Consider the following 72,089-nt stretch of genomic DNA (forward strand, 5'->3'; position numbering starts at 1 on the left):
TTACAGATGCGGCAGTTGGATACCCACGGTCGGACAAAGACACTTTTATCTTGGAAACACTTTACAGAACACTTTTTCGGTGTGCAGTTTTAAAAACGAATTCTTTATTCCGGGTGGGACCTGCATCCTCTTAACCCTCTTCAAAATATTACTGCCTCGGGCCCAGTACAGGGGCTCCAGAAACAGTATCTCATAAGTCTTTCCTCAATGCTTGTCGCCTGACATTGCTTAGGTAATTCTTAGAAAACCTTCCAGTAAAAAATCAGACACCGCAAAATGGTTCTTTAAAGAATCCGGAAATTCCTTTTATCCATTCCTATAGCAAAATCGGGTATGGCAAGTCCAAGCTTCCCTTGGCGCAAGGTACGCAAAAACGGATCTTTAACGCTGCGGAGGAACATGAACCTATTTACCTTTATGAAGCATTTTTTACCCTCTCGGTTCAGTACCTGGCTTCACTGGCGAAGTTATCCCCAGACGGAATATTAGAGTTCGGAGCCCAGCAGAAGAAGATTTTAAATGCTGCAGGCGAAGCTCGCGGACTTAGAGTAAAGAAGAAGACAGTGCATAGCTTTGGCAGGACGCGCTTTCGACTCGCTCGGGAACCATGTCTGTCTTCTCGCGGCGGCTTGGTCCCGGCGGTGACACGACTTGTGACGTCTTGCTACGAACGGCCGACGGCTCCGCGTTCAACACCCACCGATCATTCTTATGCAGGGGAAAGCCTTTCCTTCGGGTGGCGCTTGGCCCGGAATACGGTTCCACCAAATGGCCACTGCTGAAGGGTGTCTCGGCAGCTGACCTCGGCCTACTCCTTGTTTATTACGACATGGGCGAGGTAAGCCTACGCGCCGGGAACAAGAGTGTAGAATGTGGGCAGGAAGAAAAAAACGAGGTTGAGCCATCAGGTTTCACCAGCGGCTACCATAGAAACCTAGAGAGCGTAGAATTATAGGAAATTTCACCAAACTCTGTGAAATGTAACAATAACAGTACTACAATGCTGCATCCTCACAATTCATGGCAATGCATGTGACTAAACGCAAGATTCAGACTCGCACATTTCCCAGTCCTGCCTTCTTTCACCTCAATTAGCCAGTAATCTATGCCTCCTTGGCTTGTCATTTACTGCCGGCCAGAGCCAGCCTTGACCAAATCGGGGGTGCTGTGCTCGCAACCCCTCACCCGAACCACTCAATATTCATTCAAAGGAGCAGCCCTGCCCTGCGCAGTCCAGAATCTGGTCTTCAAGACCGTATCCTACTCAGCGTAAGACATGCCTCCCGCACTGCCCCTTTCTCCTATGGGATAAAGTTGTCACTCACTCATAGGGCTTGCTCAAGTAGAAAGGGTGTTCTGCCTCTATAAGAAATAAGGTTTCCCCGAGGCATGCCTAGGGCAATGGTATTGACGGAGGAACCCGTCTTTAGAGCAGAAGCTGTACCTGGTCCATGGCAAACCTCTGCCATCTGGCATAGAACGTTTTATCTTCACGCGGTTCAGCGGAACCATGTCCGTGACGTCATGCCACGTGACTCACCGCACCTCCCAGTGCAGGTGCAATGTGCGGAGCAGGCGGTGTACGCGTTGTGGTCAAGGCCTAATTGAGAGTAGGTGCCCACCAAAAGGCGAAATACTACAGCTTCCTTTTCCCAGAGATCAACGTAAAGAAACGAAATTTAAAATTCTTGAGGCACTTAATACTACTTAAGAGCTATAAGGAAAACGCTGTTGAAGTTGCGCCTATTGTAGTGCTATTTTCACAAAACTCCGCAGATCATACAGTGCAGGAGAGCAGCTTCTTCCGTGCCGGATTCGGAGTAGCTCCACTAGGCGGCGAGGTGCGCGTTCGTTCCCACTTGGTATTCATAGTTGGCGGCAGCTGACGTGCGATACGCTACCTCCTGAAGTCTGAGGTGACACTATCTTCGTCGTGTCCCTGTGTTGCCATGGAGACAGCGAAAACGCTAGACAAGGAGAAATAAATAATAGCTCTCACGTGCCAGGCGTGGCCTAGGATGTTAACGTGCTCGGCTGGTGATCGGAGGGGTAGGAGTTTTATTCGTAGTGGAGGAGGATTTTGAAACATGAAGCAGTAGCTTTACTGTTCGAGGTCTGCAGCTCTCTTCGGCGAGCGCTGCCCATGACCTGCAAGTTTCAGGCAAGGTCAAACTTAGACTGCATGAAAAAAACACGGACTGAGACAGAAAACACTAACACACGTAGAGCGCAGCACCAACTTGCCCGCCAGAAAACCCTTCGTCAAACTTATTATTAACAGTTTGAAGAACCACTGGATAGCCTGTGGTCGAGCCAAAGCATAGAAAATTCAAGGCCAAGTCAACAGTGAAAATCTTTTCAAGATCAATCCGAGGACATCAAGCTCATTTTAAGGTCGCTTCAAGTTCAACCAAAATATTGTCACGTGATTGAGTTTTGGCACGTCTAGGAATAAGTCGACATACGGTGTTCGCGTATTTGGCCGTGAGGTCGGGCGTTCAGGCGAGCACAGAATGATTGATAGGAAAAAATGTATTTGCCCCTAGAAAAAGCCGACCGCACCGACCCGCGGCGCGCAGGCCTTAGAGACGGGGCTGCCGCGTTAAATACTGTCGGCCAAGCCTTGACGTATATAGCAGCCTTCGCCGCCAGATGGACGATGTTCCGCTGGAGCTCAGAATCCGGGATAAGATATAGGGTCTCCCAATTCTCTCTACTGGCTATATTTTGTCCCACCTCAGGAGAGTGGAGGCATTGTTGTCCCGAAGGAGTATGGCCCGCAGCTCACCTTAACCGTTCTTGATCAAGGGCTGCCTGCTCCCTCCGGCGGTCGTGATCGAGCCCGGATACTCCGGCAAAGTAGTCGGGCTTCGTACCACTGCACCATTGTGTTGCTATCCTATGACAGAGAATATTTTAGCTTGGTTTCAGAAGGTTTAACGTCCCAAAGCGACTCATGCTATGAGAGAAGCTGTAGTGGAAGGCTCCAGATAAATCGATCAAATGGGGTTTTCAATGTGCACTGATATTTCACAGCACAGCAGAAAAATCTCGCGAATATACGAGATGCAGAACAAGAAACATTGCCTTTTACATCGAAGCTCTTTGGGACCCATCCTTCCGCTTCGCAGCCTTGCCATTCTCCCTCGTAACTAGTTCCACAAATAAATAGATAAATTACATCTAGACACTGGGCCTCCATTCCCTGTGAATTTTTGTGGACAGACCCACCAGACTTTGTGTATTCGTTTATAGGAAAGGAAAGGCAGAGACTGTCACGATTTAACGCAACGGCCTTTTTTAGCTCATGGTCGAAATCTCGCGTGCGCAAGATCTGTTCGCAAGATTGTGCGAGATGTGTCATTGTCTGGCGTTGTTGCCATCTGCAATCCACACTTAAATATGCGCCAAGGAACGCCGCACGATAGGTGCGACATTGTACCTTCCACACAAACTTGCCGAAGAAAGTGTTACAGGTACACCGCCTTCCCTTTCCGCAAACCAATTATCAGAAACAATTGTGAAAGATTATGTGCGTTTCCCTTCCTGTGAACTTATTATTATTTTTAATAGCACTGCAATGAGTTGAGTTCAACTGCAACGAACATGCTCCAAGGAAAGGAAATCATTGCGCGGGGCACGAGTTTCGGCCTTGCTGGATCGGTGGCGGCGGATCTCGATATGTACACCGCCCGAGCCTAAATGCAGAGCCACCGCTGTTCGTCCACTGCGAACCCCCCTTCTTGCGACACGCATTAACATCCCATCAATCCACACCAATTTTAGCAGTCGACTGTGTCCAATGAAGCGGAGTCAAATTCCGGCCTCGGCGGCTGCGTTTCGATGGAGGCGAAACGGAGTGGCGTCCGTGTGCTGTGCGATGTCAGTGCACGTTAAAGAACTCCAGGTAGTCGAACTTTCCGGAAACCTCCACTACGGCGTCTCTCATAACCTGACTCGCTTTGGGATGTTAAACCCCAGAAACCAAAATAAATAAAACATATATATATATATAGACAAACAGGAATTTCTTACTAGTTATGCGGGAGAACATCCGGTTCTTCTCGCTTGATATGCCTCCCACGGCTGTGACAACCTCGCGAAATACTTGCATAGACGCATTTAAGAAAAAGGCATTGGTGCAGCGAGTCGAACTTGTATCCGTCTATTTTTCCTACTTCAAACTTTCTTTATGACAATAAAGAACTGTTAGTGGAGTGTGTCTTGAAGGAGTAACATGTCTGAAAAATAAAACGTCTGAAATTGCACATACATACCTTCCCCGAAGTCTTTGCCTCAGTTTATCATGCTTAAACGGGTGATGAGCAGCGCTCGAATTTCGCATTAGGAATTGACGTTATCGTCGGCAATTTTGTACGGCAGTAAAACGAACTATTTTTATTATCGGTGAAGCTGCGCATTGACAACAACAATGTGGCTGAAGTGCTGGCGGCGGCCGACATGCTGCTCATGGATGAGGCGCGCGACCTGGGCCTGGACTACGTGCTGAAGAACATTGACATCGACGACTGCCTCGGCATGGCGCAACCAGCGCAGGATCAGCACTGGCCGAGGTTCCACGACAACGTGTTCTCCTTCGTACGCGAGCAATTTGATGCGGTGAGCGAAGACTTAGTTGGTCTGTGATGGGTTGAGGTGTAGTAGTAGTAGTGGTATATTAGTAGTAGTAGTAGAAGACTTTATTAAAACGCAACACTTAGGCGCCTAATACATAGGTATATTACGTCAAAAGTAGAAAGCTTATCTCATGCGTAGGAATTATGACCAATAGTGAGCCTTCACCGTCCATGTTACATAATATTGATAACGTCACTACGCCGGTATACGATCCCACACAGCATGTAAGAAAATATGTAGTCAAGAATAACGAAAGGCAAACTCGTGTGACCTTTAATGGTCTTGTGAGCAGAGTCATATAATGACTCATATACTGCGACGTATCATCCTTCAGCGCTTAGAAAGCACATTATTATAAGGTAAGCAGTCCGTAAAAATAATACCTCTAGTGATAATTTTTATTCTTGTAATCATGACTCATATTACACCAAGCATGGGGCCATCGTACTTTAAGGTGTAGTGTTTAGAAAACCATTGCGCATAGTGATGTGTAATTAGTAATAATCATTATGCGACGTCCCCTAATAAAGCCCTTCACGAACTATTTTAACGATTTCGAAATCTCGCATATAAGCTGTGGTAAAAGACTGCCTGCAGAATTGTTTCCTCCTGATTAAAGCGTAACCTCTACTTTCGAAATGAAATCATTTCTTTTCTCCTTACAGTCTTATATGGTTCCTAACTCAAGGAATTATATTAATGCTATTTACAATTTACTTAGAGTGTGACACTTTGTACGAAGTATTAGAGGTCTGAGCGGAACATTATCATTAATATTTTGGGCAGGAAGCTGTAGAAGAGGGTTTATTAAAGCCAGCGTGAACAGTTCTTTCGCCAGAAAAAAAAAGCGTTTCAGATACTAGCTTAAAAGTCGCAAAAGATACTAACTATAACCCTCTGTATCCATCACTGGTTAACGATATTAGCAGGGATTAGAGGCTGTTTTTTAGCATTCCTTTTTATTGCTAAACATTTTTTTTTGTTTGACTGATGATATATTCAAAGAATGTTTTACCGCCTTCTCCAATGCTACATGCTCTAAGCTGCCGTCCGTTTATATGAAAGCGATATACATGAATGATCTTCCACGCGAAGCGGCGACCGTCGTCAATCCGGCTCACTTTAATTTTGCTGCCGAAAACTATCCATATCTGAAATAATATCGTTCTATAATCCCACCCCTCCTGTAAAATTTTCCTTGCAGACCTTTCCACAAAATTGAATGAACTTTGCTCTTGCTTTTACGCATTTATTGCTGACCCAGATAGCCAGGTTATCGGCAATTAATATAATCTGGCGCCTTCGGAATTATGCAGCGCACCCCGCCTTTTGTGTGGTTTGTGCAGGCGTGGCGTAGGAGCAGCGAGTTTCAAGAGGTTCCGGCTCCGCTGGTCGTCGAGCTATTTTCCTCGAGCGAACTCAACGTGCGCGACGAGGTCGACTTGTTGTACGCCATCCGCCGCTGGTTCACGCGAAGCCGGATGTCCGCAGCAGAGCTGGAAGACAGCCTGCCTTTCCTGCTGCAGTGCCCGCGCATCGGCCTCTGCTCAGAAACGTGAGTGACACGTTCCGTGGGCGCATCACTACTAAAGCGCGCTGCACGCCATCGGAAGTAAATGTGACTTTGCGCTTTTCTGATAGCATCTACTCAACTGCTGTTTGCATTGCAGCACAAAAGCGAGCAAACAAGCTCAGCTGAACCTTAAAACAGCACTGTCAGTCTGCGATGTATCAGCGGTTAAGGACCTCTCCTGTACTGACGGGAGCACCTGGGTTCCATACTGACCGCGGCGCCTCCTTTTTGATGGCAGCAAAATGCCATGTGCATGTACTTCACTAGGGCGCCTCAAATAGCTGAACTGCAATGGAGAATTCAACCTCATAAGCAAAACAAACTTCTCTTCCGTGAAATTTAGAATATTTGAACGGATACAGAAAGAGAAAGCTTATTAACACTTACAAACGACAAATCGATGAACGTACATTCCAAAGGAGCCTTCAGTCCGTGATTTATAGCAAAGTAATATACTTCAAAGCACTTGTAAGCACTTCAGAACCAAAATTAGTTGAAGCCGTACCTTTGGTAGGAGCTCTGTTCAGAGTCCTCTCATAAAACAAGCACTTCGTCACCTTATCCCTCTTACTGGAGGCCAGCAGAGACATAGCTGAACAAATTGCCTCATTTCTCTAAACAGTGCACAAAATCTAGAGGGCCAGCTAATTCTTCAAGACTAGCCTCACCAGCCTGCCGTCCCTTTCAACAAAATAACGCCCGTGCCACCGCCGAAGAAATGGCGCTTCCCCATCTGCAGGTACTTGATCACAAAGATACTTCCACGTGAGGAGGCGCAGGCTCCGTTGCGCTGGGCACATGGCCCGAGCCGGAGTGCGGCGAGCCTCGTCAAAGAAGCATCGCTTCCAAAAAACAGACATTCTTGCTATAATTTGATCCTGTATGCACAAGGAAGACTGCTACTGACATTGACGTCAGTGGCTGAAAATGTTTGCCTTAGTCCAAAATCGACGCAGTTAGAATTGATGGAATAGTAAGCAGAAATCGCCAGCTTGCAAAAGAGTGGCGGTATGTAGAAAAAGATCAAGAGGAGGCAAGACGCCCACAAACGCACACTTACAAGTTGATTTCGTCGAGCAATTCGAGGCATATATAACTGATGTCAGCTACAAATTATTTGTTGAAGGAAACCGGCACATGTACAAAATATTTCTACAGACCAGGAAGAAGCGGGCATTGGCGCGATCAGGAGCGCTTGCTCTAGGCCCGCAGCGATTCAGTAAACGTCATCTCACGGTCATAGAACATCTTCTCTCTGTCCTCTGTTATCCTGTTTTCATCGGCTTGCCCACCAGTAAACTTGGTTGGAGGTTCCAGTTATGCCATTGTTACCCCTCATCCTGGCCCCGAGCTTCGGCGCCCTGAAAACTTCTTGTGTCGTCGGCAGAAGGTTAGGAAGCATATCATGGCTGATTCCCCAGCCTGTAGGGCCCAGCAAGAAAGACCTTGCCGTTTCTCCGCCCCAACCTCCGCTCCGACCACACAACACAACACACGACACAAGACTCCCGAGACGCCACACATGACCACAAGACACAACGCGAGAACCGGACGACCATGCGTGACTCGACTGACCAGACGTGCCGATCAAAGGCACCACGACCCAAGATGCCGCTTAACTTGAAAACATATTCACCTGCCTATGCCATCCGGTACGTGCCTTGGCCTCCGTAATCGGGTCTTGACAACCTGTCGCCCGACAGCGGCCTGGGTAAGCTTCATCGGGAATCTTCATCTTCTCCTTCTCTTCATCTTGTTCTTCAGCCATACAGACACGCCCGTCGTTATGCTATGGTCTCATCAACATAGGCAAACTTCCAATCGCTCGCTGGCCCCTGGCAATGTTACAGAGGAGAAAGAAGCGGGCAATGGCGCAGACAGGAGCTCTCGCGCTATGCCCGCAAGGATTCGGTAAACGTCATCTCACGGCCATCGAACATCTTCTATCTTTCCTCTGTTATCCTGTTTTCATTGACATGCCACCTCGTAACAACATCAAAAGGAAATAAAAACATTTCATGGAAGGAAGACCTTAAACTGGCTGGACCTGTTAAGTACAGACAAATTTATAAAATCAATCAATCTCACAAATTACCAGAGACAATCTTTAAAAAGGAGAATGCTATCAGGCACGATTGCCGATCAGTATGGCAGGTCACAACCGGAAAAAACTACAAAGGTAAAACAAAACAACGTCTCCTTCTGGGTGAAAGAAAAATATTTCAAAAGGCACCACGTTATACCAGAGAAAACCGTATAGCTGAGAAAAGCCTCTCCAGAATTAAAATATAGACAGAAAGAGGAACGAAGTCAGAATAAAACTAAAAAGAGTCATAAAAACACCAAAAAAGTTGGCAGTGGTTTAGTTCTGGTGAAAGCTAGTTGAGTTGCGAAAGCAACAGCTACATGGCTCACTCTCCGCTCTTCTGCGCCGCTGAGCGGCGGCCGCGCTCTCCTTCTCCGGACGGAAAGAGCGATGCGCAGCTTAAAGACGCGATCGGTCCCCGGCCCCGATGGGATAATAAAGAAAATGCTAAGAAACCTAGACGACTCCTCTATAACGGAACTCACCAACTACATTCAAGAAGCATGGATAGCGGTCTTCTCCCCCAGCAGTGGAAAACTGCAAACGTTGTGCTCATTTCAAATCCAGGCAAACCACCGAAAATTCAGAAATTGGAAAACCTCAGACCGGTTTCTCTAACCTCATGCACTGGAAAACTCATGGAACGCGTAATCCAAACAAGGCTAACAAACATCATGGAGCAAAGCGACCTGTGGCCGCACGAGATGGTCGGGTTCCGACAGGACCTGTGCACGCAGGACCTGATGCTTCGTTTATAACACGATATCACTGACTCAAAATCCAGAGGCGCGAAGGTAATTTTAGCACTAGATCTAACAAAAGCATTTGAGAAAGTAGAACACCAGGCAGTTCTCGCGGGACTGTGGGACTTAAGAATCAGCGAGAGGACATATTATTACATAAGGGATATCTCCTGACAAAGAGGAGATTGAAACTAAAATTTCAGGATCTAGGATCCCCCACTGTCCACCTGGGCAGTAACGGAATGCCACAAGGCTCGGTGCCCTCCCTTTCCTCTTAAACGTGGTGATGAGAGGCCTTCTCGCCACCCTTAAGGTCATAAAAGATCTCAAGTTCAATATGTACGCCGATGACATTAATCTCTGGATTAACAATGGCAGTGACGGCATCATAAGAACGCCTACAGGCGACGGCGGACACCGTTGTGTCCTACGCGGCCGAAAGGGGTCTCGCGTGCTCCCTGCAAAATTCCGATCTTTTCATATATAGCCAAAAATCAATGAGATACAAGTGCGACTATAACTTCGAAATTAAGGTCGACGGCAAAACCGTACGAAAAGTCCAGCAAAACAGATTCCTCGGATTTCTTATTCAAGAGGACGGGTCTAACGACGGAACTGTAAAAAAAACTCACACATACGCGACGCAGGTAACAGGGATATTTAGTAGGACTGCACTCAAAGGCAGATGCCTGATAAGGCGGATAAAAAGCGTACAGAATCAGCCAAATATGCTATGCTTCACCGTTCTCAACATCAGGACCAATGGAAAAGACAAGATAGACGCGCTCATCATGCGTTGCGTCAAGAGGGCTCTGGGTCCACATCTACGGAACGCCTGCTCGAAATGGGCGTGCATAACAGCTGGACGGAACTTGTTGAAGCGGTGACAATCGCCCAACATGAGAGATTAAGTAGGCTAAGCACGGGTCGAACCATTTTAGAATGGGTGGGTCGAAAAGCAGATAGGGGCGCAGCCGACAAGGTTGCCCTGCCGCTTCAATGTCGCGAGAACATGATTGTCGCTCCTCTCCCTAGCAACATGCACCCAGAATACCACAAGGAGAGAAGAGAAAAGGAACCAGGAGCACTGGTTAAAAGAGAGAAAGGATTCAGAGTAAAAGAAGTAGCCTACGTATATACTGGAAGCGGCCGATTGGGGACGCCAGTCGCCGCGGTAGTCGATGGTAGCTGCTCACCAGTCGTCTCTGCCACCGTCCGGAAAAGAAACATGGACATGGTTGAAGACGTTGCTATAACGCTCGCTGGCGTCGGAACGAAGGCAAGATTGATCTTTTATCATCATCATCATCATCATCATCATCATCATCATCATCATCAGCCGGACTATACACACTGCAGGGCGAAGGCCTTTTCCATATTTCTCCAATTCACCCGGTTCTGTGCCAGCTGCATCCACTTGACCCCTGCAAACTTCTTAACTTCTTCCGCCCACATAACTTTCTGCCGCTCCCTGCCACGCTTTCCTTCCGTTGGAATCCAGTTTGGTACCCTGAGCGGCCATCAGTTATCTTTTCTTCGCACTATATGTCCTGTCCATGTCCATTTCTTCTTAATTTCCGCACCGGTCGTCTCTGCCACCTTCCGGAGCAGAAACATAGACACGGTTGAAGACGTTGCAATAATGCTCGCTTGCGTCGGAACAAAGGCAAGATTGATCTTTCGCGGCAGTAAAACTGCTATCTGAAATATCGGAAAAGGCAGGGTCTCGAAAGAAGCCGCCCGCCTTCTATCCGCTGGAGTTAAAATCGATCGCAAAATCACTCTAATTTGGGCCACAGCACACACATCCGTCCCAGGCAACGAAGCGGCCCATGATTTAGCGCGATATCTCTACTTCCGGGCAAACGCGAAGCCGCCCGACTGTCAGGATATGGAGGAGCGCTTGCAAACCTATAACGAAGTCATCGAAAATTATAGCTTAGGCAGTCATCTCATGGCGCCACCGAATCGTAGCTTAATAATAAAGAAGATATAGCCTGCAGTGATTAAAAGCCGAAAACTTTCCAAAACCTGTCTGGTAGTTTCACACCCAGATAGATGAGAAACAAAATTATAAATGCAAACCCTGCGAAGCGATGGGGGACCCTCGAGTATATTCTTTGGAAATGCCCTTAGTCTGAGAAACCTGGGAAACCCTGCTGCGAAGCGACGTCCCCGCTGACCAGCAAACAGCCGTCCGCTTGGCGGCTGAGGCCGCGATTAACCGATGTTTATTCGCTAGCCCTTTGCCCCGGAGGTTCCAGCCCTTGCACCTCAGGCCTACGTGCCAGGAGCGGGGAGTAGAGGGCCTCCTAAACCGGTGGAAAATAATGTTTTAATCAATCAATCACCGGGGAGGGGGGACGCGGCCGCGACGGCACATTTGACACACCAGCTGCTGCCTGTGATGTCACGCGGCTCCTCGCATATTCGTAGCATGGCCCGCGCTGTGCCACGCGTAATTGTGCAACGACTAGCGTAGTGTTGCTTGCGCAACAAAAATTATAGAAACCTAAAAAAATAGGTCAAGAAAGGAAAAAGAATGCGAAGCAAGCGCATTCAAGCATTTTGAACCGATGAAAAGCCAGACCTTCACGAGAGCTGACAGAAAAACGATCTTTTTCAAAAACAGAACAAGCGCATTAAAATAAAGACAAACACGAACGGAAGACACATCACCAAAGCAGGCCAAAGCAGAAGCTACACATGACCTTCCATAGACGAAAAGTCTTTATCCAACAAGGAATAGAACGCTTGCAAATGCAAAATGCAATTATTGTTTGAATAATGCTTTTTAAAGGATTTTCTGTAGTTATCTGATCCTCTCCAGCTGATTTCCCCCTTTTCATAGTTTCTAGTGCTTTCTTGACCTCGTCCTTCGTCACTGGTGGAACGTCTGACTGTTTTTCCCTACCGCCAATCTCATTACGGGCCTGACTACTTTGGCTACTGTACAGATCTGTATAGAACTCCTCAGCTACTTTGACTATCTTTTCCATATTAGTGATGACGTTGCCCGCCTTGTCCCTTATCACATACATCTGGTTTTTGCCTGTGCCCAATTTCTTCTTTACCGCTTTAAGGCTTCCACCGTTCTTTACAGCATGCTCAATTTTCTCCATTTTATACTTCCTTATATCGGCCACCTTGCGCTTATTGATTAGCTTTGATATCGCGGCCAATTCGATCTGGTATGTTGGATTGGAAGCTTTCATACTCTGGCGTTTCTTAATCAAATCTTTCGTCTCCTTAGACAGCTTACCGGTATCCTCTCTAACTATCCTACCGCCTACTTCTACCGCGCACTCAGTAATGATATCTCTGAAATTATTGTTCCTTGTCTCCAGGGTAATGTCGTCATCCTCAGATTTGCTGAAGGACGGGGGGGATATCGTGCTAGAAAAACTGGCCACCCTGTATACGCAGTGCCTGGTGCCATCGACGGTACCGGAACCATGGAAGAATGCAAACATCATCCTCATTCACAAGAAAGGGGACTCTAAGGACCTTAAAATTACAGACCAATAAGCTTACTGTCTGTTACGTATAAGGTATTTACTAAGGTAGTCGCTAATAGAATCAGGACAACCTTAGACTGCAATCAAGCAAAGGATCAAGCAGGGTTTCGGAAACGGTACTCTACTATCGATCATATCCATACCATCAATCAGGTGATAGAAAAATGCTCGGAATATAACCAGCCCTTATACATAGCATTCATTGATTATGAGAAAGCATTTGTCTCAGTTGAAACCTCGGCGGTGATGCAGGCATTGCGAAATCAGGGGGTAGATGAGCCGTACGTGAAAGTGCTGGAAGATATATATAGTGGCTGCACAGCAACCATAGTTCTGCATAAAGAAAGTAACAAAATTCCCATAAAGAAAGGTGTTAGGCAAGGAGATACAATCTCCCCAGTACTATTCACAGCTTGTTTAGAGGGAGTATTCAGAGACTTCGAACGGGAGCAGTTAGGGATAAGGGTAGATGGAGAATACCTCAGTAATCTGCGATTTGCTGATGACATTGCCTTGCTAAGCAACTCAGGGGATGAACTGCAAATAATGATTGATGACCTAGACAGGAAAAGTAGAAAGGTAGGCTTGAAAATCAATATGCCGAAGACTAAGGTAATGTTCAACAGCCTCGGGAAGGAACAGCAGTTTACATTAGGTAGCGAAATACTGGAAGTAGTAGGCGAATATGTCTACTTAGGACAGGTAGTAACCGCAGATCCGGACCATGAAAAGGAAATATCAAGAAGAATAAGATTGGGATGGAGCGCATTTGGCAAGCACTCGCAGATTATGACTAGTAGCTTACCGGTATCGCTCAAGAGGAAAGTATACAACAGTTGCATCTTGCCTATACTCACCTATGGGGCTGAAACGTGGAGGCTAACCAGGAGAGTTCTACTTAAGTTGAGGACAACCCAGAGGGCTATGGAACGAAAAATGGTAGGGGTAACATTAAGAGATAGAAAGCGTGCAGAGTGGGTCAGAGAAATAACTCAAGTTACTGACATTCTAGTAGAAATTAAGAAGAAGAAATGGGCATGGGCAGGACATGTAGTGCGAAGAGAGGATAACCGATGGTCGCTGAGGGTGACAAACTGGATTCCAAGGGAAGGAAAGCGTAGCAGGGGGCGGCAGAAAGTTAGGTGGGCGGATGAGATTAAGAGGTTCACAGGGGTCAAGTGGATGCAGCTAGCACAGAACCGGGTTAAGTGGAGAAATATGGGAGAGGCCTTCGCCCTGCAGTGGGTATAATCAGGCTGATGATGATGATGATGATGATGATGAAAGGATTTTCTGCTCCGCACGTGAAACGAAAGCTTCAATACTGCAGCTACTACGAGCCTTCGGCATAGTGCTCTCTATTTATTGCTTCTGCTGAGGCTTTTCTGAGCCGCACGGTTTGTGCTGGTGTGACCTGGTGCCTTTTGAATCGAAAGCTTCACTACGGCAGCTGGTACGAGCCTTCAGCGTAGCGCCCGCTTTCGCATTGACAGATACTGCGTTTTCCCTTTTTTGATAAGCCAATTTACAATGAAATCGAAACCTCCAGTGCGTATAGTATTGCAGGTCTTCGCGTGACACTAAATTTGCCCTTCGTATGACCTTGAGCTAAATAACTGTGGGTGTAAACGATTTCTTGGTGTTCCTCCCAAATGTATATAGTGCCTCCTTTTAACTAAAACCTAACTTAAATGGAAAGGCAGTAATTGCACCGTTGTTGAAATGCTTGTAAGGCCTGGTTAGGTATAGGTGCTCACAACTACATGGCATCCACTCAAATGTTAGAATGCCCTACTACTGTGCTGGGCTACTGCGTTTTGATGAAGGAGAAACAGAGAGGCGTCCGTGTGTAGTGCACTCCTTTCTGATAAAAATTCGACGACACTTTGGCGACTAAAGTGATGAAAGTTGAAAGCCTGAGTGGTGCATTCTGCTACGCGATTTTACCGGGTGCGCAGCGTTATTTAGTATTTATTTAAGTAATTACTCAACTGTCACTGATTAGTAATTATAGTTTATTTGCCATCAATCATTATGTACATAATTAGTAAAAAATAAATTATTGTTCCATATGTCATCAATGAATAATGAAATAAATTTAAATAATAAATAATTTCTTATAATTATTTATAAAATAGGAATTAGCAAATAATTAGTAACTTGGCATTGATGGGCTTATGACCTTAAAAGGCACGCATTCGCGCATACTGTAGTCCGGGTTGCATGGCTACAATTAGTAATAATTACTCGTTACGAAACTGTCACTCTTTAGTAATAAGCAAATAATTAGCAATTAGTGTTCAGTAAATAGGAAAGTATATGGTTTATTGCGCAACTGCTATCTATCAGTAATAATTATATAACTAGTCAATTATTACTAATTATAAATTGATTAGTAGATGGCCATATAAGGCACACGTTCGCGCATACTGTGGTGCTGAGTGATATGGCGAGACCTCCATGACGTCATCTCGTCTCGACCAAACAGAGCCGCCGCAAAAGTGTGACACTTTTGCTGACAACGATGAGGCTATAAAGGCCTTCGCCCTAATACCAACAATATTGATAAAATCGCTTCACGAAAGGAAAAGGGGCTAGTATTTGTCATACTTGTTTCGCCATCGAAACACAGCCGCCGGCGTTCGGGAGTGAACCTGGGTACTCCGACAGAGTAGACAGTCGTCTTACCACAGCACCGACGCGGCCGGGCAACAATTCCCTTCTTCCCGCTTTCACTTCTACCTGGCTCTCTTCCCTTACGGCGCGGATGAAGTGCCCACAGAAGAAGTTTGACAGATACTGGCCTTTCCCTTGTGAACCAAACATTAACAGATACGCAGCTCTGGGTTTTGCGATGTCACCTTGAACAGCCTTGAAGGTCAAAGACAGATAACTTCCCCCTTCCTTTCTTATCAACTAATGTACAATATACAATAGAAAATATGAAAACTGATCTAGACCTGATTAGGTGTAGGTGTCCGCAATTACGTGGCATCGACTCAAAGGTATAAGGCTCCTTATTCACAAAACATAATTCACGATTCGTCAGCGATCCCGACCACTGCGGCGGCGTTTAAATTGAGACGAACGTAAGAGGCGTCCGTGTGCTATGCGATGTCAGCTCTTGCTAATGACTCCCAGGTTGTTTAAATTACTCCGTAGCCCTCCACTACAGCTAGTCTTTCGCTTTTCACTTTCGCTCCCACCTTCCTCCTTTCCTTTACGGCGCGATTTAGATGTCGACAGAAGCAAGTGTGACCGATACTGCGTCTTTCCCTTCATGTGAACCAAAGAAAAAAGTCGTAAGCGTCACGGAGGTTCTCACGCTTAACAATGTTGCAAGACTAAACCAGATGTTGGCGCTTTCCATTCTTCTAAACGTATATACAATATACTAGAAAAAATGTGCAAAATTGATGTTCACTTAGGTAAATGTAGGTTTTCCCAAAAACCTAAATAAATAAAAATTAAAAAAAAGCTAGAGATTGAAGCTAGAGGCTATCGCAGCAAGATACAGCTCTCCTTCTATGACTTGATTCAAACCATGCTTAAACCCCCCCCCCCCAGTTTTTCAATGTTTTGTAACGAGAGCTACACTACACTACCTAACCGAGCATTTCACTCTGTGTGAGAGAGGCCACTTGTGGGCATGCGGAAAGCCGGAGAGGAGCAACACGTGTGCTCCGCACGACGTCAGAGTTCGCCGCGGCCACGTACCGACTCCACTGCCGACGCAGCAAAGACGCCCGAACAAAGAGACGAGCGTCTTGCCAAGTGGAGACACCAATACTCAGAGCAGCAGAGACAACCGAACAAAGGGAATGATGTCTTGCAAGCGGAGATGTCAGAATGCAGAGCCTCATGATAATAAATATGTTCTCAGGAATAGGAAGGTGCAGAATGTTAAACTTGCTCTGTGGACACATGAGTCATGCTGTAAGGTAAGGAGGAAGGTTGGACAGAAAGCGAAAAAAGAGAAATAGGAGCCGTAGTAGAGGGCTACGGAATAATTTCGACCACCTGGTGAGCTTGCGCTGACATCGCACAGCGCACAGACGCTTCTCCGTTTCGTCTCCATAGAAACGCAACCGCCGTCAGAGCTTCAAAAGCAGCGCATAGCAGCATAGAGAGAATGTGCGTAAGAAGGCGAAGAGCGCAGCGGAGACGTGCGAACAGAGAGGAACGGCTTGCCAAAGGGGGATGTCAGACTGCCGAAAGCAATGAACCGCATAGCAGTCGAGATGGGGCGTATGGAAGAGTTCAGTCAATGGGAACCAACAGAAGTGGATGTGAAGGCACGTCGGGTGGCTGATCATTTGAAGTTCCGAAAATGCATCTACGCGCAGAACATTTGACACAAACATTGCGAGCAGTCCGTTTGGACACAGGAGGAGGAGGTGGAAAGCATTTTACCGCATAACTAAGAGTCAAGGATGTCCTGGGCCACGGTCACCAAGGCCAACTCATCTTTTAGCTGGTCAGAGGCTAACCAAGCCCACCACGCAGAGGGAGGAGTGTTTGGAAAGTGAGGAGATTAAATTGCGACATGGCATGGAAACATGCAATGCTCCAAGTTTTATTAGCGTTCAGAACAATTTAGGCATGTGGAGGAATGTCTGATTCGGAATAGAAACGATCGGGCAGGTTTAAACAGTAGATTTAGTTGTATGCGTCTTAGAATGCGTATTTGGGTGGTAGTGGGAGATTTATCAGGAATAGGAAGTGTACGAAGAGTCTCCAATGTTGTCATAGTCGATGATGATTCCTTTTTTGTAGTGAAGAGTAGTGTCCCACGCGGGTGGATAAGGCCAGGGAATCCCGGGCGCCTGGTGTTGGAATTCGCGGGCGAGGCGATGCGCTACCTCATTGCCTGCGATTCCAGCGTGACCAGGAATCCACCTCAGTGTTACAGTATTGGGACATAGTTTCGTGAGAGCTCTGTGCAGATAATCCTGCCGTTCTTCCGGAATTCAACGTGCATGATTGGCGCGTATAGCCTGTATTGAATCAGTGTATATGGTATAACCTGTAGGGTTAGGGGGTGCTTCTGCGAGGTCTTGAATATATTGGCAGAGTCTCGAGAGTCGCTGTAGGAGGAGGATCTATGTAATGCCCGATGGTATGCGTCACAGCCTCGTTGCAGTTCTCATTTGAGTTAGCAGCCGCTCCGACGTTAGTTCGTGATGCACCTGTGTGGGCGATAGTGGAATCAGGAGGTTGTACATGATTGCAAATGTGAGCGGAACGTCTGCCTGGGGTAGTATATAGGGTGCAACGTTTTTTGAAGGGGGGTTACATTGAGGTTATCTGGGAGCGAGGAAGGAGGGGTAATTAGAGAGAGGTCGATAGGTTTAAGTGCAACTTGCTATAGTATCCAACGTCCGTGTTTGGTGCTAGAAATACGTGCCATTTGCCGGTCTCAATGATTTTGTATGAGGTGTCCTATTGGCAAGAACAGCCCCGTAGAGTATAGGCGCTCTGTGGACGTATGTACTACAGGGACGTTAAAGGAAGCCTTGTCTAATGTCTTTCTATATGTAATGTCTTCGGCTACATGTTACAGTAAGGTATGGAACTATATATAAAATTTTGCTGAGGACTTATGCATGAACAAGCTTCCTGGGTTGACCCACTCGAAGCCCGGCATGCTTATTGACAATGCGGCGAACTGGATGCGTAAGCTGATTACAAACTTTAACGGTTGTAGATACATTGGCCTGATTAGTTGACTCATGGATATGAAGTCCAAAGATCCGACAGGAAGATACGCGAGAGATGGGGTGACCTATCATTGTGAGTTTGAATGGCTATTTATGTTGGCGTTCATAGCGAGATTTTTCAATCAGCAGCAATTCGCATTCTTCAGGTGCGGGAATTAGCTCTATTTGTCAAGATAACTAACGACTGTATCGAAACCTTGCCGTGGGGTCTCCTCTACTGCCCCAGGAGACTAAGATGTGCACCAAAGAGTAAGGTCGCCTGCATAAAATGCATATGTTAGGTTTGGGATAGACGCTTGAATACCAGATAGGGGAGCCATTCGAAGGTTAAGGATGGGTGAGAGAATAGCGCCCTGAGGAGTACCACTTGTGAGGGCTAAAGGATCAGGTAGAGAATCATTGAGACGGAACTTGGCCATGCGCTCGCGGAGTAATGCAGTGAGGTAGCCATGAATCTTTGGACCACAACAAGTAAAGCCAAGGAGGATAAAGACTAGGTAGGAGAGGAGGAATGCAGAGATCGCGGAGTGGGTTTAAGCCATCCGCCAAAAATTGCAAAGAGCGTGCCCGCTAGTGAGAACAGGAGCCAGTTGAGGCCCGAGGAGTTGTCTGAGTAAGTGCCAGGTTCTTTTTTATTTAGAGTGCCATTGATGGCGTTAGAAGTATTGTTCCATTAATTCGTGTCAACTGCAACGCAGTGTTCTTTAGCCTATCGCGTCAATTCCGTGACACGCTCAGACAGGCGAGAATTGTTGGGTTGAGTGCGAAGGGTGCGCGAGAGTCGTTTCCGCCTCTTTCCAATGCGTACATGGTAAGGGTCCGGATTATCTGAGGGGGCGGAATTGGAACTCTCCTGCTTAGCCTATTTGTGGGCCTGCTTGAGTGCTTTTGTACAGCTCTGCAGACTGCCAGTAGTATGATAGGTGTTGTGAATAGTGTGAAAGGTATTCCCCTTTGTGTGGGAAATTTTACGTTTACGCGAACGGCTACGGCTAGGGACAGTGATTTGAATGGTGCAATGGTCGCTGAGCAGTTTTTCATCTGTAACCTTCCGGGTGACATCTCGCCGTTCGCGGCCCATTGTGAGGTCGGGCATGGTGGATTGTTGGTGCCTGTCCCCTTCCCGAGCAATGAAGTTTGGGGTATTATAAAAGTTAACTGAACTTCGTTTAATGCGTAATGAGGTATGCAGCAAGGTTGGAAGGTATGTTGGTAACCTCAAATAACGTGCGGAGAATTAATGTCCCCACCTATCAAAAAGTTGCAGTCTCGAAATAACCTTAGAGTAAAGTGCTTGAGCGGTTTAAAAACCTATACTCTATAGGGGGTTGTAAAAATTGAGAACAAAGGGCGAGATTATTGATGGCCTCATAGAGTAGGTCCCGACGAATATAAGTGCTAACTAATGGGGCACAATCGCTGACAGGTGCTGCATACAGGGCCCGGCAGCCCGGAATACCTTTAACAGCGCGCGATTCTAGAATGATAATGACGTTGCGCTGCGAGGGTAAAGTCAAGCCATTGGATAAAGAGTGTTCGATTGGTACTGAGGTGATGTGTAGTGTTTAGGAGAGACTGTTGCTTCAGATGTACTTGACACCGATGAGTAATCCATTGTACGAGACTGCGTTTAGAGATTGCCAAATCGAAATACTGTATAAAAAAAAAACCAAGATCGCTGCATGCTACTTCTCAGGTGATCGGGCAGTCTTCGCCTCTGTAAAGCAAAATAAATAAAGGATGTGTGTACCTGTATTCTATAGGGGGTTATAAAAATTGAGAACATACAAAGGGCGAGATTAGTGATGGCCTCTTAGAGTAGGACTCTCATTTCTAATCATACATGACAACAAGCTCAGCCAGAGAAACGTACCTCTCGTTCCGTACATACTGGCATAGCCGAGCTAAGCCATTGACATTTTTTCCTGGACGCAGCTAGAAGATGGTGTCATATTTTGCCTTTGTTGTTTGCTGTTTGTTTTCGCCTGCTTTACTCGTCTTTAATTGCACCTAATAGCAATCCTTTCTTTGATGGTTGTGTCTGGTCATTCATGAGATTGAATGACTTTATTGATTTGAGCTTACTTAATGGGCTGGCTAAGCTTCAAGCTATCTTCCTTGCCGTGAGTGTTTTTCTTCCGTGTTGATAACTTGGCGCTTTTTGTTCCCGAGCGTTAGATTTCTTGAGGAAATAAAATTGTTATTCTGAGTTGCTGTCGGTCTTGCCTCTTTTTCCTTGTCTCTGTAGCGCAACTATTTTCTTGTATCGAATTGTGAACCAATTAGCCTGACAAACTTTACTTGAGCTTGAAGTAATCTTTTCGTATCGGCGAAAGACGATTGGTACTGATTGCTTGCCTCTTGAAACGGGTCTTGTGGAATTCTGATTATGAAACGCCGTTCATCATAATCAGCCGGACTGTGCCTAATTCCTGGTGAAGCCTTTCTCATACTCCTAGAAAGATATCATGATACCGGTCTCGTGCTAGTTGCGTCCACTTAGCCCGGCAAATGTCTTAACCTCACCCGCCCACCTTATATTCTTCATACACCTGCTATGCCTTCCTTTCCTTGGAATCCAATTTGTTATCTTAGCCATCATTGATTATCCTTTTTGTTTCGCAACAGATGTCCTGGCCCTGCACATTTCTTCTTGATTTCGTTTAGAATGGCATTAACTCTAATTCTTTCTCTGTCCTACTCTGCACTATTAACGCTACAGTTACCCTTTCCCGTTTCATAGCTCCCTGCGCCGTCCTCAAATTAAGCTGAACCTTTTCCTTTACGCTCCACGTTTGAGCCCCATTAAGACCGCACAGATAAGATGCAACTGTTACATACTTTTCTCTTGAGAGATATTGAGCAGAATATGTGAACAGAAGCCAAATGGGCTTCACTGCAATCTTATTATTCTAGTTACTTCTCGTTCAGTGTCCGGATCTGCTGTTACTCTTTATCCTAGGAAGAAATATTCACCTGTCACTTCCAGTGTTTCGAGCACCATTTCACGTAGTAAGGGTCCTTATTTCCAGGAAGGCGAATTCGACTAAATTTTAGGCGGTACATTTTCTCCCGATTTGCCAACTGTCTGTCCAGATACTTTACGTGAGGCGGATATAGAGCCTCCATTTTATTCATGAGCACATAGAGGTGCAGACATAAGTAATCGGAGCACGATTTTTCGTTCAAATTAAAATCACGTCTTCTGCACTGGAGATAAAAAAATAACTGTCCAAGTGAAAATGTTCTACAACCGGTTCGCACATACCAGGACTGCCAGTTTCAATTATACAACGCGTAAAAAGGTTCAGAAGGAAATTGCGTCCTCTGTTTAGTTTTGTCCACACCGGCACGAGCTGCCCAGAATGCCTATTACTGAAATTATGGCTCATGACTAGATAAACAAAATGGCTTAAGGGACAAAAATAAAAGCCGAGAATATCACCGAAGGTCATCTGTCAGCCACGACCGTCAACATGTCTTTTCCCAATGGCTGTTTATTTGCCTTTGCTGATTTTTTGGCTGGATTCAGGTAATTAAGTCCAAGGTGTGACTGTACGAAGGTGGTGTTTCGCAGGACAATTATCATGTTCCGAGAGCTGTGTCCGACCTTTGCGAAGACCAGAGCATACCGCGCGACAGTGCGCGGAGACCTGCGCAGAGGACCCTGCAAGTGTTCGGCCAGCCTACTTCTGCTGCTGCGCTGCGATGACATCGAACTGCAGGTGTGCATAGCGCTTGGCTCACTGGTCTCCGCGAGTGACGACGTTGGAGCTGTGCCCAGCAGAAATACTGAACGCTGGGTACGAATCAGAGGTGCGTTGCACATCCAGCCACTGAATCTCAGCAGCTTGATCGCATAATTTGAATTTTCTGCAAATCTTCAACAACACGGTCTGTGTTGAATTTGAAGGAAATTTATCATCCTGTCTTATTAGTGCCTCTCACAAAGCCCTCACGGGTATTCCTTCTTTGAGGAACTTGTCTCTCCTCTCGGTTACCTAATAGTGAATGGCCCTGTTCAAACAAGTAATAGGTGAAATCGGCCACTCAATACATGCCGTGCCATACTCATACTACCTACTTATACTACCTAACGAAAAGCATGAGGAGTACACGGTCTAAAACGTCAGTCTTGAAAGGTTTCAAAAGGTCGCCAGCGTAAATGTAGATGCAGTAAGAGAAAAGCTCAAGAAAATAGCTGTTTTCTATATTAGTACAATCACGCTATTGACATCGATTGAAAATTAGCGTTTATGTGCATGCTTCGAGCGCTTTTGTAGCCTCAGATGTTTTAGCCTTCTTGTAGCCGCCAACGTTTCACTTGAGGTACGCTCATTCAAGACATGAATTGCATCTGGTACACCTGCGACGAACTGAACATCTAGGCCCACTACGAGAAATTCTCCTGAGATCTGAAGTCAAATACGTGTGAATCATAGCAGTCAGCTTTAATCGGAGCCTTTTAGAATGACGGGATTCATACCGCTGTGTGGAAGACCTTGAGAGAGATAATACCTAACACAAATCAACTTCCTGGTTATATGGCACCTGTACCAAATACTGTGCATCTACAACTAAAAGAGCGCAACAGGTCGGACGCTGAGCGCACAGTCTGGCTTCTGACAGGTAGAGTGTGAGCGCCCAACACCTTGCTTCATCTATTGTAAAAATATAATCAGCATCGAATACATTTCAATCGTGTCATCTATATCATTAAAAGGCAGCAGTGAAGACTCACTTTTAGTGAGACCACTGTTGTCGACTTTCTCAATCTTTCCGGTCACAGTTAGAACTGAAGTTACACCTGTTGCTCCTGCACTTGCAATATTATCTGAGCTCTTTAATTTTTGATACTTGAGCATTTATATATCATCCTCCTTCCCCTCATCATCATCATCAGCAGCCTGACTATACCCACTGCGGGCCGAAGGCCTCTGCCTTATTTCTCCAATTAACCCGGTTCTGTGCTAGCTTTTCGTTCCATAGCCCTCTGGGTTGTCCTCAACTTAAGTAGAATCCTTTTGGTTAGCCTCCAAGTTTCAGCCCCATAGGTTAGTACAGGTAAGATGCAACTGTTGTATACTCTCCTCTTGAGCGATACCGGTAAGCTGCTAGTCATAATCTTCGAGTGCTTGCCATATGAGCTCCATCCTATTCATATTATTCTTGTTATTTCCTTTTTATGGTCCGAATCTGCGGTTACTACCTGTATATATCAATACAAATAAAAAACAAGATGCCCTTACCCGTGTCCAAGCGCAGTGTGTGTGTCTCCTTCGCGCAGCCTTTTGATACAAGAAAGGTAGAACAAGAAAATTATAACAGTGTATGTCTCGACCCGCGCTCCTCCGGTTATTCTTCCGGCTGCTTTTTGTCATTCATGTTTGGGCACTGAAAAGGTCTTTTGACCGACATATGGGTAGCGCTAGCGCTATAGTGCGTCTTCTTGCCCAGGCGATTCTTTCAGATGTTTCTGTGCTTACAAAAGCTGCCGCTATATGAGTCGCTTAGTCGCTTTTTATCGCTTTACATTGGTTATGATTAATAATACTCCCTCTCGGCTCTTCAACTCCGACTACAGACTTAATGAAGCTCTGAACCTTCCCATCTAGCAGCACACCACATTCACGCAAATAGCGACAGCGTTAATATTTCCCTCGGCGTTTCATTTTCTTCATAGGTGACTAGATTCAAAACACGCTGGAATAAACTGCCGATTTTTGTTCGATCACATGAAGAAATTAAATCTTTTCCCGATTCACTTGCAGCCAGTGCAGCCCTGTTTCAGTTTCCCTGCATGGTCTTCGCCCGCGCTAATCCCGAGCGCTGGCTTCCCCGCGTGCTGCCCTTGTTGTTCATGGTGGTAGGCTGGAACGCCAGAGTGTGCCGGGTTGCTGTTGAGGCCTGCGATCCACGAGCCTCGCCCTGGCTGCTGCATACCATGAACAGAACATCACCCAGGCAAGATGCATCATCAATATTTAAGGGCTATGTCATTAAAAGTGAGCCATAGTGTAACATTATGCCCACTTGTATTTCGAACTAAAACTGAAAAATATCATCGAAGGGAACAAAATGTAGCGTATCAAGACAAGGACAGAGAAAGAAGACACACACAGCGCTAACTTCCAACTAATGTTTATTCAAGGAAGAAAGCATGGTTTTATACCACCGCGTATCACATGCGCCAAAAGAACATGCGCTATAAAGTCATATCAGCCAGATACGCAATCTCCTTTGGCAACAACGCGACAGAAGGGTTACTTATACAATCATCTTTCAAAAGAGTAATCCATTCAGCTTCAACTATTTCACGCGTTAACCGGTTTTTGTGCACTTTTAAAACCATACTTTTTTTGAGGAGAGGAATACAATTGCAAACACGGCAATGAGCCGACAAACCTTTACCACACCTCTTACTGACATCCCGGCCATGCTCACGAAGCCTATCATTGAGGCATCTGCCCGTTTGACCAATATATTGCTTGCCACAGGAGAGGGGTATTTGATAGACTACATTTTGGATGCAATTAACAAATTTTTATTTATGTTTCTTTGTGCAGTCTATCACCTTCTTGGCTTCTGACGAAGTTTTAGTGCATAGCTGACTCAACTTATTCGGAGCGGAAAAAGCCACTCTAACTCCCGATCGCTGCGCAACTTTTTTGAGATTATGGGACAGCCTATGAATGTGAGAGATGACGGCAATTTTTTCTTTCTTACACGGGGCCTGTTGACTGCATCCGCTTTTTTCTGGCATACTTTCTTCAAAACGCCTTCGGTCACGGACGCAAGAAGATGGGAAGGGTGCCCGGCACATTCTAGACGCTTACACTGTTGTGAAAAACTGTCATGCATGAGGTACGGGCAAGATTTCTTCAGAGAATTAACAAATGAAAGGCGAGCAATGGAACGTTTCACAAGTTTAGAGTGCGATGAATTGAAAGGTAACAATGCGCCACGAGGTTTAAACATCCAGCACGTCCGATCATGATGAAGTATGAAGTTAATATCTAGGAATCGAATACCACCTGTTTCAGGTAATTCAAATGTTAATTCTAGAGGTTTGAAATGGTTACGAAACAGCGCGAGGACATTAAAAGCGTCATCCATGTAGGAACCGTCATTTCTGTTAAGTACAATGAGGTAGTCGTAAACGTATCTAAAAATCCTAATATAATTGGTATCAGTTACTGTATCAGCAAAAGACCTGTCCAGCCGGGCTAAAAATAAATCGCTTAGGTCGGGGGCTATGCACGACCCAGTGCAGATGCCTTGTTTCTGAAGGTATGGTTTTCCATCCAAAATTATGAAAGTCTAAGTCAGGTAAAATCGTAATAGTTCTAAAAATCCATTCACTGATATACCACAAGCATTTTGAAAGGCAATCGGCCCATACTGATCAATGCTATCTTCAATACAGGATAGGAGAGCGTCATGCGGAATGGAATAGTACAAGTCTTTTACATCAACAGAGAAAGCAAAAACGCCTTGATCTGCATGTGAATTAACAAAATCTAGCACCTGCTCAGAGTTACGGACAAGGAAGGGATCTGGAACAGAAAGCAGTTTTAGTTTTTCTTGTAACCACAGGGCCACAGATTTTGCCATGTGCCATTCTCAGATACAATAGCACGGAACGGTACATCAGTTTTATGGGTCTTTGCACTGAAGAAAACCTGAAGGAACTCCTTTTTACAATCTGTAATCTTTTTGAGCACAGACCCAAGGTCCAATTTCTTGCATAGTTTCTTTGCTTCAGCTTTAAGTTTTGACATATTAGGTTTTGGATTACAGTTGAAAGCGGAGGCCACAGCTTCACATGCTTTTTTATGAAAAAGAGCAGACGGCAGTACAGCAAACCCCCCTTCTTTATCTGCGGGAAGAAGACACAACGAATGCTGCTGAAGATAGGACTTAACTCGATTTACAGGAAGTCTAGAAGGCTGCAACTTACATCGTTGTAAGATGCATGTGATACGCGGTGGTATAAAACCATGCTTTCTTCCTTGAATAAACATTAGTTGGAAGTTAGCGCTGTGTGTGTCTTCTTTCTCTGTCCTTGTCTTGGTGCGCTACATTTTGTTCCCTTCGATCATGTACCAACAATCCCAAGTATCTACCCTTCTGAAAAATATTGTTTTGGGCTGTTTGTTTTCTTCCGACGATACTTCTAGTTATCGTATTAATTGGACATGCCTTTACGGATTTCTGTAAGCCAGAATTCGAAGTACTAATCATTGCATCAGCGGCAAATCAAACGCGATTGAGGCAATTAGAGCACGACTACACGTAACGAACGACAAGAGCTTTGGAGGCTCACTTCACCCGATTCCAGCTAAACTCTAGCATCCAATACTCTTTAGCTCACATTTATAGAATTGCGAAGAAGATCTGCACTACATGGAGACAGGATGAACGATGATTGAAGGGATGGCCTAGCGCCAGTTCCGAAGAAGATCGGCAGTGGCGCTAAGCCAGCCTAAAAATTATCGTTCATCCTGTCATCATGTTGTGCCGTCTTCTTGCTTGTCAGCACGTAATATTTTCGTGGACGTGCGGGGTACGTCATTCGTATCCTCAACTTGGAGCATCGACGCCATCCGCACTCCGGGACTATCGACCAAGAGCCCTGCAATATCACTGCACAGCTCCGCCTCAGCCCTTCCTGCCCAGACCCGACCAGCCGCAACTACCACCGCCCAACTCCCAGCCCGGATCTGAAGACAAGGCACACACATTAACTGAGCAGAGACCAGATCAGACCAAAGACCCGAAGGACCCGAAGGGCCAAACGACACGAACATGCCCGCCCCCACCCCGCCTAGCCGCCCGACTCGACCTCGAGCCGTCAGTCCCATGAATGCTCTGGTGTTGGCTCATGAGCTCCAGGAGAGTCCGGTCACCCAAGCTTCTCCGTGGTCATCATCGTCGTGGTGGCAAGCTAATCTTCTATTCTATCTTTTCTTGAACATCCTCACCGTTACGCCACCACCAACTTCAATGAACCGATCGGGACGATCGCTCGGTGGTCCCGAGGAGTATTGCGAAGAAGAAGATCGGCAGTGGCGCCAAAGGAGCCCTCGCGCTAGGCCAGACATTAAATCATCGTTAATCCTGTCGCCATGTTGTGCCGTATCCTTGATTGTTACCACGTAAGAATATTTTTTTTTGCATTTGCTTTTAGGCTTATCTCCAAACACAAGATATATTGTTGCCTGGCATGCTGTTCACGGCGCCCCAAAAAATCGCTATAACGACGCATGAATCGTTTCCATGCAGGGCATTTCACGGCGTAGTTCTGGCGGTCAAGTTCATCTGCATAGAGGGCGGAAAGCGGGTAGACGCGTGCCTGCGCTCTTGCTTCAACACCGAGCGCTGTGTATGGGAGCCCCGCTCAGCCATGCACATTCCTCGTGGCTACGTCATAGTTGCGGCAATGAACAAGGACATCTACGCCTTCGTGGGAGATAACGGTATGAGCCATTGCTGTCGAGCCATTATGCCTGAAGGGAAGCATCATGAGTCCGCGCAGTGTTAGTACCATTTCATAAGTACAGTATATCACAGTGTAATGGTAATAACATTTTCTCCAGTTGAAACAAGCGAGGGAAGTTTTACTCGACTGACAGTAAAGAGACCTCAAAAACATAACAGTGAAGATTAAAAGCAATCTTCGCCTATCCATGGTAACGTAATTCTAGAGGCCTTCTAGCAAAATCAACCATGCTTGAGGGAAGTTTGGTGGAATGAATTAAGCATAAAATAATCCGCTCTATCACCTTACACTGGCACAGCCATGGTGGCCAGTCCTACCGTAAATGAAAGAATTTATCATATCAGTATTCTTGTAGTCGATTGCATTTCGGGCTCCATGATGCAGCTGTTGGTTGCACTGCCACTGTGGAGAGGTTCAACTCCGCTTCCAATTATGGGACCAGAGTGCCCCCGATGTACAGGGCACGTAGCAAAGGTTCAGCTTCCGCCTTCAGAGGTGGGTTCGAATTAGAGAGAAGAAATAATCGGTTGTGAACTAACTCTATACTTAACTGACGCATAATGTTTGCGGATGTTCCCTTCCCTTTGAGTCTAAATCAAGGTCTCATATATCACTTGAAGCCTTGAAAGGCATTGCACAGAATTTATTATTAGCTTCATCCAAACTATATTCTCAGCATCAAGGATTCTATTCTGTGACAGTGATGGATCGATGAATCGAGCTGACAGGTGACAGTGCTTTCTGTGGCACAACACAAGAAATAAAACGAGTGGCTTGCACAGCACTAAGTTACGGTCTTAGCGCCTCCCAATCAATTGATATCCAGGTGTTTCACTTGTCATTAGCTAGCAAACTTTGTAATATGGGTGACCCTCGATAATAAAAGTCCTAAAATTAAATCATAAAAAGGGTAACCGCAAAGTCGCTTGCCCATAGCCCCACCTTGTTCCCGCTTACCTTCATCGCGTTCGCTGTCAAAAGCAACAAATACAAGCAGCACAATTTCTGAAGTTTACTTGTTGCCGCATTTAAATTTTCGCTCACGCCTTTCTGATTACAGTGGTGTGAATTATAGTAAAGGCGTTAACTTCGGAGCAGGCTCATATCAGAGTGGAATCCGTGTCTTTCCGCTTACCTAGGACAGTGTAAATTATGGGAAGAGCGAATATAAGGCTGAGCACTACAGATGCTTATGACCGTGCTGATACTTTGGCGCAGGCAAGCTGTATGTGAGCGGTGGTAACGACGGCCACGTAATGCTCAGCAGCGTGGAAGTCTACACTCCTTCTTCCGACTCTTGGTTAGTGGTGCAGCGCATGCCAGGCCCTCGCTGCTGCCACCGGATGATGGAAATGAATGGCCGCATCTACATCGTCGGCGGATACTACGGCAGCTCCCGCCTTAGCACCAGTGAGGATCATAAACTGCGTCACATGCAGTTTTACCTCTAAGGAACACTCCATTGCTGCAAGGGGGCCTGAAACGAAAAAACCTGTACTGCAGGCCTATTTGTTCAGGCCGAATCTCTTCCTTATTCCATAAGGGCGTATATGGCGTGTCCTTTGGCGCTCAGGCAGCGCAGGTTAGTTCCACAGCTCACACTAAACAATTTCTTACCCTTAAGGGTGAAAATTGGCTTGTCCCCAGACGCTCCCCCTTTCTTACCTAAAGGGTGCAACCAATAGGGTGCAGATACCGCGTCTTTAAAGAAGGGTGCCCAGCTTAAAATTTTAGAGGGTGCAATTGTTGCACCCTTCTCTAAGGGTGCACTTTTTCCTTTGCACCCTTACGAAATAGGTGGCAGAGGGTGCACCGCACAGATTCGCTCTGAAGCAGTAGCCTGGGATTGATGTGCGGCAGGAATTGTAAGCATAAATATAGAACTCTGTGGGCCCATATTCTTAGTTTGCATCGTTTTCGCTCTCAACAGATTGGTACAAACACAGGAAATCCTCGTCAATGCTGACGGGCAACCCAACAGACATCTTTGAAATGCTTTAAACATTGCAAGAGAAAGTGAAAATGACACTTCGGATAGGTCAAGGGTGGATGAAAACTCATATTCAAGTTTTCATGCACCCGTGATCTGTCCGAAGTGTGATTTTCACTTTCCCCTGCACTGGTTAAAGCATTGCAGAGAAGTCTGCTCGGTTGCTAGTCAGCATTAACGAGGAGTTCCTGTGTTTGTATGAATAAGTTGAGGGCAAAAACAATGCAACTAAGAATATGGGGCCACAAAATTCTACATTTGTGCATGCCTTTCCTGCCACACATCAATCCCAGGATTCTGCTTCAGGGCGAGTCTATGAAGAACATCCTATAAGCATCTAACACAAATACTTTCCATGTTTAGGTATATGTAATTTTGATGAGGCACAATGACATGTATACTGCTCAATTTGAAGGTCTATCTGTGCATGTCATGTAGATGCTTGGCAACTGTTCAGACAAGCATGCTGAGCAGAAACATACCAAAAATAGGGAATGGAGATTCTTGAAACAATAATGGGAAAAAGTGTGTGCTGCAAAGTTACTCAGAACTCAGTTACTTTGTTGTAATGAACGGCGATTCATACAATTTAGGCTCTTGGGAAACGTCCATAATAGTTTATTCCTCATAATTCTTTTATACCCGACAACATAGAATTTCGCTAACACTAGATTCCCATTTCATATAATTCTAAGTTAAGTAATTTCGTTGTGCTTTTCATATCATTGTCAGGCCTGTTATTAAAAATATACTGGTGTTTCAGCGAACAATTTCAAAATTTCCTAAATATAGTAACTGAAAACCAGAGAAACAATATTTGCGCGGGCAAAGTGGCCACCCTGGCGGACAGAGTGCGTCCGCCAGGCTAATTGATGTTTGAATTTTCCTAGTGGCGTGGGTGGTTCCAATCGGGGGTTTGATGCCGTGAAGAGCAAGGCCACGTCATATCAGCCTTTTAAATGAAGAAAAACGTAATTTATAGAACCCCGCAGTGATGGTACAGTGCTACGATGCGTGACTGCTGTACCTGAGTTCTCTGGCACGGGCAGAGGCATATTATTTTCTATGACTTGTGCGCAGCCTCACCATAAAATATGTACCTGAGTTCGCGGGTTCGACCCCGACCGCCGGCTGCTGCGTTTCAATGAAAGCGAATCCACGCTGCCTCTCTGGTTATCTTTGGAAGCAGCTCTTTGTCTTTTTATTTTCGTAGCTAGCTTTGTAGAAGAAACAGCACCACGCTTCTATGACAGCGTGGAAAGTGCTGTTGTACGTTAAACTCTGACAGATTAGTGGCATGCATTGCAGTACTTGTGTCAAGCGTCTATTTCCTTATGCGGTATCGGCTTGAAAGCTGAAATAGACGAAAATTACTTCGCAGTTATAGATATTGATACTTGGGATGGTTAGTCCAAGAAGCACTGCCGCTGATGACACAGAACAGAGCACACGGAAACAGAGCAGCGTCAACCTTCTCTTAGCACCAACCCTTGCTATCACTTCGTCTTCTGTCTCGATTGTTGATCATCGTCTTCTGACATCTGCAATGGCATTTATATGTAGCATTACTGCCACCGCGAAGAAACACAGTGGTGGTTCCAGCCGCCTTTAGTAGAACAGGACGCTATGGGGACGAGCGCGGCACGATGGTGGAGAAGAAGCCGAAGTTGTCAAGTTTCTGGCGGACAACGGACAACGACAGTGGAGATATGAGTGCTGCATTAGCTAAGGCCTCTTGTTCTCGTCTGACGATCTGAGTTATGGTCGTGGGATGAGAAGGCTGTTGCAGAGGGGCCAGTTCATTGCAGGGTAATGTAGCCACCGTATCCGGCAGGCAGATGCCCGTGGCGTCATTGTTTAGCCTGCTCGAATTTTCGGCAGACTTGAAGCACCGAGGCGACGGTAGAGCAATTCGTGCAGAATAGGGTTTTGAACGCGTCAGCTTCGATACCCTTCAAGATATACCCTACCGTTCCACTTTGTGACATTAAGGTGCTAACCTTGATGGTAGGCAAGGCGGGGGGTAGGCCGGGAGGCGAAAATTGTGTTTTTGCAGCGAGAGTCCGCCCAATGAGCTTCTCGAACAAGTCCTGAAGCTTGTGCTTGCAAATTTCCCAGTTCACCTGCTCTTGTTCGTGATTTTACAACCCCGTGTTAGCGTTTCCCGCCAAATAGAAAATGAGGTTAGCAAGAATGATGATTGCGTCCCAATGGTTGTTCATGCTACAGCGTTCGTACTCATCGAGCCAATCTTCAATGTCTGGCTTGTCTTCGCCATTAAAGATGGGAGGGTGGCGGATTTTCGTGAGCACACTGGCTGAGCCAATGCTGCTGCGGTGGTAGGGGCTTCTTCGGAGGTCATAATGGCCGTTGTTGATGTCTTTGTGAGCCGAGGTAGGTGGCTGCCATTACGCAAATCTAGCTGTTGGCAGCGCAAGGGTAATCTGTCCACCAAGATGATACGTGGCAAGAAGGTTAGCTCAAGAAACACGATGGTTGATGACTTGTGTAAATGCTCTGGCAAGGGCAAACCTTCTCTAAGCACCAACTACTGTTGCTACAGCTTCGTCTTCCTTCTGTCTTACCGTTGTTGATCGTCGTCCTCTTCAACGTTCGGCGACGCAGGGCATTTTATGTAACAACATTTCCAGTAAAAAGTCGACTGAGTGCATGTAAAAAATCATCTATGTTCTTTAGTTTGCGTTCTTTCTCACTTTTTTCAGGTATGCGAAGAGATCTGATTTTTGAATGATGCAAGGTATGTTGTTTCTATTGCTCAGAATATTCATAAGAACAGTAAATATGACGGATCTCATAAGGAAATGTTATACGAAATAACATACTGACGGTAGCAGTCAAGCATCTGCAATAAAATGAATCTCTTAATAAATCTTAATAAATCTCTTAATAAATGAATAATAAATAAAGCTTAAATGGGCTACAACTTGACGCTAAAGTTGCATACAGAGTACATTTAATTGATGTGCTTATACCATACGGTTAGAATTATTTGTATATGTGCGTTGGTCAAGCACTGCTGACCAAAACGAGCAGCTCCGGCACAGCTGATACTGGAGGGGTTTGTTGACGCCTATATGAGCGGCGATAGTTTTACTTTTGAAGATGGTATGATTGTGCGCGTGCGGGGGAGAGGGAAGACTGAAGGGGTGAGCTGTTTTGCAGAGCACGTAATGGTTCTTTTACGTATAACCAAAGTTCAATGCATTTATTGTGCTTACCGAAATCAAATTATTTAATCGCTCCGCGGATTGCAGCCAGATATGCTGTAGATTTGAAAAAGCCTACAAGGGGGTAAAACAATGCTAGCATGTCCTCTAACTGACTTTTATTTTAGTCCACGGCAGTCTCCCCAAGCAGAGAGGTAGATTCTCATTGCTAGGAATAAAGAAAGCAAATGGTCAGCAACGGAAGCTTAATTTTGACATCAAAACATGGTAAGTTATTTCTATTATCAATATTGTAATTGAGGCTTTAATGCATTTTAATTTCTAGCGTGAAAGCGCTTTTGAGCCTTTTTAATTCTTCTGCTATTTCTAATTGCATAAAATAAATATTATTTGTAGAGTGAATAAGCCTCTGTGGCGATTAGTACAGCATTCTGTACGTTCAGCGGTGAAAAGTTAACCAAGGGCTTGCGAAGAATACGGTGCCAGTTACGCATAGTTTCGCTGCTTTATCTTGACCGTTTTTAGAAATTCTCACGCCCTCAACTCGGGGCTCATTTGCACTAAACCTTCAGGCAAATCTTGCGCTTTATTGGCGCTTTTGTTGTGTAGTACACTGACGATGGTGCTTGCCTTGTTTGGCCGCGCATGATAGAGAACCAAGACCGTCTGCGACAAGATTGAGGAGCAAAAGATGCCGACGCCGAATTTCCGGAAAAAGGAAGCTGTAGTGCCATCTGGCGTCGCTGGAGGAAAGCGCCGAGGTTCTAAAGCTCCCAAGCAAGCGTGGCGCGCTTTGTAATAATGCTTGATGGCGCCACAACTGCCTTTTCCTGGAGAATTGGCATCCGCTTCTTCCAGTCCTTCAATTTCGTCACAGAGGGTTCTGGTCTCTCATCATGCACGGCGAAACCAGGCAACCACCACTGTGGAAAGAAAGGTCAATACCCTGCAAGCTTTCTTGACGGTCTCACCGCAAACATGCGTGCGGTTGAGGCAGTAGAATTTTTCAAAGCGGTATTGATAAGTTGCACAACGCTATATTCAAGAGAGTGTGCCGGGGAACATGCTACTATGTTTTCCTACTTTCCTGTGTAATTTGTTGAGTGTAGCGCTACGGCTGAGTTTAAACTGCGTTTTCGTGTTGCTGACGCTGCATATGAAGCGGATTTCTTACTGTTAACAAAATAAGCAATTACAGGTGCGACATGAGTAAACGGAGCACGCTTTTCGGTTCAAATTAAAATCAAGCCTTCTGCACTGGAGATAATAAAACAATATTTGTCTAAGAAACGGACACTTGCGTCTACTATAGGTTCCCATATACCACGACTGCCAGTTTCAGATATGCAACACAGGAAATATGTGAGAAGCAAATAGCGTGCTCCGTTTACTTTTGTCCGCAGGGCTACGTCATTGAAACGTGGTATTGACAAACAACTGTCGTATGCTGTCTCTGTTTAATATTTTTCAACCCAAATAAGTTAGTGGTTTAAGCGAGGGAAGCGTTTTGCACACTCGCTTTGCGTTGCAACCGACATTATTTCGCTTTTTAATGTTAAAGCCTTTATGGCTCATACTGTCGGTGTTTGTTTGGTCACGACATCACCTGAAAGCGAAACTAATGTAATCAGGAAAATAAATAAAGCCTGTCTCCACCGGGAATCGAACCTCCATTCCTCGGATCCCGTGCCGAACGTTTTAACCAACTGCGCCACGCATGGGACCGTCGAGCACACCTCATAATTCTCTTTGTCTACAGTGAGGAATATAGCAGGGATGACAATTACGCTGAAATAATTGGTAATGACAATGATGACAATAGCAACGATAATGACGATGCATTAAGTCGGTAATGATGACAGGAAACATGATGCACCGCGTGCACCGGTAGAGCTCTGGCTTTGGTATTTCTGCAGTGTAGATTCCATGGTGCTCTCGGAATTTTTTTCTCCTATTGCTGCTGCGTTCTTATTCATATTTCACCTGCACGCAAGTAACCTACAAGGAGCCGATTCGGGCAGCATGCGGGTATGTCCATTTTTTTTCCCCATTACGGCCGATGTACGTCCAACAAAGATTTAATGGGGCGGCCTCATTTCGGATCTATGAGGGTTTCCCCATAAAGAGCCCACATTTAAACTGGAATACTATCAAATATCCAACAAGGGACTCTTGTGGTCTGGATGCAGGAATTTGCTCTGCATTAGCACGAGCAACGTCGCTATGGGACTCATGCAGGAGGAACTAGGGCAGGCTCAAATGGGGCTTGCCCACGTTTTCCCCATCGGCGACCGATGCAGGGTTTATGATGGTTACCCCTACCCCATTTGCCTACATCGGACCCACTCGGGCCCCACATTCTGTGCTGCCTGGAGTATAATCGCGGAGAACCCACATTCATGTTAGGCAATGTTGACATTCTCCTCGAGGGCACGGCGCTAGCTTGGTACGAGACTCATGAAGACCAGCTGACAAGTTGGATTCTTGGACAGAGAAACTCCGCGAACTCTGTGGGAAATCCTTTGGTCGAGAGATTACCACAAAGAAATCGCTCGAGACCCGTACCCAGACATCTCCCGAATCATGCGCGGCTTTTATTCAGGATGTGTTCGCCCTTTGCCACAAAGTGGATCGCAAACTGCCGGAGTCCGAAAAAGCTGATGTCTTGAACGACATCGCTGACAATGCATTCAATCTCCTTATCTACAAAGACCATCGCAACGTTGATAACATAAAAGAACGCGGTCGTTTTGAGTATGCCAAAAGCCGTAGCATTGCACCGTTATTTACCCACCTCCGTAATACTGCTCTGACCTCTTCGTGTCAACCTTTGCTGCTCCAAGACCAGCCCACATCCACAAAAACGCGAGTTGTATCATCCGCCGCGAACTCGAGGCCATCCCTCCCACTATCTAGCCGCAACATTTTGCCGACGCCCATCACCCGGACGTTGCCGTAATTCAGGCCATTATTCGCCATGAGGTCGTCACATTAGGCCTAAACTCCGTTGCTGCCACAATCCCGGCCACTGCAGCCGATTATTGCGCAGTTTATCCTGGCCGACCTGCTTATGTTGCCCCGCGTCGACGTAATCCAAACGAGCGACGCACTTCCGATAACCAGCCTATTTGTTTTGTTTGTACATGCTTCGGCCATATCGCCCTTTATTGCCAAAATCAATGGATCCAGCCACAAAGGTCTCGTCTTCAACTCTCTTCTAATTACGATGAGCCCTCTCGTCTCTTCTCGCCGCTTCACGACCCTTCAAGCCCTGTCGTTGATACCGAGCGCTTCAACCTGCCACTAACGTCAATGCTATCTACGCATATGCTTGGTCCCCGCAGGGGGCACCTGTTAAAGCAGGTGTTTGTGTGTTTTGTGCGACACCACGGACTCCGAGCACCCACGCTTAGCCATGCGTGGCATCGTCGTGTCTGGGGAAAAGGGGATCCTGGTGGTTGAGCCGATGCCGTGTGTTTGGACCTTTAAGGCCCCTCGGCGGAGGCAACACACCACTTTGGCCCACGCTTCCCATAGACGGCACCTCCGGGCTGACCCACCCGGGGGAAATCGGCAGTCGCCTTTTCCTGTCCTCCCCTCCATCTTTCACTTTCCTGTCATCTATCCTACAACTCTCCTGTCCTCTACTCTCTTCTTGGTTTTTTCCTTACTTCCCGGCGGCGAGGGTTAACCTTGTGTGGCTGACTACCCTGAGTTGAGCCATATTAGGTTATAGTTAAGGTATACAGCTGGCGTGGGCAGGGATTTTTTTAGGCACCTGTCCCGTCCCCTTGTTGGACTCCATGGTGGGTGGCTGGTACCATAACCGAACAATAAAATAAATTTTATGGCTTCTTCCCTTTCCGCAACTGATCGCCCTCCCGCAAAGAGAGGGCGCACCGATGTGACGAACAAGTTTTTCACTAAAAATGTAAACAGCTTCCCCCGCTTTCACGTCATTCACTCTGAACAAGCAGAAAAAACTGCCCGTCAAGTCTCACCGTTCCTTGTGACAAAGACTCTCACAGACACAATAGGTCCAGGCTACAAAGTCAAAAAGCTACCAAATGGTGACCTCCTCTTAGAAGTGCTGTACAACCACCAGTGCGAAAAGCTAGCAGCTGTTACATCATTCGGTGACGTCCCTGTCACAATCTCACCACACCGCTCACTCAATACAGTTCGTGGGGTCATTTCAGATAATGACCTCAAGTTTCTGACCGAAGAAGAATTGCTCGAAGGACTCAAGGACCAAAATGTCATCAACGTTTACCGAATCAAGATCAGGCGAGACAACAAAGAGATCCAAACTAAGCACATCGTCTTGACATTTGCGCTGAGCACCCTTCCAGACTCCGTTGAAGTAGGATACACAAAGCTGCAACTCAGACTGTACATACCTAACCCACGTCGTTGTTATAACTGTCAGAGATATGGCCACAGCTCCCAGAGCTGTCGAGGCCGACTCACCTGCGCAAAATGTGCCTCAAATGAACATGCCACTGACAACTGCCAAACTGAACCAAACCTTTGCGTAAACTGTGAGGGCAACCACCCAGCATACTCAAGATCCTGCCCAACATGGAAGAAAGAAAAAGAAATTGTAACCTTAAAAGTCACTGAGAACATTACATTCGGAGAGGCGAGAAAGCGGCTTTCATTGGTCCAAAGCCCAACTTACTCCGTTGTGACGCAACAGGGCGCAGCGTCACAGCGTGCTTCGGCACCCGCCCAGGTCACGGGTAGTGACCCTGGTGTGGAGCCATCCGCGCCCACGGTGGCTGCAGCTGGCGCTGCTCCACCACCCCCAAAGCAGGCTTCGCGACCTTCCAGGTCTGCGGGGCCCAAGGCCTCTTCTCACACGGGGAGGCCTACTTCAAGCGTTCCGGTGTGTTGTCCGCGGTCATCCAGCGTGTCTGAGGACGCGATGGACACGACAACACAGGGTAGTCCTGTGCCGTCAAGACGGCGGGACTCCTTAGAGCGTGCAAAAAAGGACAAGCCCCGAATCACGGGGCCAAAAACAACGTAGTCTCTATTTTACTCGTATAACTGCAATTGCAGGGGACTGCTTAATAACTTAAGCGACATAAAATACATTTTAGCAACATATTCACCTGTGGCCTTATGTCTGCAGGAAACAAACCTGAGTCCTCTACATGTGAATATTCTTAAAAAATACAAAGTCTTCCGCCGTGATCGAGAGCAGGCATGCAGGCTCTCGGGCGGTGTTGCCATCATAGTTAAAAACAATATTGCAGCTCGTGAACATAGGCTCAAAACTCGGCTAGAAGCAGTAGCTGCCACACTTATCACGTATAAAACAATCACAATTTGCAGTATTTATATAGAGCCACACTTAAAAATAACACTCCATGATATCGAAGACCTTTTCAGCCAACTGCCAGATCCATGCGTAGTAGTTGGCGATTTTAACGCCCACTCTTCTTTCTGGGGCAGCGAAAAAACTGACACGAGGGGCCAAATTTTAGAAGACTTTATTCTGTGCAATAATATCTGCTTACTTAACACCGGAAAACCCACTTACTGCTCCCCGAGCTCCGGTAAAATGAGTTTTATTGATTTATCTTTCTGCTCATCATCGGTTCTTAGCGATTTTAAATGGGATGTCTTAGATAATCCGCGTGGAAGTGATCACCTACCTACAACAATCAGTCTGACATCATCACCATCTATAATTCAAACCAAACCAAGATGTTGGAAGCTGCATTTAGCAGACTGGAAGCTTTTTAAAGAGAAAGCCGACTTGAGAAAACTATTTGCCGAAGATTTTAATGTCGACGAGTTAAATGAAAGATTTACCTCTTGTATTTTAGCCGCCGCACGCCAAGCCATCCCTCAATCATCTGGAGTTGTGAGACAGAACTGTAAAGTGTGGTGGACAAAAGACTGCAGGGAGGCAAAGAAAAAACAAAATAAGGCGTGGAGTATATTTCGCAGGTACCCCACACAAGAAAATCTCCTAATTTTCAAAAAGGCTAGAGCTAAAGCCCGCTATGTACGTCGTACTGCTGAAAAAGCTTCATGGCAGCATTACATCTCTTCTATAAACAGTCATATAACATCCAAGGATATGTGGGCACAAGTAAATAAATTAAATGGCAAGTACTCCCCGTTTACAGTTCCTCTCCTTACAGACCCAAATACCCAGACAAGCATTCAAGAGCAAGCGGACATTTTAGGTGAACATTTTTTCATGGTATCTAGCTCATCACATTATTCAGAATCATTTTTAAAGTATAAAAGCCAAGCAGAAAGACAGAAATTACCTACTACTGGCAGCGTTCACTAATCATACAACAGTCCCCTTACACTACAAGAAATAAACACAGTTCTCTCTTCCGGCAAACGTACAGCACCAGGCCCAGATGAAATACACTATCAAATGCTAGCCCATCTTTCTGAATCCTCAGTTAAAGCACTCTTAAAATTTTTTAACAAGGTATGGATGTCAGGAGAAATACCGCAGGCCTGGAAGAAAGCCATTATTGTTCCGTTACTGAAACATGGAAAGCCACCAACATCCCCAAGCAGTTATAGGCCCATAGCACTAACGAGTTGTATCGCTAAATCGTTTGAAAGTGTTCTAAATATCAGGCTCATGTTTACACTTGAATCTCGCAAACTTCTCGACACCCGCCAATGTGGATTTAGAAAAGGATGTTCGACAACTGATCATCTTGTGCGCTTGGAAAATACGGTACGAGAAGCATTTATACGCAGACAACACTGCCTTGCCGTATTTTTTTATTTAGAAAAAGCTTATGACACGACGTGGAGGTATGGAATCCTACGTGACCTGGGAGACCTTGGCATCCGCGGCAGAATGTTAAAATGCTTGAAAGAGTTTTTGTCCGACCGTTCTTTCCAAGTTCGTCTCGGTGCTACTCTGTCAAAACGTTTCACTCAGGAGAATGGTGTCCCTCAGGGGTGCATCTTGAGTACCACGCTGTTTATAGTAAAAATGAACTCCATAGTAAAAATAATCCCAACGACCATCATGCATTCAGTCTATGTCGATGACCTACAAATAGCATGTACATCCTCTAATGTATCAACGTGTGAGAGACAAATTCAATTAACAGTGAATAAACTAGCGACATGGGCAGATAGAAATGGTTTCAGGTTCTCTGCACAGAAATCAATAGCCGTTTTATTCTCACTTAGACGAGGTTTGCAAGTGGACCCTACAGTTTACCTCAATGACATTGCTCTCCCAGTAAAACACGAACATAATTTTCTAGGCATTACTTTCGACAGAAAGCTTACTTTCCTCCCCCACATAAACACCCTTAAAAAGAAAGCCTCCCAATCTTTAAATATACTTAAAGTGCTGTCACGTAAACGCTGGGGATCCGACAGGACATGCCTTCTGCAGATTTATCGTTCAGTTGTACGTTCGAGCTTGGACTACGGTTGCATAGTCTACGGTTCCGCAAGACCCTCATACCTAAAACGACTGGACCCAGTCCACAACCTAGGTCTGCGTCTTTCGACCGGGGCATACAGGACGTCGCCTGTGCGAAGTCTGTATGTAGAAACCAACGAACCATCTCTTGAGGACAGAAAAACCATGCTAACTTGTTCATACATTCTTAAGATCCGTTCGCTACCAACACACCTCTGCTACCCCATAGTAACAAAGTGCCCGTCCAGAACCCTGTTCAACAACAAACCGCAAGCAGTCAGACCCCTCCTCCTCCGCTTCGAACAGATGTGCGAAGAAATAAAAATACTCGATACACTCCCCGACATTGCACAATGCCCTGATCCATTACCCCCTTGGTATAAATTTCCCTGTGTATGCGACCTTACTTTAACACAGTTTGACAAACAACAAACTCCACACGAACACATATTACAAGAATTCCTGACATTAGAGGAAAAATACAAAGACCACAATACATTTTATACCGATGGTTCTAAAACTACCTAATATGTTGGTAGTGGTGTCGTAGAAAACAATCGCCAGAAAACAGTTAGGTTGCCCAATTGTGCATCAGTGTTCACTGCAGAAAGTTATGCCATATCCATAGCTGTGGAAAAAATAATAAAATGCAATATTGAAAAGAGTATAATCTACACTGACTCCCTCAGCTTAATCACAACATTACACTCTAAAAATGCAACAGAACCTGTAGTGGGAAAAATAATACATTGTATAACATCAGCCGAAACACGAGGTTACAAAATTAAATTCTGCTGGGTACCTAGCCATGTCGGAATCGTAGGTAACGAGACAGCTGACGAATGTGCAGCAGCTGCCCGAAAAGCAAAAATAGAAAAAGTAAATGTACCACGCAAAGATGTTTTGAAATTCATACAAAAAAAGCTCAGGGAAAAATGGCAAGCCTCATGGAAAAATGAAATAAACAACAAACTACACGTCGTGAAACCAGTTGTCGAAGAATGGAAGTCATGCAGTCACCAGAAACGCTTCATGGAGGTAATATTATGTCGCCTTCGAATAGGACACACGCATCTTACTCATAGTTACATTCTCAAAAAAGAAGATGAACCCATATGTGAAGACTGTGGACATGGACTGACGATAAACCACATTTTAATTTCATGTAAAAAACTCGAAAAGCTACGGAAAAAGCATTTCACTCTATTTTACACCAAACAGATACCATTCCATCCATCACTTCTCCTAGGAGAGAATGCAATTGTAGACATTTCATGTGTTTTTAGTTTCTTAGAAGAAACATCTTTCCTGAACAAGCTATGATATCTTAACACTTCATTCCTTCTAAAAAAAAACCATAATATACCTAGTGCTTGGCGCATGATAGCCTGAGTTGCTTATGCGCCATAAAACACAACACAACACAACGCATATGCTTTGTATGTATGTAGACTATGCATGTAGACTGTGACCTCGCGCTTCCACATTTGTTTTCTTTATTCTTTATTCATACAATACCCGCAGCGCCACTAGGGCATTACAGCGGGGGCACAAAACATCATAAAACAAATTCACAGTTTTGCGGCAAACTGCATCCTCTGGCAATGCTTTCCAATCATTTATGGTACGCGGAAAAAATGAATGCACAAACAAATCAGTACGGTATTGGTATGCTCGAAGCTTCAATTTATGGTCATTTCGAGAAGAAACATAATGTGGTTGCTGTAAATAATTTGAAACAGTGATTCCGGTTTGGTTGTGAAAAATGCTGAAGAACAATTTAGGTCGCAAATTTTTTCGCCGTTCATTTAAAGGGTACCAGCACAGTTCACGTTTCATATTGGTAGCGCTGAGAAATCGATCATACTTCCCCATAACAAACCGAGCAGCAACAGATTGTTTACGTTCAATGGCGTCAACATGCACACGATGAAACGGGTCCCACACAGGACAGGCATACTTTAATATCGGCCGCACATAAGTCTGATACGCAACCTGCTTTACTTCGACAGGCACATTCTTTAAATTACGCTGCAAAAAGCTTAGAGCCCTTCCCGCCTTACTGGCTGTATTATGTATATGCGAAGCCCATGTCCCATCTTCAGAAAACGTGACACCCAGATATTTGTAACTTGCTTCATTTTTTATTATTTAATTATCCAAGAAATATGTATTATAAAGTTTGTTGCGTTTCTTTGTGAAACTAACATGAACACACTTCTTGCTGTTCAAGAACCGAGAATTTTCCCAACACCAATGTTCTATTCGGAAAATATCGTCCTGGAGCTGTGTGGAACCCATTTCATTTGTCGCAACAGAATACAAAACACAGTCATCCGCATACAGTCGTATGTTAGAGATTATTCCATTTGAGATATCATTTATAAAAACAAGAAAAAGCAGCGGACCCAGAAGAGATCCCTGGGAGACACAAGACGTAACAGAGACCAAACTAGAACTGGTGCCATTTAACACTACCTTCTGTTTCCGCGAAGTTAAATAATTTGAGATCCATGCAGTAATAGTGTCATCAATGTTAAGATTTTCTGGTTTTTGTATTAGGACCGAGTGGGAGACCGTATCGAATTCCTTCTGAAAATCTAAAAACAAACAGTCCAGCTGCCCCTTCCCATAAATCACTGACGCTATATCGTGGTAAAATTCTATCAGTTGAGTAGTGCATGAAAAACCTTTTCCAATTCCATGCTGGCGAGGGTTTAAAAACTCAATGGAAGAGAGGTGCTGCATTAATGCCGAATATAATACGTGTTCAAGGAATTTGCAACATATCGGTGTGAGGGAAATTGGTCGATAGTTAGACACATCAGATTTTGTCCTACTTTTAAACACCGGTACTACATTAGCTAGTTTCCATTCATCAGGAAGCTTGGCCTGCGCAAGAGATTTGTCATAAATTACATAAAGATACTGAGACACTGCTACAGAACAATGCTTTAGAACTCTTGGCGATATCCCATCTAGACCTATAGCCTTGGACTCATCTGTATTATTTAGAAGCTGAAGTATTACATCGTGTGAGAGGACAAAAGGAGGCATGGGTGGGTAATCCTTTCTACGTAGTTGAGCCTGAACTGCTTTCGGACAGCGGAAAACGGATTTGAAGAAATTATTAAATATCGTAGCTTTTTCACTGTGTTATGTTACGATCAAGCCATCATGAACTATGTGCGGAGGACAGTGCTTATCATTACTTCAGCGCTTCATAAATTTATAAAAAAACTTTTCTATTGTTGCACCGAAAGTTAGAAACCAACCGCTCAAAGTATTTATTCCGCGTTTCTTTCATCTTTGACTTAAAAAGTTTCGTTAGGTTCTTTAGTTATCAAAAACATGCTCTGATTTGGTTCTGCAATATTGTGAATAAGTCCTCTGTCGTTTACGAATGAGCTTCATAAGATGTCCATTAATCCAAGGCTTCAGCCTTTTTTCAAGTTTACTACTTTCAATGCTCGGAATATATGTATCAGTAAGGCTGTTAATTCTGACTTTAAACAGGCTCCAAATATCGTCAACGCTTGCATCTTCTGCCATGCATTCAAAAAACAAGAAATGGTGTTGGAGTTTCTCTGATATTTTCGTATAGTGTGCTCTGTCGTAAAAGTAAACCTTCCTGGACTCACGTATTTTTTTTTATAGCTATGGTCAGTTGTGCGGTAATTACATAATGGTCACTAATGCCCAGAGTAACACGTACATCAGATAGTACACCAGGAGTGTTGCAAAACAACAGATCAAGAATATTGCCATCACGAGTAGGTTCAGATACGTAACCAAGCGTATCGCATAATGTTTTTAACTCATAATATGCATCTGTACCAGAATTCGGGAAACAGATTCCATTGCACCACGTTACATCGGGCAAAATGAAATCACCTCGAAGAAGCACGCAGTCTGCAGAAAAACCACATGCGATTTCCCGCAGTTCATGCATAACGCCTGGTTCCATAGCAGGGGGGCGGTAAAATGCACCAACAACAAAGCTTGAACTGTCACTCTGAGTAACCCGACACCAGACTGATTCAATTGTGCATTTGCTAACTTTAAGTTCGCAGCTCACAAAAGCAACTGAGACAAGAATAAAGACACCCCCACCGCGTTTTGTTCTATCTTTCCGATAAACATGAAAGGAACTAGGAAACACTTCACTATCGGCATTCGTGTCATCAAGCCAGGATTCTGTACCGATAATGATATCAGCGCTAACGGTATCGATTAAGGCAGCTAGTTCTTCGCACTTATTTTGCATACTCCTGCAGTTAACGACGAGTATAACAAGACTGCGCTGCTTTCCAGTTTTACAAACATGTCATTGCCGTTTCACCCTGACAAAATCCTGCATCTTGTTGTCCCACGTACTGTTTTTTGTCAATGAATAGTTTATCGTCAATAAGCTTCAGAGTGTGTTGTTTCTTATCTTTTATGCTTTTGGCATACTCCCATAAGTGCTTCCGTCTTTCACGCACTTCTTTTGGGTAGTCCCCACTCAGTGAAAAATCAGTTCCCTTTAGTTTGTGAGCATTTCTGAACAGTTCTACTTTGCCATTGTAATTAAACAATTGCAATATGACCGGCCTGATTGCGTCAGGTTTCGGCTTTCCAACACGATGAATTCTTTCAAGACTTGATATCTTGACGCCCAGCTTTGCAGCGAACACGTCATCAGTGATGTAATCCCGTAGGGATGTGGGCGTTTCATCGTCTTTTTCCTCCACTCCATATATCACAATATTATTGCGCCTACTTTGTTTTTCAAAGTCTTCAAGCTTCATGCTTACTGTCGCCATTGCAGACGAGAGCTCCTGAGCTACCTTGTCACATTTCTCAAGCTGAGCAGCATTCGCTGCGAGACGCTTTAGTTCAATTTCTATCGTATTCAATCGCATATCCGTTTGACTTATATAATCATCAAGCTTTCGTTCAATTCCAAATATCTTTCCCAGTATTTCTCTTTGGCCATCAAGCAGTGCTTTTAAATCAATGTAATTGCCATTCGGACCAGGATTTCGTTCCACATCACCGCCCAGTAACAGTAATATCAGCATACATAAGGTATCAAAGCAGTCGGCAATACTCTCACAAACAGCTTTAGGGCAAGGCAACACCACCAGGCAGCGGTAACTTGTTTTACATTTAGAATACAAAGATTTGTCACCAACCTGCCGTGCGAAGAAGATGAAGTTATTCCGTGGCCGCATCCCAGAGGTGCCGCCCTGCCCAATGAATTTCGCATCCAATTCTTCAAAATACGACATGACGAGTTATTCGCCCTTCTTCCTGCTCTTTGGCACGAGCCCCGCCATACTTTGGACACGCTGGGCCCGCCTGCTGGCCGCCCCATAACCACATACGCACGTAATCACATTGCTCAAGCAACTGAAGCGAGCCCGTAAACGGCTCCTCGACTCTCAGACTCCACAGACGTCTGCCTACTATAGGTGCAGCTCGCTACTGTGCCAGTTCCGGTTTTGTTGTAATTGTTCCTGATATTTCAAGGTTTAACGTAGAGGTCTTTAAGAAAACTGGTTCAAGGTCCTGTACGGATCATCTCTTGGCTGCGTCAGCGTTGAGCGGCATGGCCTAGAAGGAATGACCGGACGTCCGAAGCAGGCAAGTTGTGGACTCCCGATAGCTGCTGATGCCACCCTCGTTCCTGTTTAGTGGTTTTATGAGCTGCCAGACGTGAAGACGTGTTGACTCAGGCAGAACTTCAGCGACGGCTAGACCCCGGGCACCTAATTTCGTAGGGCAACTCCAGTCTTCTGTGCCGTTTTTTTTTTTGACAGTCACATTCGCTACCTCCAAATACTCTCCTTGTTCCTCCCGTTCGTCTCCTCTTTTAAGATCTCCGCTCCTTTGTCCTGCCGCCCCTACTTCACCATAGATGCTGACCGCCGCGTTTTTCTCCGCAGCCACGTGGCCTGCCTTTAATCGCTCGCGCAGGTCCAGATGGGCTTAACGACCAGGTCACTCAGGCACCGCCCAAAGAGCGTCCTCTGTTGCTTTCCATAATGGACAGGCTTCCGCACTGCGTTAATGCGGCATGCAAATATTGACATGTGTGCACGACGCCTGCATGGCGCTGTCAGCAGTGTCCAAGAGAAGTTAACGACCGCACCCCTGTTCGAGCCCATGAGGTCTCACATCCGCTCCTTAACAATTAAGAGTTACACACACACACACATTCTCATGAGCATCGAGCCAAGGCAATTTCACACTCATTATTCAGTGTAAATACCCCTCCTGTAACAGATGTGATTATAATGAGCACTATGTAGAAAACGTCAAAAACGAATAAGCAAAATAACGCTAAAAGGAGCGCGAGTGCAAGGTAAAAAGAAAGGGAAATGTTCTTTGATATTAAGAGCTAGCCCAGCAGTTTGAATCATTCTGTTGTGTATATACTTTCGCGCCCATAACTTGTTTGCAGTGTTACCTAGCAGCTTAAAGGAGACTGGAAGCAGGAACATGGTCAGCTGATGTTTATTGTTGCAGTGTTATGTGGGTAATATATTCGACCGACTGCAACGTTATGCACACTCATGCCAGGCCATTCCAGTTCGCCTTGCTTGCGTACGCTTGCGCTCGGCGCTACCGATCTCATTTCAAGACTTTTCGCGCTACGCTACACACAGATACACAAGAAAGCAGGCACCACGTACACAGGACAAGCGCGCACTTACAGCTAAGGCTTATTGATAACAGGGTTACATTTAAAACAGTCCACACGCACAATCTGATGCAAGAAGTCTTGCCAACTCAATGAACAAGCAGTGTCCTATCCCTACGCCCCTACGCTCCTTTATTATCTTAATCTAGTGATTTTTAGCATGACTGATGACGTGCTTACGTACTTATCTTCTCCAGCTTCCCATATCTGAAACGCTTCTATTATTTCTATTTTTTCCTTTCTTTTGACAAGTTCGTAAGCACGCCATCAGTCATTCTACAAATCACGAGATAAAGATAAATGAGCGTAGATGCGTAGGAATGTGACAGTACTTCTTCAGTGAGTTTGCGGGATTTCTTGTATCAGAGAGTGCGTGTGGAATGTTTTAAATGTAACCCTGTTATCAATAAACCTTAGTTGTCAGTGCGCGCTTGCCCTGTGCACGTGGTTCCTTCTTTCTTGTGTATCTGTGTATAGCGTAAAGCGAAATTTCTTGAAATGGTAAACCAACTAGCCCCCATTGCTGCTTTGCTTGCCGCCGATCTATCCCCAGATCTCACTGTCGTGACGTAAGACTGTGGAGAGGGGGATTTGCGCAGGCCTTCTCTAAGTCTAGGAGGCTTTGGTTTAGGTCTGCTTGAAACTGTACATTTCCGGTCGTGCGCACTGCGAGAAGGATCCGTATTCCAGCGGGAGCGTAAAAGTGACGCAAGGCTCGACAGGCTCAGGCAGGTCCACCAGTTTGCCGAAAGGAGGGCCGTTGTTTCGGCCTTTAACGTATTCCACGAACGATCACAGCTGCGCCTCTATCAGATATGTCATTTTGGTGATAATACCATCCGCAACAGAACTGGCAGAACTAAATTCTAAGGATATACTAGAGTAAGTTCTAATTACAACTTTAAACAGAGAGCCGTGACGGTGGTAAAAGCAGAAACCGTGACCGACGGACGTCGAAGGACAAAATGTTGGCTCTTCTCTTATACGCTCAATTTAAAGATGGCAAATTGGAAAAAAAAGCACCCGAAGCAACCGCAATGATACCAATTGGTGTAGACGTTTCTCGCGTCTGCTATTTTTAGAGCTATATCCTGCCGCATAGCATGTCCGGCACAAGAGGATAAAGTCGCGTGCGGGTCAATTCAAAACTTTACAGCATTGCCAAATCAATTACCATTTATTTACTGGTATGTCTATAACAAACCAACGGGCATTATTGCAAATAAGTGGCGATAGAACGAGGTTGATAGAATAAAACTTTATCCGCTTGAATATTGTTGATGGTTCTTCTAAGTTGAGATGCGCTTTTTGCATGATTTAAAACAGTGCTGCTCGTCATGGAATATCAGTACAGGAAAAACGAGACCAGACGAACAGCCTGCAGAGAACTGCCTTTTCAGTAAAATCGAGTAGCGGTAAGAAATGTTGCTGATTTGCAGAAAATGAGGAGAAGGAGAAGGAGAAATTTTTTTAATAAAGCGTTTTAGTGATGCGTAGGTTTTGGAAAGTAAATAGATTTTTTTTTTTACCCGAAGCAGCCCGAAATGTAAATACGGCGATTTTTCAGATAGTTTTCAGAGTGTGTGCTTAGGGCTGCTTTGAGTTTTCAACGGAGAGGTCTCGTTGTCTTCGGGAACCAAGTTTCCCTTTGTATCATTCTACGCACGTGGCGAGGCTTTCAATTATTTTTGTCAGCACTCTAGAAACCACAATTCGGCCCGGCAATATTTATTCACTCGAAAACTAAACAGCACAACTATGTTCGCTTTTTGCCATGCTCTGAAATTCATTGCCTCAGTGTGTGTAGAAGTCTTGACGTAAGCGAAACTAAATTGAGATAAAATTGCCTTTGTCGGCATTCAGAGATCCTGCGCTTTAGCCAAGCGTGTGTAACCACAGGGGTTAGGTTTTGGAAAAGAAGAACTCTTCATTTGGTCTGCATACTCTGGTACGGTTTGCGCTACTAATGTAACCTGAAAAATTATTCGTTTCATTCTGGTATTTTCTTATTTTAATAATAAGAATGGTTTCGCTTATAGCGTTTAACGTCCCAAAGCGACCAAGGCTATGAGAGTCACAGTAGTGGAGGGTTCCAAGAATTTCGACTAGCGGAGGTTCTTTAAGGTGCACTGACACAGCACAGCGCCTTGCTTTGGCCTGCATAGAAAAGCGGCCCCCGCGACCGGGATTCGATCCCTCATCCTTGGGCACAGCAGCCTGAGCGACTCTGCCACCGCGGCGCTGCGCAAAACTCTTCAGAGATGCATCTACGTGTGCATGTGCAGTTACAGGGGTACCACGGTCGTCAATTGCCAAGAAGGGGAATTGAACAGCACTTGGGGCTATTGTGCTCTTAGCAGGTGTGGTTGTGTTGGTGCAACTACATTAGTTCTCGATTCCGGTGTTTAGGGGAACGACAGGGATCCCTATGTACTTGTCTTTTAAAGTGGTTTATTTTTGTCACGATCTAAGGAGAACTCGGAAAAGAAGGAGAATAGCACTAGTTCGTGGCTCTTTTTTCGCTTCTGAGAAATTCTCTTTGGCTCCTCACTCTCTCGTGGCTCACGACATTATTTTAGGAATGTTATGGATCATGACATGCGGTACAAATCTTCACAAACCTATCAACGACAGTGAGACAAGAAGAATCGCGCTGTGGTGGTCGGCGGAGAAAATGACATCACTCAATGATTGTTTAAAGCCTTAGAATATATGCAGTGTCCATGGGCGCTCGACTGGTTTGAAATAGAGGCTCGCTTTACAAATTTTTCTATTCATGTTACATAGTCAACTTTTCCCGTCATGTCAGAAAGTCTAGTTATGCAAAGAAAAATAAATAAAAATCAAGAAATGTGTGGACTGCCGGCCTTCCACTCGAAAGGTCAAGTGCTACAAGTACTGAACTTGAAGCCTAAAGATTTAAAGAACAATATCTTTTCTCTGGCTTACGACAGCGTTATAACCTTGCCACAACATTGTCATAATTGAGTTGTCAAATCTGGTGCATAAAAGACAGTCGGTGATAGGATGAGAGGCAGAAAAGAAATGTCGTGTGAAAGCAACGCATGCAGGTGTATCGCAGCAGCAGTGTAAGTGAATAAGCGTACCTGAAGAAAAGATCTTTAATTGAATCGCTGTAGTGGGAGGCCTATGAACCGATTTTCAATGGCAAAAGTAACGAGGGAAAAGCTTTTCTAATCTGTAGCTAGCCTTGCGCAGAATTTCACTGCTTGTACTTTAGAAACCGGAGTCACCAATCTATGACAGGGGCTTTGAACACTGTAGAGAAATGTTAAAACATCCACCAACAAAGACTGGCATGTCTCTTCCATCGAACTCCCTAATTGCGGCCCGTGTTTAAGAGACAGTCAGAAAGCGAGTGACAGATGCTTCGATTATGCTTGCGTCTCCTAAGTGAGTGGTAAAAACATTTAGGCTGCTGTTGATCGTGCCTAGGTACAGACAAACCTTAGACCGAGTTTAGCTAAATTTTGCTTTGTTCATCTTCAGGGTTTGCGGATTAAACTGCTATCCGGAAATTTGTGCCTCAAATTTTTTTTCTATTACAACACCGATAAGCAAGAAACGGAGCCCGATCTGTTAATTTTTTTTTCTCTAAACTGCAACGCAATACTTTCCAAACTGAAATATAGAGAGCTTTATTACGTAAATTGAGGAATAAGTGTCCAGACATTTCTTTTACGAATAGCAGTTTTAGTAGATGTTATATCTTGGCCTTAATATTTTAATCGTAGTGTTTTAGATGCTGCAAGTTTTCAACTGAATGAGAGGACAACTCACCGGTGTATCTGTTTTTCTTGAAAAGCGAAATACTGTTTTTGTATCATTTTACGCTTGTGGCAGTTTTTTAATATTTGTTTTAACGTTCACAAGAAACTACATTTCGGCCCGATAGTATGTATTCACTCAAAAAAGACATCATGCGATAATAATTCACAGCTAGCTATAATGATCAGCTAGTGTATCTAGAGCGAGCTCGAAAATGAAAATAAACTCGTGGCAGTAGTTTTAGGACAACCACGAATGAGGCTGCCGAAAATCTCGCTCTTTACGCCTCATGCTTGATCGCGCACCTTTAGTTCTACGTGACAGAGCCTGGCGGCCGCTGAGCCGAATCACATTTCGACGAACCCCCTGACTCTCTGATCGGGGCGCTGGAACATGGCTTGCATTAGCACTTCAGGGCGCCGATGCTGACATCCAAATAGTTTGCACTGATTATTCGTGCTTGATTAACTCGTTGCAGTATGCCGATCATCGGAAAATAATACGATCTCAGAGAAAAATGTGAATTCGGCAAGTAATTGGTTGCAGTAGAAACTTTGTCGCGTGTCCCGCCTGTGTACGGATCGATCCAGTCTTCTTCATCTCCAGTGCCGTCACAATACAACAGAACATCCGCACAAGGAAATAAGCACTAAGCATGGGCACCGGTGGGCCGTCCTATGGTCAGCTGGGGCTCGGAACATGTGTAGGCCTGTGGCAAGAGTAAACGTTAGGGACACAGTCCCGGAAGCCGCCAGGTGCACGGACCTTGGCTCCTCCACAAAATGGCAGTGACCAGGTCTTAGAATGGGGTTGTTTGAATCTAGACACTGTTAATTAGTGGGCACAGACCTGTATCACTCATTTAGGATCTGACGGGTTGTGATCTGAGGAAAGCACGGAAAGCCGAACCAAAAAGGGAGGCTTAAAGACCAGAGGCCACAAGGAGAAAAGACGCGGTCGGAGCAGTCCACGCGATATTCAGGGATTCCCTTCCTCAAGTCAAAACGGTAGCGCAAATATCACGTCCTAACAATATTCAAGAGCAAAAATGTGTCTTTCTGTCATTTAATGCCTGTGGAAGGATTTAAAAAAATTTCCACAAGTACCATGCAAAAATAAAACATTTCTACCGGGTAATTAAACATTTCAAATGCATGACAGCAATATGAAATGGTATTTAGCCTACAGTAAGCAAATGGTCCCCAGATGGACAAAATTTTTTTGCTAGAAAGCACTAATCCGGAAGTTGATAGCTTATAAAAATCATGTAACGCTTGTAATTGCAAGAGTCATATTACAGTTGCAACTTCGGAACGCAGCGGATTGGGACCCAAGAATATCTCGTGGGATGAAATACGAAACCTAAGAACTATCCGCTGCCTATTACCCCGTTCATTTAAAAGCAGCTCTAAATCTGTGAGCACTGTGTGTTGCCGTCATAAACTTGCAATCACAAAGCAAAACCATATAAGCCGATAACACTAAACGAAAGATTTCGTTCCTTAACTCGGTTTAACTGCCTTAAAACACTGCCCGCTTTCGAATTCACGCATTATTTAATTGAGCGTTATAGCGTTTAAAGTGACATTCGTCAGGAAAGCCGGCGTCGGTATCAGAGTTGCGAACTAAAAAACTACGAGCGCAATAGCACCTGCACGCAAAAACTTCGAAAGCCTGAGCGCCGCTCAGTGCAATGCTGTTGGCACCATAACTGGTGAAGCTGGGGGGGGGGGGGGGGGGGAATTGCTAGGTTTGGCTGTGTGCAAGGGAATGGCGCTTCGACTGATCTAAGCTGCTCGCCTAATTTCGACGGCTCAGATTTACATCTTTATAATTACTCATGTGCAATTAAGGTGCACGAGTCATCGTGAAATTCTTTAGTGTGTTGAATGTGGTGTGTCGAGAGTGATTCTGTGCACGTGTCTGCCCAGAAATACACGTGTGAACGTGCGAAACACGCTCGGAGGGTGACGGCGACCAAAAGTGGCGAGTACGAGGAGCGGTTGCTCTTCGAACGTGGCCTTCAAGTGTGGAGATGGCCCCCTTGGATCACCTGCATTTAGCATGGCTACGCGTGTGCTGCTAATGCCAAGTTCCTGGAGCTGTTGACGGCAGTCCACAGGCGCCTTCTTGTGGACATCTCCGCTCCTACTACAACCTGGGTCCCATTTGACACTGTCTTCAATGCAACGCCAGCGACGCGTCGCACTCCACGAACCCGCGTCCTCTCTCTTTGGGAGGCATCCCCGCTTCACCTGGGACGCTTATTAACTGCGTAGTTAACCCTTTGACCTCTAGTATTTTGAGCATGTGTGTGTGTTTGCGTGCGTGCGTGCGTGTGCGTGTGTGTGTTTCGTTTTCGTAGGTTTTATTTGTTTATCCACTCTGAGGGCACAACAGCAATAACACTCTACTCTTTACCTCTAAATCATAAACACTGTTTTACCTATTGCTTCACTCGAACCTGCACGTGATAGCATTTCATTTTGTAGTTGTAAACGCGTTTCAAATTCGCGAAAAATTCTCGTCCATCAGAAGACGAAGCGATTGAATTTAAATTTTTTTAACAAGAATACGAAGAGAACACTAAATAATATGATTGAATGATTGAGCACACCAGTGCGCAAGCAGAAGCAGACGACAAGCATAAAAACGTGCTAGCGGAGGTTGAGCATAGTAGCTCCGATTAAGGGCCGCCGAAGCTGGTGGAGGCGATCGAAATTCGCACCTGAATCCTCAGCAGCAGTTCGCCCACACAAGTTTATACCACCTTTTATGATCGCAGGGATGGTTTCGGTGCATACCTCGAACATTTTGAACTTATGGCAGAAGGGCACAAGGAAAAATGACCTACAGCACTTAGTGTCTCTTAGAATAGGGAGGCTCTCCGCTTGTTCGGTCGATTGTCTCGAACCGATTTAATGAATTATCAGAAGACGAAGCTAGTCCTCCTTTAATATTTTAGGTTCGTTTTGGTTTTGTTTTTGTGGGGTTTAACGTCCCGAAGCGTATAAGGCTATGAGAGTGGAGGACTCCGGAAATTTCGACTACTTGGGGTTCTTTAACGTGCACTGACATCGCACAACACACGGACGCCACTCCGTTTCGCCTCCATCGAAACGCAACCGCCGAGGTCGGGTTCGAACCCGGGTACTCCGGCACAGTAGTCAGGCGTCTTACCACTGCACCACCCCGGCGGGGTAAATTCACCGCAGGGGGATATCGCGAAATGTTTCGTGAGAGTTGTCCGCATGATAAAGAAACAGGTAAGCAATGCGCGGTCCGCTTGCTCAGTCCTTTTCACCGATGGTTTAAGATGTCGTGTACGACCCAACGCTCAATGTGCGTGAGTTGGTGGTGGCTGAACAGTTATAAGAAAATGTCATTGCGGTTTACCGAATTTACTTCGAGGAAGAGCGTGCAAGACGCTGCGCAGAACGGCTGAGGCCGGATATTATTTCCAGGAGGCCCAGTAGCAAAGAAACTTCTCTTCGTTCAAAAAAAGTGTTCGAATTCGACACCACGAGAAATAAAGATGTTCCATCAATTAGACAGTCAGGAAGGTGCCTCATTTTTAACCTACCTGGATATAGTGCTGCCGACTGTCGTTCTAAGCAACAACAGCGGGTTTGCCATTATTGTAGAAAGGCAGGCCACAATGTAAGTTCCTGCTCAACGAAGCCCGAAAACTAGAAGCAATCATCCCCTTGTATTCATCGAGAGAATGTTGCACCTAAAATTTTGTTCACAAGAGCGGTTAGTATTCAACCGGCTGATTAAAATGTGGTGGATTCACTTGTCTGAAATAGCCCTGCAGACAGACAAACAATGCCGGTGCTAGAAGGAGAGCTACGATGCTTTCTCGTACGGGTGTTACGGTCCATCGGGAGCAATACAGTGTTCGTGCGGAGGGCCCTAGTCCCTGGCACAGTTCTCGCCGGCTCTTGATCCACGGTGTTCCCTGTTGATGGCTGTACTCTACTCAAAACTCCTGCATCCATTTATTAATAGAAGTTTTGCTCTGGCCGGCGGCCACTGTTTCTGTAGAGAAACGCGACGCCAGGCTGGAAAAAACATGCATTGCTGTAAGATAAGCTACACCTGAAAGAGAAACCGAGCAATAAGCAATTGCACTCAAAAGCTGGCATTCGAACTTTGGCCTTGAAGCTCCACAGACAGGCCCTTCAACCGCTACTCCATGACCTTTATTCTCTTAATTGTTGTGGTTTAACCGACCTTAAAATACGTACATTATATATATCACAGAAGAAAAGCGCTAACATCTAGGAGCATAGATTTGACACACTAAACTTCTCTAAGGGGAATCAAGGGCTTTAACCTTGGTAACAAGTCAGGGGCACATGTTTGAGATTTTAAAACCTCAATAACCTTGTGAATACTTTCACGAAAGTGTATGTGTGCTAGCGAGGGATCCATATCGCAGTGATTCACTGCCATTCGGTTGACCCATATAAAATGGAGGCCCACGAGCATAACTAAACCTAAAGGACAAATCTACTTCAATACGAGGTGAACGTTAGCCCGCCTTAACAGTCCTTCGCAACACTTCCGTGAAATAAACCCCTTTCCAACAGTGCGAAAATGCGTAATCTACTGTTTCGGGTAATTTTTACAGGTGCGTCAGTGTGATACCCATGGTAGGAAAAGCCACATTTTTCTTGGAAACAATTTACAGATAATGTTCCGGTGTGAAGTTTGAAAAAGGAATTTTTTTTTGTTCCCGGTGGGACCTGCATCCACTTAACCCTCTTCAAAGCATTACAGCGTCGGCATCCGGAGTATAAGGCCTTGTACATTGGCTCCGGAAACAGTATCTCATACGTCTCTCTAGAATGTTTGTCGGCTGACATTGCTTAGGTAATTCAGAGAAAACCTGGCAGTCAGAAATGAGGCACCAGAAAATGCTTCTTTAAAGAATCCGGAAATTCCTCCTATCCATTCCTAAAAAAAATCGGGTATGGCAAGTCCAAGCCTGACTTGGCGCAAGGTACGCAAAAACGGATCTTACATTACGGAGGAACATGAACCTATTAACTGTCCGCCGTACAAAAAACGCAAGCCAACCCCCCCCCCCCCCCCCCCCTTCCTCTCCCTACCTTAACGTGGCTGACGTGCCGACTGTACGCTCCGTGTAAAGCCGCCACACACGCTCACGTTGTGCAGAAAACATCTTCATGAAGATCCATCTCCAGCGATCCTTCATTTAACGCAAATAAATATTTCATACCCATATGCCATCTCGTTAATAAGAAACCGCAGCAGTAGCGGACTGGCTACTGTGACCATCGACCAAGCAGAAGCCACAGTAGCCTACCGCCGAGGTTCTAACCAAGTGCGGAGCGAGCCAAGATCGAAGTGGCAGGATAAGACGGCGGCCGTAACGCTAGCTGAGGTTCCTGATACTTGGTTTGGGCCTACTTGAACCTCCACATTTTTTGGTCATATGCGCTCCTAGAGGATCCGTACTCCAGTGGGAGCGTGAAAGTGACGCCTGGCTAGACTGACCGAGGCAGGTTCATAAGTTTGCGCAAGAAGGGCCGTTGTTACAGCCTTCAGTGTATTCCACGAAAGAACACAGTTGCGCCTCCATCAAATATGTCGTTTTGGCGATAATACCATCCGCAAAAGAACAGACTGAACTAAATTTTAAGGTTATAGTAGATTAACGTTTATTACCTACTTTTAATTTAATTTTTGAAAACAGGGAGCCGCGACGGCGGTAAAAGCAGCAATTGTGCTCGACGGACGTCGAAGAACGAAATACTGGCTGTTCTATGATATGCTCAATTTACCGGTGGTGTACTGTCGCGGTGGCCTATTCTCCAATGTTTCGGCGCGCGCGCCGTAGAAAGTGGCGATGGAAGGTTCGACTAGCTTCTAGACTGCGACGAGACCGATTGTCCAATCTCGGCTACCGCGCTGCGGCTCCTCGCCCTCGTGGACACGGGCTGACGCACGCGTGCATTCCCCCGCACGGACCTGGCCCTCCTCCTCACTTCGCGCTGGAAGGCCGCGCGTGGTGACGACGGCTTTCTACGCACAGGCACCCTAGCCCCGACTGAGAATTCGTAAAAAGAATAGAGAGCTCATGTTACTGTTAGCGTGTTAGCTCGTGGAGCTTACGCGTAGTTTTCATTTATGCAGCCTCTCTTGCAGTGTAATCCGCTCTTTTTTGTAAACAATTTTTCCGTACTTGTGTGTTAAGTTTCGTCGTCGTACTTCAAGTGCGTCCTCCGTCTCATTGGTGTTTGTGTGTTAACTACACGTTGCCTGCCGAATTGACGAGCACTTGAAGATGAAAGAACCAGAGTTTTACTGGTTGGAACTTGAAAAAAACAAGGAACGGAAAACATCTGCAACAATACCAACCGGTGCAGAAGAACAATAAAGGTGCCCCTTTTGCATGAACTCAAACAGTAATGCCCCTCATGGAATATAATCAGTATAGGAAAAACGATACAAAAAGAACACCCAGCAGAGATTAGCTTATTGAGTCAAATCGAGTAGCGACAAGAAACATTCCTGGTTTGCAGAAACTCAGGAGAAGAGGGAATATTTTCTGATAAAGGTTTTTAGGGATGCGTAGGTTTTGGAAAGTGAATTAGACGTTTAGTTTCTTGAAGCTGCCCGAAAATTTAATACACCGATTTTCATTTTAGGGTTAATAAAAGTGGACCGACGAACTTGTGTGGTCAGAACTGTGGTAATTTAGTGTGTTATTTGTCTATGAAGGAAGATGGCAGGACTTTCACTTTTACTCAGAAATTGCTCATTCAGCTGTTTCGCATACTGGCTTCTGCGAGGAAATTTACATTATTTGATCGTTTTGCTCCTGCAGATATGGCTTTATATACCGTATTGAAGAGGTTTGATTAAATCGCTTTGGTTGAATTTACAATCTCGAATTAAAACTGTTCCATTATCAAAACAAGAAATCTAAAATGCATATCGCATCCCTCATTTTTGAATGGATCATCGAAACAGACGGGAGCATATAGAGTGCAGGTCTCAAAGCATAAGGTATCAGAAACTGCGACTGGAACATCCACTTTTCAGGCTTTTAGACGTTTTGTAGTGATACAAACGCTCACTTGTGGGTTCTCATGAAGAAAGCCAGCTGTAAACTTTTAGAACCGGCTCAGTACATAGCACGCGGTGCTTTTATCGTTATTACTATTTGTGTCACTTCACAATAGTGATTTATCTCTCTTCAGAGTGATCATTTTCGGATTAAACTGCTCTGACGAGGTTTGTCCTTCAGCCTACTGTCCTTACTGCTTCGATAAAAACACCACGGGGCCTTACCTATTAAAATACTTGCTGCCAAATCTCCAAGATTTCTTTTTTGAAAAAAAAAAATAGATAGCTCGATTATGCCCATGCAGACATTAGTGTTTAACATTTTATTATAACTACCTCTGTAATACAGTTTTCAGAGTGTGTGCAGAGAGTTGCTGTGATTTTTAAACGGAGAGGTCTTGTTGTCCTCGGGATCCACGTTTTTCTTTTGTGTGATTTTACGCACGTGGCAAGTTTTTCAATATTTATTGTCAGCAATGCTACAGTGGCTAGAATACTGAAGTGTGATCACCGCCAAGCGGCGCCTAGGCGGAGCGTTCAAGCCGTCTGGTGATGCATCCGCTAGATTTAGCGCCCTCTCGCTTACACGTCAGGTCGCCGCATGAAATGCGCGCTTGAACCCTGGAGTGGGCGTGATGTAGGCGCCTTGCGTAGTTTTTTGGTGCAAATTCTGCCTGACGGTGTATGAAGAGCCAGCGATAAAGTTATTATTTTTTACCTCGTTAGAAAGGCGGGTACAAATCTTACTTGGAAGAGTTGTTCTGCGTGCCGAAATTATTGAAACGCGCCACGCTACCATTTGCGAGATGCTTTGGAAAATACTTAACGTCAGCTTTGGCACGGTCTTTACAGCGCACTACGAATGTTAATTGATAGAATGATCGTGGGCAGTCCCTCTGTACAACTTGTTCCGCACCATTTTTGTGACTGCGCCTTGCAATACATGTGTAAAAAACCATTTCAAGGAAAATAATCATAAGATGAGGCTGTGCCCATCACGCCAGCACTGCCATAGAAGCGACGTCGTATAACGATCAAGGGGCTGCGGCTACTGCCATGTGAGGAGCCTGATGACGCGACAGCCAGTCCTGAGCTTATAGACTTGCTTTTGGTTGGTTTGATTTGTGGGGTTTAACGTCCCAAAGCGACTCCGGCTATGAGATTCGCGCCGCAGTAGAGGGCTCCGGAAATTTCCCCGGATTAGACTTGTTTTTAATAGCATGCATGCACGCATGCACTTTTCGGTCACGTCATAAACGTTCGTGAGAACAGTGAGATGTCATTGAACGTAGCGTGCGGTGTGCGCCTAACGGCCGATGTGGATCTCCTGGGCGCCGATCGAGGAACGTGGTTCGCTATGCAACAGCACGACACCGCAATGTTTCGGCAGTCGAGTTAAACTAATGAAGAACCCTGGCGACGGCCTTACATTCAGAAATGGTTAATATATATGCACCTGCGTTCAGGGCAGACGTTTGTTTAAGTGTTCATAGCTTGATAGCATCGAACGAGAACACGGAATGAACGCACCTATAGACTTTCATTAAGCCTATAGCCTGCAAGCATCTCTATTCCCGGCGTTTTCTATTATTAATTAATAATGCACTGAAGAATTGAAACAAAAAAACAAATGGAGGTAATTGTTAACGTTTCATTATTAGGTGGAATTGTCTTCTGCAGCAGAGGTGTTTTTTATTAGCTCACAGGAGAACAACAGCCATTTTAAACAATCCAGTCAAATATGAGCAGCGAAGCAAGACAGTAATTCTAAAAACAAAATTAAAACTATCCCCAAACTGTAATTCTTAAGCTGCTCACGTGGCTGTGCAAAGAACAACAAAATTCACGATGAAAAAAATTACCGCAGCGATGTGGCTTGGCTAAGCACGGATATACATGCAATGTTTCAGTTCCATGTTTAGAAAAGTATTGCTTCCTGTAGCTTTATTCTACCATGCCTTACCACATTTAGCTAAGTACTTAAATTGTTCATTGGGTTTTCATTAGGATTAAGGAGGCTTACCTGCTGTCTTTAGTGCCGCTGTCTCACAGAAGGTGAAGCCAATGACCCCCAAAGCGCCGCTGCCGCTGTGTCATAGACGGTGAAGCCACCGACCTTCAAAGCGCAACTGCCGCTGTGTCATGGAAGGTGAAGCCGATGACTTTCAAAGCCCAGCTGCCGCTGTGTCATAGAAGGTGAAGCCAACAACCTTCACAGCGCAGCTTGAAAGACTGGCAGCTTAGCACGTGAAAAAAGCAACAAAAAACAAAAAACTGGGTGCCTAAATTGCGAAGTGGTCTAGAGATGTGGACAGAAAAGCTAACATTTTAACCTCGATCCACGTCCGCAACTTACTCGCGGCAAGTTTTTTTTTTTTTTTTTTTTTGAGTGGCTTTTCGAAGGAAGTTTCAAAGCCACTCCGGTGACTTCCCGCTAAGCGGGCTTTAATTCTCCCGCTTAAAAAGACCGTTCTACAGATTATTACAACAGATTCAGAGAAATAACTCATATTACCTACATTCTAGTGGAAATTAAGAAAAAGAAATGGGCATGGGCAGGACATGTAGTGTGAAGAGAGGATAACCGACGGTCGCTTCGGGTAACAAACTGGATTCCAAGGGAAGGAAAGAGTAGCAGGGGGCGGCAGAAAGTTAGGTGCGCGGATGACGTTAAGAAGCTCGCAGGGGTCAAGTGGATGCAGCTAGCACAGAACCGGGTTAATTGGAGAAATATGATAGAGCGCATCGCCCTGCAGTGGGTATAGTCAGACTGATGATGGTGATGATGATGATGACTTAGTTGGCAAATAAAAAAAAATGCCGTGCAAGTGTAGAGGTCGTAGTAAAAGCAGAAAGTAGGCTTAGGGTCTGGAAGGGGTGTCCCAAACGGGGCTTAATAACTATAGATGAACCGCGCGATGAGCACGCGACACGCTGTGAACGTGTAAGCGGGCATCAGCGCCCCTGGATCTCCCCCTCAGGAGCATCGCGAAAGGACTTCGGAGTCGGCCATGCGGTCCGCACACTTCCCCTGTTCGAGCCACTGTAGCACTGTCTAGAAACCACATTTCGGCCCGGCAACATTTATTCACTCAAAGACAAAATCACACAAATATGTTCGTTTTTTGCCATGTTCTGAAATGCAATGCCTCAGCGCGGGTAAAAAGTCTTCACATAGGCGAAACTAATTTGAAATAAATTTCTCTTTATTCGGCATTCAGAGATACTGCGCTTTGGACAAGGGCATGTAAGCACAGGGGTTAGGTTTTAGAAAAAAAGTTCTCTTCATTAGTTCTGCACACTCTTGTACGGTTTGCGCTAGCAATGCAATGAACACAATTGTTCGTGTCATTCTTTTATTTTCCTATTTTAACTATAAGATTGCTTTCGAAGATAGCGTTTACGTCCCAAAGCGACCAAGGCTATGAGAGACGCTTTATAGTCTTCTCCAGAAATTTCGACCAACTGAGGTTCTTTAACGTGTACTGCCATCGCGAAGAACACGAGCGCTTGGCTTTTTGCCTACATCGAAAAGTGACCTTCACGGCTGGGATTCGATCCCGTTCCTTGGGCGCACCAGTTAATCTCCCTAACCAGTGCACCGCCACAGCGGGGCTTTAAATGTAAGACGTTTTGGTTAACATTATGGATTCTTCTGGGTAATTATGATCTTACTTTAATGCATCCGAAATATCGCTTTGAAACGCAGTTGGTTTCCATTAGACGAGGCTACTTCCCATTTCAGCGCATATTTCATGTCTAGTGCACTTTAAGTGCCTACAAGAAACCAGGCCTCTTTTTCCTGTGAGAGAAGAGAGAGACATAGAATAATTGTGCAAATGCTTCACAGGATACAAAACGCGCGATTTGGAAAAGAGATTTGGACAACATCATAGGCAACACAAATTAAATATATGTATTTTTTTACGCTTCGACGTATGAATTTTCGAAATATTTGACGGATTTATTCAACTCTCGGAACTTTTTCATAAAGAGTCTATAATTCACACTGGCTTTCTTTCGTCACTGCGGTTTTGTTTTCCTACTTGCATCATGTTCTCGCTGAATTTTCTTTGTTTTAATTTGGTTGGCTTTCCTATGTGTTTTCCTCGTGTACATAATCTCCCCACTTTTGTTACATCTAGCGAATTTAGTTCTTATTCTATCATTCCAGGCTAACTTAACTAATTTCCTTCTACCGCAGTACTTTTCTCTTATCATAATCATCCTCATCGTCCACATGAAATGTGCATTTGTTTGTAGGAAAGGAAATGCACAATTTATGTCACCCTAATTGATGGAGTGCTTTCTACCATCTGCAATCTAATGTCAAACTGAGCTTTTCAACGGCAAACTCAGATACATGATACTTACGCATGTAGGATTCGATCACAAATATTGGGACGATGTTTCCTCTTCTACGCAGCCGCGCAGACTTCTATTGCATGTTCGCCGTTCTTCATTCCACATGGACATGTACAATCGATCCTGCCGTAACACCATGATCGATCCGAATGTATCGATCTTCTGTGGCCGCAAACACACAGAAGATCACTGCCGCCTGATCCGATTGTTCACGAAGGACATCCAACTCACTAAACAAGCTTTCACCAAAAAATTCGTTTTTCTCCGCCACTTTTAACCTGCAGAGTGCCTTGTTTTCTTCGTGTTTCGGTTAGCTCGCTTCCACTTGTCTCGGAATCAGCTTGCCAAATACTCATTTAATTGATCCTATCCAACATTAAAACAAAACCATAAAAAGGAGAGAGAGCCCGGACCAGCATGCAGAAAGCTTGTCATCTGGGAGGAGTAGAAAAAAAGGCTGGACTCATTTAATAGAATTATGCATGTTGCCCATGAGAACCTGGCTCAGTAGGCAAGAATGACAGACTTCCACGCCGCTGTTACGGGCGCCTCCAGACAAGCAGAAAGGGCATGCCCAAGCACATGGATCAACAATAGAGCACGGAACCGTCCCCTGTGCAGAGGATGGTAGTGGCTCTGCAGGACCATCAGGTCTAAGGACAGCATCAACCGGTCATCCCTTGGTGCGTGTAAAAGCAAAGATGGAGAGTTGGCGGCGTCCGTGGGCACTCCACGACGAGATTCACATGAACATGTGACGGCCGCGTCCAGTAGGTATGAGTGACAAACCTCCCCACTAAAGTCATGGGCGCCTCCATGCAAGCAGAAGGGCGTGCACAAAGCCCACACGCTCTACTCAGAAAGCACGGAGCCCCCACCTGTACAGAGCATTGCATGAGGTTTTCAGGACCTTACGAGGAGACCCTGGACACCACCACAGTCAGGCTGTAGCACAGGATCAAATGGACATCCGCTGGTGCTTTGCTTGGAAACCAAGGATGGGATGCAGGCAGCAACAGAGCTCACCCCACTACAGGAAACAGACCAGAAATGCACTATCCTAATAAGGCAGGTAGAAAAGGAGAAGGATACCAGGAAGGAAAGAAAATAGAACGACGGGAAAAAATGCGAGTAAAGAAATTGAAATCAACTATAAAGTATTACATAAATAATTGGAGCACATATTTCGAAGAAAAGATTATAAGAAATAGAGTAAGAAAATAAACCACAAGACACCTTCAGAGGTTATAGGTAGAAAAATAAATCTGGCAGCATGTTAATTTAAATCAATTTTAACAGATGGTAGGATATCAAGAGTAGGGTAATGAGGCGTTGTAAATTCTGATGAGCAATGTGACTTTACACGTGAAAGTAAAGTAGCAGTAAGATAACAATTCTGGAATTGGTGACCAGCGTCTCCAGACTTTTCCAGAGGAGAAATGTGTAAAGAGGAGGAAAGACATACTTTTTGAAATAAAAAAGTAATATGTCATGCCCTGTGATTAACGCTTTAGGCGAATTACGGGGCGGCGGACATATTTTTGTGTCAGGGCCGGCCCACCGCGCAAACAGATCGCTGGGCTCGCGCAGGCGTTTCAGCCATGTTAAGACCATGTGGTCGGTCTCGACCGTGAACCTCGTTCCTTCTACGTACATTTAGAAACGTCGCAGTGCATATACTATAATGGCCAGGCATTCCTTTTCCGTCGCTGAGTAATTGCGGTCTGCCGGCGAGAGTGCGCGGCTCGCAAACGACACTGGCCGCAGCTGATCCCCATCCATCTGGAGGACTACAACATCCACTCCGATATCACAGGCATTGGTCTGGATAACGAATGGCTTGTTTAGGTCTGACAGCTTCAGAGCTGCTGTCTCAGCGATGGCGTGCGAGAGCTGGCAAAAGCTCTTTTCCTGCTCATCTCCCCATTCCCAACGAGAAGACGTTCTTTGCAATTGTGCCAAGGGCGCTTGCAGTCGCACACAGTTAGGAATGAACTGTCGGTAGTATCCCACCATAACGAGATATCGGCGAACAGCGCTAACATCTGTAGGCGTAGGAAACTCCAGGATCGCCCGACGTTTTTCTGGATCAAGAGACACCTGCCCCCGTTCAACTCGATATCCATGTAAGCTCACCTGAGCCTGACATATCTGCTCCTTTGCGGGATTGAGCGTGAGGCCAGCGGACCTGAGCTTTCCCAAAACGTCTGAGGGGATCGAGGTGCTCCTTCTAAGTGTGGGAATAGACGATCACATCGCCCAGGTAGACGAGGGCGTGATGCCATCAGGTATCGCCGAGTACGCGGTCCATCAGCCTCTGGAACGTGCTCAGAGCGCCGGACAATCCAAACGGCATTTGCTTGAAGAGGAAACGTCCTCTGTAAACGAAGAACGCCACTTTGTACTCATCGCCTGGTGGAATTTCGACCTGCATGTGCCCCTTGCTAGCGTCAAGTATCGAAAAGACCTTAGCGCCGCCGAGATTGGAAACAATCTCGTCTTTTCTCGGGAAGGGGTATGCATCTTCTTTCGTGACCTCATTAAAACGCCGATAGTCCACGCACAAGCGCCAACAGATCTTTCTTTGGCCCAAGCACCACTGGGAACCGCCATGGACTTTTAGAATGGCATACAATACCAGCATTAAGCTCCTGGAGCGCGTCATCGATCGCTTGCCTTTAAGCAGCTCTGACGGGCCTTGGGTTACAATTCCAGGACAGCGCATCGCTCGTTTCTATGCGGTGCTGCAACAGATTGGTGCATCCTGGCTGGTCTGTGAACATCTCGTCAAAGTTGTCTAGCAATGACAAATGTTGGTCACATTAGTGTTCTGTCAGCGCACCACCATCGGCCAGCAATCTGTGCATTTTCCTTTCCGATTGCGGATAAAAAGCGTGCTGACAGGCCGCCACTACCGGTCGCGGCAGCTCACACGGAAACCCACTGTCTTTTTCTCTGCTGGCAGTGGCCAGGTTTGCATGCGTTTTGTTTTCCGACTGCAGAGAGGGAGCATTGAGACGAGTTGCCGTAACCAAGCTCGGTTTGCGGGGCGAGCAGCGCTAATGGGAGGTATGCCACCCATCTGCGAGCGGATCGGCCGTGCTCGTTAACAACGATTGCGTTGTAACCGGTGGCTCGGCGAATGGCCTGAGCGGGGCATACGGGCTCTCCCGATAACCCCCATTGGCGATGTTTATCATCAGTCCAATGTTAGCCAAGAACTTTTGGCCTAGGATAATTGGTACTGTGAGGCCAGGCAGGTTAGCAAAGCGCATTCTGCGTAAACGCTTATCCCAGCGCACTATGAGGCAAATGTCACTGCAGAAGCGTGCCTCTCCGCTAGCGAGCAGGAGGGGCGTCCTTTGCTGTCGCATCCGAATGGACCGCTGTCGCAGCTGGGAAACGACCGCGTCGCCTATCAGCGAAATGTGGCAGTCGAGTCCAGCAGCGCCTTAAATGTAGCTCCCGCTACGGCGAGTCAACAAAAGGCGCTGGCGTGTTGCCTCTCCAACCTTGAATGCGGACGTGACGGGTACAGGCTTCCGAGCATTTTCAGCCTCTGTCTGCGTTGCTACCGGCGGCCGGCCTCGTTTCCCGATCTCGAGGGGCAGTTTCTGGTTATGTGACCGCTTTGGCTACAGCTAAATCAGAGCACAGATCTCCATGCTTGTTGCTGCGGCGCTCGGCGATTTTCAGAGGCAAGCCAACCGGCTGGCCCTATCGGCCCTCCGGGGGTACGTTCTGAGCAGGTGCGGACTTTTGCGGCTAAACCCCGCTGAACTCACGGGGGTTGAAATTAGCACCGCGCAGCCGGTACCCATATTGATCCAGGGCGTGATCTGATACTTCGAGCGGCAACTGCTCGCACGTGAACTCATTAGCCTCAGGAGTGCATTCACTCCTTACCATTGGGACGCCGCTCCAGGCACATCTCGCCCCTAGGGATTCTCGAGCCGGTGGCGGGGGCCGGCATTTACGGGCCGCAGAAATCTGAGCCTGGACTCTGCGAGCTTCAATGGCAAGCCCGTTCAGGTCGCTGCATCGCCAGCTATCCAAGTAAAGGGCAAATGTTGGGTGGCACTGGCGGAGAACGCGTTCCACTCGCTCTGAATGCGAAGCTTCCGGGTCGGCGTATTCGTACAATTCTTGCATCGCTCGTACGAACCCGACAAGTGATTTATAAGGTGCCTATGTCCGCAACTCCAACTCTCGCCGCATTCGCTGCTTGTAGTCATACGGAAAGAACTCCTCCCTGAACAAGCGTCGAAAGTCAAATACAGTGCTCGCTTTGTGGCCTACCAACAGGTACCACCGAGCGGCTACATCAATGAGCGCGACTGGCAAAACTCACCTCAGAATATCACTGCCGCTCAGGTCACTCGCCAGCTCCTACCGGCGCAAGCCCAGCAGGAATTCATTAGCACTCTGCGCGTCACTGTAGCCACTGTAAGTCGGTATCGGTACACCAATCTGAGGGTCAGGCGAGCGCGCCAGCTGCAACTGTAGCAAAGCGGATGCGAGGACGTTCGCGGTATCTCCCTCCGGGTGACACACTTCGCCCTCATCAGCTATCTGGTGTGATGCGCATGCCGCTTTTGCGGGCGTTGTCCAATCGGCCATCCCGACTGAATGCCGGCGGGATTAAAGCCTTCGCCCACGGGCTGTAGCTTGCAATGCAGCTCGGGACCTTCCGATGCTGGGTGCGCAGCATGCCTCTCCGTCAAAGGGCGGGGAGATCTCGCCGCTTTTGCAGGTGTAGACGCAATTAGGCCACCGGGCTAGCCTGCGTGCGCAGCGGGTGAAAGGAGCGAAGAGTAACCGCCGCCGACTGGCGATTGATGTACGAGTAATTCAGGTTTGCCTGTATTAAGACTCTTTCGCGAAACGCATTGGCGCTCACACCTGTTACATGGTGGAGCGATTGGGCCAGGAAGCCACTGCCACTAGGCATGAGCTTCGGGCCCTGGCGAGGAGTTCCCGGCGCGAACATACTAACGCGAGCCGCATCGGTGGGTGCGCCAGGGGACACGTTCAAAAGAACGGAGCTTCTATAGCCACAGCCACCGGACTGTTCAGGCTCGAAGTGTTTACCGGGAATGCCCGGCGCAACGGTTCGGACGGTAGCCGCGCCTGCGTTATCATGCAACACGTCCAATTGACCTCTCAACATCGCATCGGCGGTTGGGTTTGATGTAGCCAGATGGCTAATGCTCGAGATCTCCTGAGCTTGGCCGCAGACGTCGGCCAACATCATTAGGTCAGACAGCCCGTAGCGCGGGATTATCATGTTCGTAAAGAGCTAGTTTCCCGCTGGAACGTGGAATTCTCTATGGAGCTGCGGCTCCGCTCTTAGAGCTAAACGCCGCTCCGCTAGCTCAGACCACAGTGGTGGCCCCATTGAACAACACGATTACCGAGGACCAAAGGGTTAACCGTTTATTAGTCTTCCTCAGCCGCGCGCGCGATCATGCAACGGCTAGGTTCACCTGAGCACTCCGTCTGGCTTCGTGGACGCGTCCGTTCTCCTTGCCCATCCGGTCCGCACTGCCCTCAGTGCACACACAACACGCGCACCCGCTCACTTACTCTTGTCTCCCAACACCACACCACATGGCCTCCGAGATCACTCCTGCGCGCGTTTCTCTCCGGCCGGTGCAATCGGCGCGCCCCCCAGCCAAATGTTGCAAGTTCGTCGATTCCTCCAAGCGCCACTAGGTGGCAGTGCGCACCTAGGCGTCGATGTATTGTCCAGTTCGCTCGCGGCGTATCTCCGCCAGTGCGGTTCTCTAATTTTTTGCGCGTATACATTGGCGAAAACTTTGTTACGAATGTGTCATGCAGCCCTTCAATTTTAACTAGCTGGTTTTGCAGCCAAGACTGACCGCAAGGTATTTCTGAATTGTTTCACAATTTAGGTGCTGTGTTTACTACCGAAGCGGAGTGTTGATGTTCTTGTCGCGTTCACAAAATGCCTTCCGTTCTACCTAGAATTTACGCATTGTGCTCGTGTAGATAGTTTTCTTTGCTTGTGAAAGAGTTACTCGTCAAGGCTACCTCGTGTAGGTGGTAGCCTTTAAGTGCCTAACGGTTACTCGTGAAGCCCACGCTCAATAAGCGTCACGAGCGTATGCTCGAGTGGTCAAATGCATGCATTATTAGCTGCAAGGTCTTGTTGCAGTTTGGTGAAGTGTGACGTTCGTTTTTCTCCCCATTTTTATTCCTAAGACTTCTGCGCTTGCTTGCAAATATAACAAATTCCACTGTAGCGTACAGGTCGCTAGCTTATGTTGCCTTACTTCGAGAGAGGCTCTCTTCCAGCTTGCCCAGCAAGGAAGGACCACGGCACTGACACAGCGAAGATAATCATAGAAACGTTGTTTAGCCCCACAACTTGTCAACGCAGGAGAAATAGTAATTGATCAAGCAGCTTACCAGAAAAAAAACTGCTGAGCAAGATAGGAACTGCGTGTTTAGTCTGGCGAGTTTTATCTTTGCGAATGGAAAACTACGCACGTGTTATATTCAGTTTCGTTTTCGGTTTGAATTCTTCCCCAGGCGACGTCTCTGTTATTCGTTATATATATATATATATATATATATATATATATATATATATATAGGAGTGTCTGTGTGTGAATAAACGTGTGTTCATTTGGGACGGCTGGACTCTGCTTCCACTTCGAAAACACCATATTGGCGACGAGGATTGGATAGCAGGCCATTTACAGTAAGCAGAGGATCAACGGACGTGTGCAAGCATTTAAGTGCAGAAACCTCAATGGGAAGATCCAAGGCTTGATTTCCGTCAAGACCGATCAGACAAGTTCCTCGGTGAACAACATAAAAACGTAGTGACACTGTGCGGCCTTTAAACTGAACGTCTGCCTTGAAACAACCTAGCACGGAAATCGGCCGTTGAGAGTAGTCATACAGAGTGACATGCGAAGTAGGCAGGAGTTGAACGCTCTGAAAATATCGACTGTACTCTTGAATCCGACAGAACTCTTGAAACAGACGACCTCAAATCGACAAGAAATGTCAGTGGCATTCAAGACTTGCACTTGAATATGAATTCCGCTACGTGCGCAACGTTGCAAAGTCAAAACTGACTCAGCAGAGCTACATGGCGAAACATCTTCATGTAACTCAACTTCACGGACTCAGTCTTGCATTTGAATTCGTTTGCGGTTGCATACTTTTTGAAAGTGGCCCTTGAGACCGCAAAATGAACAAGTCTTGCCATGTGCTGGGCACTGCGGCGCTGATGCTAAGTGGTCCTGAGAGCAGCATCGGAAACAATGTGTTGAACCGGAGCAGCTACTCCGTTATCGGTTCCGCTCAGGGGGGCGGCTCCGCTGCGGAGCACGTGAGCCGCCCGCGCTCTTCGTTAACCTCTGCTGAAAGGGAGCTGCTGCCTGCGCATTTATTTTTTCCGAAAGATTCGATGATGATTTACGACCGTGCCGCAATGAAATTGCCTCGACTGAAGCAGAAAGCTCCTTCAGTTCTAACGCTGCTTGCTCAAACTGAAGTGCAATTCGAACTGAATTATCGAACGACAGTTTGGAACCCTCTAGCAGTAACTGCTCACGTACGCGGTTGGAAGCTACGCCTGCAACGAATTGATTCCGCAGAGCATCATCTTGCGAACCATACGAACAATGTGCGGCTAGCTCCCGTTGAGCAACAACAAAGTAATGAACAGACTCGCCAATGTTTTGGCTGCGACGGTGAAAACGATGGCGCTCGACGATAACGTTGCAAGACGTCAAAACCTGCTGTCGTAATGCGGCAAGCGCAGAGTCGTATTCGTCAGGAGTCGTATCGCCGAGGGCTGCAGCACTTGGCGCTGACGGTGCTGCTGCGGCGCTTGTCCCTGCTTGTAACCTCTGATAAACACGATGGCCCTCCGCCCCCAAACAATGCAAAAGAATAGCCTTACGCTGCTCTGGCTTGAATGCGGCGGCTCCGGATGCCACCAAGTACACGTTGAACATCTGCTCTCATTTCTCCCATGGCAATTACGGAGGGCCAGGCTTAGGAAGGAAGAACGGTGGCGGAGCAAGCCCGGTGAAGTACATGGCGGCGGGGTTGGGGTAGGTAGGGGGTAGGGGTAGGTTCACGGCATACTCCGTTGGCGCATGCAGCTTACAACAGCAGATTTGCCATAACGCTTGTTGGCTACCATTCTAAATGACCTAAAGTACAGTTTTGCAGCGGAGTGTCTACAAGCACCGTAAAAGATTTTTAATAAGTGTTTTTGCCCGTGAAGGCTGTACAGAAGAGATAGTTTGTGATAATGAACCTCAGCTCACATCGCACAAATTCATAACCTTCCTGCAAAGCAGAGGCATCCGTATTTCGCATTCGTGGGTGTACTATCCCCAAACGAATGGGCAAATTCAATCGCATACTGAAAAACTTCCTTCAAGTTGCACTCTTCGAACGACGACCACTCCGGTAAGTAGTCACAGAGTACCTTGCCATTTATCGATGTACTCCGCATGCTACCACAGGGGTCGCCCCTGCAGTTTTGCTACATGACAGAATGCCCCGAACCAGGCTGGATGTTCTGGGCTTTTCAGCACCAGGATTTGCGAAAGACCCAGCCAAGGAGTGGGTGCGACTCGCCAGAGTCCGGCGTCAACAGCAGAACAGCAAATGCTACACGGGCAAAAGGAGAGCTGCCAAGAAGACTAAGATAGCCGTAGGCGATTTTGTCCGTGTCAGAAAACCATCAGTTCGGTTTAATGGAGACTGCTTTTTTTCTCCACCAACAAAGGTGATCGAGAGGAGGGGACCAGCTTCTTTCAGACTTGGAGATGGCCGTACATGGAATGCCTCCAAGCTTTCCAGGGTTCCAGAGCCCCGGTCTCCTGGCGTGCTGCCTTCTGCCACACCGCAGCCCCGGTCTCCTGGCATACTGCAGCAGCAGCCTACGAACCTGTCACCAGCACCGACAGTGCGGCGTTTAAAGCGAGAGCGCCGGCCACCAGCCTGACTCCAAAATTGCCAGACCCTTTAGTTGGGACTGACATGTACATATGTGTAAATATGTAAATACGTGTAAATAAGTACAGTGTGCATGTCTTGGGGTTTTTCGACTGATACCTACTAACAACTAATCACTAAAAATAAAGGGATGAGTATGTTATATTCAGTTTCGTTTTCTGTTTGAATTCTTTATACCCCAGGGGGCGGTTCTGTTATTCATTATATTGACAGTTGACAGCCGTGTGGTGCGGACGCGTGTTCCATCACTCCTCCGATTGCACGTGGCTATCGGAAACGGACGGACTGGCGACAGCGGGAGCTTCCGAAGCGTCAAATAGATGAGTTCTTTCTTTTATCAACTTTATTTCGTTTTCAGCTAGTTAGGTTAGGTGCAGCCAAAAGATTAGATTTTAGCTCTTGGTCCTAGCGGCCTGGTTTTTCGTGCCGGCAGCGAGGTTTTCTTGGCGTTCATTATTTAGCTATCTTGTTTAGATAAATTTTTTTTTCTAGGCTATTGGCTTCGCAGAATTGGTTTTTAACGCGTGTTTGCTAGTCGTTTCTTGTCTCTTCTTTTGGCAATTTGTATATTCTGAGAATTAGTAATAGATACCGTTCAGTCCAGATGTGCAATCAAAAGAAGGTAAAGTGTACTAAGTGTGAGGCGCAGGTTAATCTCAAGACAACGCGTTTTGACTCTGTAGGTGAAGCGGAAGGCAGCGACTTTTTGTGTCGGTGTTGCGTACTGAGTGCGTGTCTAGATAGATT

At 46.0% G+C, this 72,089-nt stretch overlaps 1 protein-coding gene and 1 pseudogene across 1 annotated transcript; one reads left to right on the forward strand and one right to left on the reverse strand.

The window, feature by feature from the left end:
• Positions 1-607: 607 nt before the first annotated feature.
• Positions 608-29,231, forward strand: LOC146184161 (kelch repeat and BTB domain-containing protein 12-like). The gene is made up of 7 exons (XM_084608501.1): positions 608-838; positions 4,414-4,620; positions 5,985-6,193; positions 21,856-22,094; positions 24,050-24,242; positions 27,564-27,757; positions 28,999-29,231. The coding sequence occupies exons 1-7, from the start codon at positions 608-610 to the stop codon at positions 29,229-29,231; spliced, it is 1,506 nt and encodes a 501-aa protein (XP_084464627.1).
• A 37,287-nt stretch (positions 29,232-66,518) lies between these two features.
• On the reverse strand, positions 66,519-70,411 carry LOC146184162 (uncharacterized; annotated as a pseudogene).
• Between the last annotated feature and the right edge of the window lie 1,678 nt (positions 70,412-72,089).

The sequence above is a fragment of the Amblyomma maculatum genome, chromosome 7 (assembly GCF_055883805.1).
Source record: "Amblyomma maculatum isolate TAMU_Amacu chromosome 7, ASM5588380v1, whole genome shotgun sequence".
Classification (NCBI taxonomy): domain Eukaryota; kingdom Metazoa; phylum Arthropoda; class Arachnida; order Ixodida; family Ixodidae; genus Amblyomma; species Amblyomma maculatum.

Bases quoted from the DNA above. Each gene is read 5' to 3' on its own strand.
- LOC146184161 (XM_084608501.1), top strand. From the start codon at position 608: ATGTCTGTCTTCTCGCGGCGGCTTGGTCCCGGCGGTGACACGACTTGT. The intron at 22,095-24,049 runs GTGCGTTGCACA...ATTCACTTGCAG, and splicing joins ACGCTGGGTACGAATCAGAG to CCAGTGCAGCCCTGTTTCAG. The intron at 24,243-27,563 runs GCAAGATGCATC...GTTTCCATGCAG, and splicing joins ATGAACAGAACATCACCCAG to GGCATTTCACGGCGTAGTTC.